This window comes from Chiloscyllium punctatum, chromosome 36, assembly GCF_047496795.1.
Source record: "Chiloscyllium punctatum isolate Juve2018m chromosome 36, sChiPun1.3, whole genome shotgun sequence".
NCBI lineage: Eukaryota > Metazoa > Chordata > Chondrichthyes > Orectolobiformes > Hemiscylliidae > Chiloscyllium > Chiloscyllium punctatum.
Window position 1 is genome coordinate 35,543,693 of NC_092774.1, and position 70,299 is coordinate 35,613,991.

General features: G+C 46.2%; 3 non-coding genes across 3 annotated transcripts; 2 read left to right on the forward strand and 1 right to left on the reverse strand.

The window, feature by feature from the left end:
* Positions 1-27,081: 27,081 nt before the first annotated feature.
* trnae-cuc (transfer RNA glutamic acid (anticodon CUC)) lies at positions 27,082-27,153 on the forward strand. Its single transcript has one exon. It is a non-coding gene; the product is annotated as a tRNA-Glu (tRNA).
* Positions 27,154-46,289: 19,136 nt separating this feature from the next.
* On the forward strand, positions 46,290-46,361 carry trnae-uuc (transfer RNA glutamic acid (anticodon UUC)). Its single transcript has one exon. It is a non-coding gene; the product is annotated as a tRNA-Glu (tRNA).
* A 12,050-nt stretch (positions 46,362-58,411) lies between these two features.
* trnae-uuc (transfer RNA glutamic acid (anticodon UUC)) lies at positions 58,412-58,483 on the reverse strand. Its single transcript has one exon. It is a non-coding gene; the product is annotated as a tRNA-Glu (tRNA).
* Between the last annotated feature and the right edge of the window lie 11,816 nt (positions 58,484-70,299).

Genomic DNA, 70,299 nt, shown 5'->3' on the forward strand with positions numbered 1-70,299 from the left:
TGCAGTGGGAGAGTAGGTGGGCTGTTTTTGTTTTCTGCTGGACTGCAATTGCCTCCCCCACCTCCCACAACCTCAACCCCATGGTAGCTCAGGGTTTGCACTGCTGCCTCGTGGCACCAGGAACCCAAGAATAATTCCACTCTTCAAGGTCTGTGTACACTTTATGGAGGGTAGGAAAATGGATCTGAGTAAGTTACTCTTCGGAAGGTCAGTGCAGATGTGTTGGGCTGAAGGACCTGTTTACACATTGTCGGAGTTCAACCATCATATGAGCTTTGCTTTCAGTGGACACTGCTGATCATTGATCCAGCGACTGCACATTGCCAAATGAAATGATCCAGAGAAACCTAAGACCGCAAGACCATCGGAGCAGAAGTTAGGCCATTCGGCCCGTCGAGTCTACTCTGCCATTCGTTAGTGAGAAAAGTAGCGCAGATGAGATTAGCTTCATTGTGGAAACAGGCCATTCGTCCCAACAAGTCCACACCGACCCTCCGAAGAGTCACCCATCCAGATCCATTTCCCTCTGACTAAAGTACCTAACTCTATAGGCAATTAAGCATCACCAATCCACATGACCTGCACATCTTTGGACTATGGAAGAAAACAGGATCACCCAGAGAAAACCCACGAAGACACTGGGAGAATGTTCAAATTCCTCACAGACAGTCACCCAAGGCTGGAATCAAACCTGGGTCCCTGGCGCTGTGAGGCTGCAGTGGTAACATTGAATAGTTCGATCTTGTTGCGCTCTCCTCCTGAAACGTTTCAAATGAATCCCTCCGAGCGATCCTGTTTAAAAATGCTGAGTTAGACAAAGTATCCCATCAAGTTCAACACAAACCCAGAGTTGAAGAAGTCAGAAGTCAGAACACCAAGGGGACCAAACCTGATCACAATATTCCAGGTTCAGCCTCATCAACGTCCTGTATAACTACAACATAACTAACCAACATCTATACTCAATTCCCGAACTGATGAAGGCCAGTGTGCTGAAACCTTTCTTCACTGCCTTGTGTACCGATGTAATCAGAAATATAGGATCTACTTTAAACTGATCTAGAATCCAGCTTCTGGGAGCACAAAAGCAGATTAGTGCTGTGTGAGGTTGCTGGGCACATAACACAGAGGTCGATGGGTCAAAACCGTGTGATGCAATTGCTCAATGTCTCCGTAAGCTGCTTTTCCTTTGCAAAGGTGCTCTGTTCTGGATCTTGCCTTTGCAGTTACTTCCAAAACCTTCTTCGGTGGAGGAGTGGCAGTGGCAGCTGGAGCCCAGGAGTTTAACAACCCTCCAGAGCTGGAGGAATACCCGAGCTCCAAGAAGCGGGGTGTAAGGCTGGAGACTGGATTTGCTCAAGGCTTGTATCTATTAACTCATTTAAATGGTACCTACTGTATGGGCCTATGGTTTACATTAAAACGGGAGGATCATATCAGAGTGTTTATATTTAGCAGTGCTACCTGGTAAAATACACTCCCTAGAGGAGCATCTTCTATGATGCTGCATTTCTTGCCTTCTGCCCTTCCACCATTTCTTATCTCCCATCTTGATTTTTTTTTGGTCAAATTTAATTTCATATTAATCAGACTTGGTATTCATTGTGTGCTATTAATTTGTTTGTTCGAATATTGTAAGTCAAAATGAATGCTGTAATTTAATTTCTGATGTCAGAGTTTGACTTTGAATGTGCAGGTGTGAATAACAGTAAGTTGTGAAAATAAATCAAGAACTTGTGGTTTTCAACAAAAAGAGCAGTTCACTGATATTCATGGCATCATCTCATTTGGGAGTGATGATTCAAATCTGACCATCAAACCATTTCATGCAGTCACCCAATTTAATTAAAATTTTCTTTACTTTAATTGAAGAACATAACACTGGCAGGCTAAGATTTATGCAATCTATTTATAAGATTATGTCCATTGCTCCCAATATGGTCTCATCCACATTGGGGAAACTGGATGCCAACTAGCGGAATGTTTCAGGGAACAGCTCTGGGACACTGAAACAAAACGACCGACCGCCCTGTGGATGAACACTTTAACTCCCCCACCCATTCCACCAAGGACATTCAAGTCCCGGGCCTCCTCCACTGCCAAACTCTTGCTACCCGACGCTTGTAGGAAAAACACCTCATTTTCTGCCTTGGGACCCTCCTAACACATGGGGTCAATGTAGATTTCATCAGTTTCCTCATTTCCTCTCCCCAACCTTCGGCCAGATCCAACCTTCCAATTCGACACCAACCTCTTGACCTGTCATACCTGTCCACCTTGCTTCTCACCTATTTGCTCCACACTCATCTCTAACCTATCACCATCAATCCCTACCTCTATCTACCAATTGCACTCCCAGCTACCTTCCCTCCAGCCCCACTTCCTTCCTATTTATCTCTCAGCCCCATTGGACCACCCTTTATTCCTGATGAAGAACTTATGCTCTAAACCAAGACTGTGATGAAGCAACATCTTCAACAAATAGGAAATAGCTCCCAAGTCAGATTTCATCCCCTCTTCTGTTTCCCAGTTCTTTCAGAAATAAGAAATGTATTTTTCTTCCACTAGAAAGTGGTCTTCCACGTTCCGCTGTCTGAAGTGTAATGCCACACCATTACTTCTGTCACCTTTTAAGAATCCTTTCACCCTGTTTTTTCTAACAATTGTGGAGGTGACCAAAAGCAAACATTTCACTCCACCTCAATGTCCCATTTCTCTTCCTATGAGCCATTTTGTCATGTTGTCTATGTTACAAGCAGCCGAGTGCACTTGGTTTCTGAATTAAAATTTGGCCATTGAAGTGAGCAGGATTAATATTTATCGATGACTCGCTGTGTTTGCACTAACTTTAATTATCCACCAGTATGATGTCTTTTGTTCCACCAAAACTGGAAACAATGATCTGTGTTTATATTGCAGTCGGATGTAGAAAATCATCTCAGCGATCTTCACGTTCTTATAGTTTACTGAGGCCATAACAGCATTGCACGGCAGTTTGGTGTGACTAAAACTTGGATGGGAAGAATGTAGATTGATGAGAAGTCAAAATGGCAGAGTCTCTGGCCACAATCGATCTGTCTGGATTGATTATATGAGTGGCGGCTCTTCAATAGCAACTTCAACTCCATCACTTCAACCAGCTGGAGGAGATAAGTGTGAACACAACATTCCAACTGTGACATATACGCATTGCTACGATGTTATTGATCAAAATCCTGGAACTCGCCCCGAACCTTTATTATAGACCACATCATATTTGTGAAGCAATTTAAGAGGCAGCTCATCACCACTTTTTCAAGGACAGTTTGGGAAGAGTCAATGATGTGCACATGATATTGGAGACAGTCTAATCGTATGGATAGATGATTGGCTAACCAATGATACAGTCGGGATAAGGGGCATGTTCAGGATCGCAACTTGTAACGAGCAATGTACCACAGGGATCAGTGCTGGGGCCAAACTTATTTACAATATGGATATGAATGACTTGGATAAGTGAAGTGAATGTACTATTGCCAAGACTGCAGTAGAGACAGTTGATTGGAATGCAGGTGATGAGGATGACATGGAGAGGGATATCGACAGGTTAAGGAAATGAGCAAAACCTTGTCCGATGGAATAGAATGTGGGAAAATGAGGTTGTGCACTTTGCCAGGAGGAAAAGTGCTGAATGTTAAATGGAGAAAGCTGCTGAATAGGAGGATTTGCAAGCTCACATCCATGAACACTTCATCCAAGTTCAGTGAGTAATAGGGAAGGCAAATGGGAGGTTGTTTTTTAAATGGAGTATAAAAGTAGGGAGGTTATAGTGAAACTATATCAGACACCAATTAGGCCACAACTGAACACTGAGAAGAGTTTTCGGCCTTTTATCTAAGGAAAGATATACTGGCATTGCAGGCAGTCCAGAGAAGGTTGATCAGGCTGATATCAGGGATAAAAATAATGTCTTATGAGGTTCGGCCTGTGGTTAAAAGAATTTAGAAGATTTCGAGGTAACATTATTGTCACATACAAGATTCTGAGGAGACGTGACAGGCTAGTTGTGGGAAGGTTTCCCCTTGTGGGTGAGTTTTTAACCAGAGGGATCAACCTGCAAATAAGGGATTGCATGTTTAGGACAGCTGTTGAGCCTGGATTGTTAAGTGCATTCAAAACTAAGATATTTCCTTTAAAGTCAAAAAGTGAATTGAGGATTATGGGGAAACAGCGGGAAAGTGAAGTTGATGTTTCCCAGAACAATAGTGGGAGACGAAGTGCGCCATCCCATGAATGAATAAAGGAAAATACTCAGGAGAAAATTGTCATTGAAGGGAAGATTGGGATCTAGTGATAATGGTTGAGCAACCTAGAGATCTAGGTCTTCTGAGAACACAAATACAATTGGTGGAATTTATGTTCAATTAATAAAAAGATCTGGAAGTGAAATCTTTTCTCCGTCCTGGCAACCAGGAAACAGTAATTCACGAAAATAATGATGTTGGAGATGTTGGAGATGAGCAAGAAAAGGCAAAATTGCTGGGGAAACGCAGCAGGTCTGACAGCATCTGTGGAGAGAAACCAGTTAATGTTTTGGATTCAGCAAGTTTTGAAGTACCACTGGACTCAAAGCAGTAACACTGTTGTCTCTTCGTAGATGCTACCAGAACTGTTGTGTTTCTTTTTAAGGCAGGAAATCTACCATTCATGATCCCTGCATGCATGTGCGCTCCAACTCTCTCTCTCCCCCTCTCTCTCTCTCTCCCTCTCTCTCTCTCTCACACACACACACACACACACACACACACACACACACGCACGCACGCACGCACGCACACACACACACACACACACACAGTGTGTCTCCACACTTAGTATAATATGGTTGACTCTCAACTGCCTTTTCGCATGTCGTCACAATTACTCTGTCCAAGGGCCATGAGGGACAATTAGCAAATGTGCTCGCAATCATCACACCCCACAAAATATTTTCTCATAACTGATAAAAAACATAGATTAATGAAGGACAGAGAAAACAAGCTGCTGTGGGAAAGTCATGCCCAACTAACCTGATTTGCTTGCGGTTATATTTTATTGAAATCCTCTTCAGAGAGGACATTGATTACACAACTGTTCGAATACTGCAGGCAATTCTGGGCTCTCTAGTACAGGAAGGAGGTTGTGAAACTTGAAATGGTTAAGAAAACATTTGCAAGGATGCTGCCAGGGTTGGAGGGTTTGAGCTTCAGGAAGACGCTGAATCGACTGGGGTCATTTTCCCGGAAGTTTTGAAGGGTGAGGGGTGACTTGAAAGCTGTTTTAAAATCATGAGGGCATGGATAGGGTAGATGGGAGTGCTGTTTTACCTGGGGAGGGAGAGTCAAGAACTAGATTGCATAAGTTTAAAGTTATTGGCAAATGTAGTTTAATATAGCTAAGTATGAGGTCTTACATTCTGGATCGTCAAACCAAGGTAGGATTTACATGGTGAATGGTTGGACCTTGAGTGTAGTTGAACAGAGGGATTTTGACGTTCAGGTTTTGGCACACTGGACTTCATCAGTGATGGCATTCAGTACAAAATACCAAATTAGAGGGGGGATATGCACCAAATATTAACGTCTACCAACAAATCTGTTTCATATGCAGTATTTTGAACTAAGATATCTAGGGTTGCGGGCTATTAGCTCCGAGAAAATGGAGTCGTTGAGTAGACAGGGTGGTGAAGCAGGCTTTTGGCATGCTTGCTTTCATTTGTCAGAGCATTGAGCACAGGAGTTGGGACGTCTTGTTGCAGCTGTCACACATGCCACACAACAACGATAGGCATAGCCCTGCCCCCCTCTGACTGGCTGTCCCTTTGAATGTCTGGGGGAAGATTATCCAAATAATTTTAAACATTCTAACATTACCTGCATCCACCACTTCCTCTGACAGTTCATTCTGCACACGAACCACCTTCAATGTAAAAAACGTTGCCCCCCCCCCCCCCCCCCCACGTCCTTTTTAAATCTTCTCCCTCTCATCTTAAAAATATACTCCCAAACTTTGAACTCCCCGACCCTTCGGGAAAAGACAAAGGTTATTCCCCTTATCTTTGTCCCTCATGACTTCATAAACCTCCACAGCCTCCACCCTCAGCCTTATACACTCCAGTGAAAAAAGGGTCCCAGCCTATGTCTTCTGTAAATCATTCTGGCAACATTATGGTTAAAATAGTTGAGCTTTAAGAATTGACTGGAAGGGCAGTGAAGATTCAATCAGCTGACAGTGGACCTGAAATCACATGCAGATCAGATCAGGTTTGGACAGCAGGAAACCAGATAAGGTTTTACAACAAACCACAACGGTTTCGTCTTGAGACTCTTAATTCCAGATTTATATTGAATTCAGATTCCACCATCTGCCATGGCAGGTTTTGAACCCAAGTCCCAGAACATTACCTGGGTGAATAGTCTGGTGACAATGAAGTCGGCCATCGCTTCCCCTGAACACCTTGGCTTATTGTGTTTAGAGGTAACAGAGGAGCAGTAGGTTTCAGCAGCTGCTAAGTTGTTGATATTACACAAGGGAACATGAGCACCCTCAGTAATGGCACATACTGAAGCCAGGACCCTGTCTCGGAGGTAAGGGCTCGGAAACCATTAGAAAAAGAACAGGAAAAAGCCATTCAACCCCTTGTGCCTGCTTTTCCATTCAATAGGATTGTGGCTGATCTGACATTCCCCACATGCACCGACCTGCCCTTTCCCTGTAACTTCATCCCCCGACTGATCACGAAACTATCGATCCTAGTTTTAAATGTGACGTGAAGGCTGTCAACAGAGTTACTGGAATGGGGAGCGGGTTGATCTGGTCTAACTTGGGGACGAAAACAATGGCTTCACATTTCACAATATTTAACTAAGGGAATGTTTATAGTTTATAGTTAATAATTCCTGAAGAAGGGCTCATGCCCGAAACGTCGATTCTCCTGCTCCTTGGATGCTGCGTGACCTGCTGCGCTTCCTATTCATATACACATCCAGATGCATTATAAATGCTGTAATTATACAGCTTCCATCACTTACTCCAGCAGCTCATGCCGTACATGCATCACCCTCTGCGTGAAAAGGTTGTCCCTTAAGTCCCTTCTGTATCTTCCCCCTCCCCTCCCTAAAACTATGCCCTCTCGTTCTGGACTCCCCCATCCCAGGGAAAAGAACTTGTCTATTTGCCCTCTCCATATCCCTCATGATTTTGTGATCCTCTATGAGGGCACCCCTTTGCCTCCGACACTCCAGAGAAAACAGTCTATTCAGCCTCGCCCTATAGCTCAACCCTCCAACCCTGGCAACATCCTTGTAAATCTTCTCTGCACCTTTTCTAGTTTCACAACATCTTTCCTATAGGAAGCAGACCAAAATTACATGCAATATTCCAAACGTGCCCCGACGAATGCTCTGTACAGTGGCAAGATGAGCTCCCAACGTCTGTTCTCAATGCTCTGACCAACAAAGGAAAGCATACCAAATGCCTTCTTTACTATCCAATCAACTTGTGTCTCTACTTTTAAGGAACTATCAACCTGAACTCCAAGGTCTATTTGTTCAGCAACTCTTCCAAGGAACTTACCATTAAGTGTAAAAGTCCTGATCTGATTTGTTTTTCCAAAATGCGGCACCTCATACTCATGTACATTAACCTCCATCTGTCACTTCTCAGCCCATTTGCCCGTCTCATCAATGTCCCGTTGTAATCTGAGGTAAACTTCTTTGCTGTCCACTACACCTGCAATTTTGGTGTCGTCGACAAACGTACTAACTATACCTCCTCCGTTTACATACAAATCAGTTACATAAATGACAAAAAGTAGCGGACCCAGCATCGATCCTTGTGATACACCATTGGTCACATGCCTTCAGTCTGAAAAGCAGCCCGTCACCGGCACCCTCTGTCTTCTGCCTTCTAGCCAGTTCTGCATCCAAATGGCTAGTTGTCCCTGCATGCCATGAGATTAAACCTTGCACACCAGTCTCCCATGAGGAAACTTGATGAACGCCTTCCTGAAGTCCATACCATGTCCATCACTCTGCCCTCATCAATCCACTTTGTACTTCTTCAAAAAAACTCAATCATGTTCGTGCGACATGATTTCCCAAGCATAAAGCCATGCTGACTATCCCTAATCAATTCTTGCCTTTCCAAATACATGCAAATCCTATGTCTCAGGATTCTCTCCAAAAACTTGCCCATCACGGATGGCTGCTCTGGCTCACCTGTGTATAGTTCCCTAGCTTTTCCTTACCAACTTTCTTAAATACTGGCACCACGTTTGCCACCCTCTCGCCTTCCGGCACCTCACCTGTGACGATTGATGATGCAAATATCTCCGTGAAAGGCCAAGCAATCACTTCCCCAGTTTTCCACAGAGTTCTAGGGTATTCCTGATAAGGTCCTTGGGATTTATCCACTTTTATGCATTTCAAGATATCCAGCAATTTCTCATCTGTAATATGGGCATTTTTTCAACATGTCACCATCTACTTTCTCACATTCTCTATCGTCCATGCCCTTCTCCACAGTAAAGACTGATGCACAATATCCGTTCAGTATCCACCCCCCACTCCCGCACCCCCCTCCCCGATCTACTGCAGCTCCACACAAAGGCCGCCTTGCTAATCTTTGAGGGGCGCTATTCTCTCCCTTGTTATCCTTTGCTCTTAACATATTTATAAAAACCGTTTAGTTTCACCTTAACTCTATTTGCCCCAAAGGTATCTCATGTCCCCTTTTTGCCCTCATGATTTCCCTCTTAAGTATGCTCGTACTGCCTTTATACTCTAAGGATTCACTCGATCTCTCTGTCGATACCTGACGTATGGATCCTTCTTTATCTTAACCAATATCTCAATTTCTCTGGTCATCCAGCATGCCCTACACCTACCAGCCTTTCCTTTCACCCTAACAGGAATACACTGTGTCTGGATTCTTGTTATCTCATATTTGAAGGCTTTCCATTTTCCAGCAGTCCTTTAACCTGCGAACAACTGCCCCCAATCAGCTTTTGAAAGATCATACCTAATACCGGAGTCTTACTCCAGTTTAGAACTTGAACTTTTAGATCTGATATATTATTTTTAATTACTATTCTAATGTGAATAGAATTATGGTTGCTGGCCCTTAGGTTTTACACCCTCGCCAGTATGTACATCCACATTGTGAATTAGAAAATTTCCTTGTATACACTTAAAAGATTCCTCTATTTGGCGGATAAGTCAATGGGCAGGGGTTATACCTTGGGTCCACTCTTCCTTCATTCCCATCAACCCTAACGCCATTCCCACCCCAATAGTCCAACGGCACTTTCCCCTGCAACTGCCGAATGTGTGACACCAGCCCATTTACCTATTACCTCCTCACTATCCAAGGGCCCAAACTTACCTTCCAGGTGAAGGGGCATTTTACCTGCACTTCCCAAAACCCAGTCTACTGCATTTGCTGCTCACAATGTGGTCTCATCTATAATGGGGAAAAAGAAGCGTAAACTGGGTGACTGCTGCTCAGAACATCGACGTCCTGCCCGCAAAAAAGATCCTGAGCTTCCAGTTGCCTGCCGATTTCTCACCCAACCCTGTTCCCTGGCCAACATCTCTGTCTCAGGTTTGTTGTCGTGTTCCAGCGAAGCTCAGCACCAGCAAAAGGAAGAGCACCGAATATTACACTTGGGGACATTGCATTCCTCCAGTCCCAATAGCGAATTCAATAATTCTAGGGACTGAACTCCATAGTATCCTCGTCCCTGCCACACACGCCAAACCTTGTTAGCACATAGTCTGTCATTCCACACTACTTAGCCACGAACAGTCTCCATTAACAGTTATTCACCCTCCCACGCAGATCGTTATCAACTCCTTTTTCTGGCCAACAGTTCTTCCTTCTCTTTGGGCTCTGTCTTGATCTCCGCCTTCCTCCCACAAAATCTCCTGCATATAAACCGGCATTTTCCCAATCACTATTTGTTCTGTGGAAGGGTCACCGGCCACTCCTGTTTTTTGTTTCTGATATACAGCATCCGCAATTCTTTCAGCTTTTTATAGAGAGAGAGTTGGAAATTGTTTCGAGATACAGAAAGAGAGGGGGGAGAGACAGAACAGAAATGAACTGTTGATCTCCGTTGTTACTCATGAAGTAAAATCATTGCAGTGCGATCACTTCCCTTAAGCATGAATCGAGGCTGCAAGCCATCCGTGAGCTTGTGGCGCAACGGTAGCGCGTCTGACTGCAGATCAGAAGGTTGCGTGTTCAAATCACGTCAGGCTCACTGTCGTCGACTTCTTACATTTCAACTCAAGGAAGGAGCACGTTCGCTCCGGATATCTGTTGAGCCGAGTCTTCTTTCCGGAAAGTTTTGATCACACATGAAGCTTTGCTGTCAGTTTGATTTGTGAACACTGTGTCAGGGAGGTGGTGTGCCCATTGTTTGGGTAAATGCTCAGCTCCCCGAGTTCATCACGGGATTTAAACACAGCCGTCTCCCTCTGGGCAGCCGCTTCGTTCAGTTGGTGACAGCGCGGTGTGATTAACATAGTACCGATACTTTTACAACATAATCCAGAGACTCCCGGCTTTATGTTTCAATCTGTCAGGAGAGTGACAGCGAGTTCAGATAGAAATGTTTCCCACCAACAGCAAATTCTTTCCTCTCACTGGACGCAGCTAAAATTATCTTTATTCAACAGATGGAGCGGAAACTACAGACTGACGCCCCCTCTCCACATTAACGGTGAGCCTGAATTTTATAAACGGTGTCAGTAAAATCCAGTGGCGGACACGGATTTGGTTCAATCGATTTTTTTGCCAAGCGCAATTCACCGAGAGGATGCTGCTGTGTGAAACAGCGTGGGGAATTACTGCAGGGCCTCCTGTGTATGGGACACACCGCAACTGATATGTTTCACCTTCACTAGTTTATTCCTATCTCAGAGAAGAGAGGTTTGATGATTCGGATCATAGCAGCTAGACAGAGAACAGGAGAAGAGCACTCAGACCTTCACAAGCTTGTCACCACAGCTGGGTCATCGTGGCCCGTGTATGAGTTTGGGATAGTAATCTGCATCTACTGACTGGAAGCACAGCAAATTGGAGAGCTGGTGGGACTATCACACAGGAGAAAACGGCTTCGACCTATCAACTGGAGTGGCTCCCAATGCGGTTCATTGCCACCCGAGAGAAGAGGTTTCACACGAGATCAGGACACACCGACAGAGAACAGGACAAGACAACTCAGAGCTCCACAAGGGTGCGAGCACAACTGTGTAAATTTGACTTGTGTATCGGTGTGATATATTGAGCTCAGATACCCGAAGTTTTGGGAAGCAAATGACATGGCAAGCAAAAGAACAGAGCGCCGTTTTACGGGAAAGCTGCTAAACACGACATTAGGTGAATAGGAAAAAATGGTTTCGCTTCTGGGTTATGATCCCAGCATGCACCCGCTGTGCCATTCTCCTGCATTGCACGGTAGCTTTTCCAGAGAATAATTCAGCTTTTCATCTGGCGTGTGACTTGCATGTTCGAGAATGACGTCAAAAGATCTTCACTGCTGTAGTGTCATGTGCTGTTGTGCAGATATATCGTCGATGTGCAAATATAAACTCAGAGAGCAATGTACACTGGAGACTCTGAGCCAGCTGAACTTGCTCAGTGTGAAATTCATTCCACATTGCTGCAAGAATTGCAAGCAGCAAAGAGTTTCCAGAACATCTGCTTGTCATTCTGTCCAAGGGGACTGATGTGTGTCTCATGCCCAGGAACTGGTCTGTCTCCACTGGCGGATAATTAAACCAACTTGTTTCTACTTGTACGCTTTTCTGGAGGGAGGGAAGAGTCCATTCGCTCTTCTGCTCTTTATCTCCCAATACCTTCGGATGAGAGGTATCACTTACACTCATGCGTGGGAAGTGAGTAACTTTGATTGTGTATTTCCTCCAAACGTCTGTTATCGGAGGGATAGAAAGATGCTGTGCTGGCGGGGCAGAGAGAAATGAACACCGAGGACTCTTCCCTCAAGTAAATTCATACGAGCACGTTGTTATGCAGCCCGCTTGGTGTTCAGAATTCGTCTTCACGCAGCAATCTTACGGAAAGTCTCTTGCAAAGTGGGCATCGCTTTCTTTGCTGCGACCGCGCAGCAGTTAACATCTGAGCCCCAAGTGTCCTAGATGAAGAGAATCCGTGTGAAACCTTCACTCACTGAGAGTCATCCCCACGGCCCTGAGCTGAGGGATTGCAGACGGTCCAACAGAGAAGGGACGGTTAAAAATAAACCAATGTTGCTCCCTCAGCCTCTCTGTCCCAGAGACAGGCAGTGGGACGGCATAAACACGTAGCATCATTCTCCCGCCGACAGAGGCGGTCCATCCCATCGTGTCCACGACGACTCTGCCACTTGTCTGTCTCTCAGGTGATTCACAATCAGGGATATCTGGCCGAATACGAAGGGACTGTGTCTGAATGGTGATAAAGTTTCGGACATGCCTATCGTCTTGTCATTCACGTCCGAACGAGCAAGGCGAATTACGGCAGGGAAGGCACGAAACCACAAGGTATGTCGTCAAGATGTTCAATTTTATCAGCTCATTGGCACCTCAGAAAAGTGGGTTTGCGATTCAGTTCAAAGAAAACGGACGAAGAACACTCAGATCCCCAAATGTACGTGACTTGTACGGTGTGAGTTTCGCGACAGCATCAGGATAAGAGGAAGTCGTTTGAAAGGCAAGATGCTGTACAGAGTACCAACACAAAGGCAAGTCGCGAAAGGAGGCACTGAACAATAGCAGAGAATGGCATCGATCCAACGACCTCTGAGTTACGGGCCCAGCACGCTCCCACTGCGCCACTCAGCTCCTACACCCAGCCGGGCTTTCCACAGGTCCTTTCAGCCTTTCGTCTGGCGCGTGGCATGCACGTTCGAGACTGATGTCAAAGATCTTCACTGCTGTCGTCTTATATGCTGTTGCGCAGACGGATGGAGGCTGTGTAAATATAAACTTTTTCTAACTTCCCACATTCTTTTGTGATTTCACTCTAAATAGACGCCATGCGGCCCACCTTCTCTCTGCTGGGTCGACACAGTAAGTAAACGTGGGTCTCTATTCGCATCATTCTCTTGCCTTCTCCATGTAATTCTGCGCATTGCTACTTTAAACATGATCACCGAATTCCCGTTTGTGTCTAATGAATCTGCCTCTTTGTCAGTGTCAGTTAGGGATTTACTGACCCCAACCACTCCCTGTACGAAAGCATTCTTCCTAATGTCACTTTTGGTTCTTTTCCTCATGCCTTTAAAACGTTGCCGATCCTTTCAGGCGTGGGAACATTTTGACGACATTACTTTCTCTGTCTAGACTTCGCATGACTTGAAAAGCTTCAATCGGGCCAGATTTCAAACTTCTGTACTCCGAAGAGATCTGTCCCAAATTTCCAATCGACCCTCATCGCTGACATCCCTCAAACACGGCACCACTCACGTCAACTTTTTCAACGCTGTCTCCAATCATTTCACTTCCCTGCTTTCTGTCCCATTGGTCCTCCAGGGACCCCAACCTCGTTTTACGAAGGTGCTTTTTGAGAAAATTAAACAAGCACTTTCGCGCGAGTCATGGACCTCGGGCTCGTCCGGGTTTTAAACCCGGGATCTCTCGAACGACTGCGTCGACGAAGACCCAAAGTGAGAAACATACCTGAAGACCAACGAGCCACACGGACGGCGCGCCGGCGCCCTTGACCCCGCCCTACCTCTTGAACCAGCTGAGTCTTGCTCAGAGTAAAGTCCAGTTGACATTGAACAGGCTGGGGCATTTTTCTCTGGAACGTCGGAGGTTGGAGGGTGACTTTATGGAGGTTTACAAAATTATGAGGGGCATGGATAGGATAAATAGGCAAAGTCTTTTTCCTGGGGTCGGGGAGTCAAGAACTAGAGGGCTTTAGGGTTTAGGGTGAGAGGGGAAAGATATAAAAGAGACCTAAGGGGCAACTTTTTCACGCAGGGGGTGGTGCGTGTATGGAATGAGCTGCCAGAGAAAGTGGCGGAGATTGGTGCAATTGCAACATTTAAGAGGTGTTTGGATGGATATATGAATAGGAAGGGTTTTCAGGAATATGGGCCGGGTGCTGGCAGCTGGGATTACATTGGGGTGGGATATCTGGTTGGCATGGACGGGTTGGACCGAAGGGTCTGTTTCCATGCTGTACATCTCTATGACTCTATGAACAGCTGCTTCTCATTCTGTCTCTCTGCTGCCGTTTTCCCGTCCCCAGGAATCGGACCCTCTCTACTGCCAGAAGATTCACCCGTTTTCCTTCTCAACTTTTCTCTGACACCGGAGTGACCAGTGACAAGTATTGCCCTCCTCAACATAGGGTACAGAGAACAGGAGAAGAACCCGCAGACCTCCACGAGTGTGTCATCTCAACTCTGCATACTGGGCCTGTGTATCAATGTGAAATATTTACGTCGAAGTTTTTTGGGAAGTAGATGAGAAGGCGAGGTGCACAACAGTGCGCCGTTATACGGGAAAGCTGCTAAACTCGACATTGAGTGAATAGGGAAGATGGTTTCTCTTCTGGGTTATGCTCCCATCGCGCACCGGCAGACATATCGCCGACAAACAAATATTAACTCTGTCTAAATTGCCACATTCTGTTTTTCCGAACCGTGATTTCACTCAGAAGCACAATTTACCTGCTCCCTCCTGAATATCCTTCCAGGCTCGAACATACCTTCCAGGTGAAGCAGCACTTTACCCGCACATTTGCCGCAACCTCGTCTACTGCATTCGCTGCTCACAGTGTCGTTTCCCCAACGGAGCACGAAGTATAAACTGGATGACTGCTTCGCAGAATATCTCGGTTCTGCCCGCAAAAAAAGGCCCTGAGCTTCTGCTTTCCTGCCACTTTAACACGCCACCATGTTCCCTGGCCAACATCTCTGTCTCAGGCTTGCAGCAGTGTTCCAGCAAAGCTCAGCTCCAGACGGAAGAACAATGCCTCATATTCCACTTCAACACCCTACAGCCCTCCGGTCTTCAAGATCGAGTTCCATGACTTTAGGGCCTGAAATCTCCCATGTGCTTGACCCCTACCACACACATACGAGCCATTGTTATCACATTGTCTGCTACGACACACTACTTATTATTAGTCACTCACGGTCTTCATTAACAGTTATTCACCCTCCCACAGGGATCGTTATTCACTCCTTTATCCTTCCTATTGTTCTCTCTCTGAGCTGGCGGGAAAGAGAGCAATGTACACTGGAGACTCTGAGCCAGCTGAAACTTGCTCAGTGTGAAATACATTCCACTTTGCTCCAATAATTGCAAGCAGCAAAGAGTTTCCAGAACAGCTGCTTCTCATTCTGTCTCCCTCCTGCTGTTTGTCCCGTCCCCAGGAACCGGGCTCCCTCCACTGTTTCGAAACTTTTCTCTGACACCCGAGTGGCCAGTGACAAGCATTGCCCTCCTCAACATAGGATACAGAGAACTGGAGACCACTCAGAGGTTGTCACCTCAACTGTACACATTGGGCCAGTATATCATGGTGAAATATTTATGTCGAAGCTTTTTTTGGGAAGCGGATGTGAAGGCAAGGTGCAGAACAGAGCGCCGTTATACGGGAAAGCTGCTAAAGGCGACGTTAAATGAATAGGAGAGAATGGTTTCTCTTTTGGGTTACGGTCCCAACACGCACCCGTTGTGCCATTCTCCTGCATTGCTCGGCAGTTTTTCCAGAGAAGTATTCAGCTTTTCATCTGGCGTGTGGCAGGCACGTTTGAGAATGACGTCAGAAGATCTTCACTGCTGTCGTGTCATATGCTGTTGTGCAGACATATCGTCGATGTGCAAAAATAAACTCTGTCTAAATTCCCACATTCTGTTTTTCGAAATGTGATTTCGCTCAGAATCACTAATTTTCAAAACTCGCAATATTCAAACTTCAACAAAGTGCTCATAGAAATGATTTGTGAACACCTGGAAGAAATTCTTCCAAACTTACCTGGGGAATTTCGCTTTGAGGGGTCTTGAACTTTAAGTGGAAGGAAGGGAAGTTTGTCTCGAGGCTGCTAATGTGGAGATGTGTTCTCCATGTAAACTGGTCGTAGTTGACCATCCCAGTGCTTCCCGATGCACGGCTGCCTGACCCCCAGGGAGGTTTACTCGTAGCAACTGGAGTGAATCCAGAGATGGAGCAGATTCTGCAAAGGTGCTCAAATACTTTCTATCTCTCTTTTAGGTATTTTCCTTGTGTATTCCCTCAGTTTGGCACGTATGCAGTTTGCACCCTGGAAAATGATTGCTTTTTTCCTCATGTTCACAATTAAAAGTGCAGTTTCTCATAGCACTGAGCCGCATTGAAAGGATTGGCATATTGATATATATATGTACACGTATTTAGTTAAAGCTTAGATTAGATTTGAATGACGTTTTCCTCTAAATACACCTAAGCCTATCTGGCTGCATGAGGGATTTCAGGTTTCTATGTGCTGGGTATTATGTGATCAGCAGGCATCTGGCAAACTACAGGAACTGCCATCTCTGTTCTGTTCGTTTAAGTGTACTGCCAATGATCGCTTATTTTGTGATTTTTATTTGCAGGAAGACATGCCGCAAGAAATCTGAAAACAAATGATACATCAACTTCTGACAGAGCCACTTGATTCATTGGGACTTGAATATCAGCAGCCATTCCAATCAAGAAGACATGGTTGCTGTTGTTTGCTTGAGAGATTTTGGACACTGGTGCGGCAGGAAGAATACTGAGACACCAAGTGAGGGAGATTCAGTGCGCTGACTGTGAAAAGTGCTTCACACCATTTACTCAGCTTTGGGGAATCAAAGTCTCATCCCTGACGGTGGGGATAGACTATGTCCCCGTTCTGATTGTAATTTCAAACCCAGACCAACACATGGAAAGCTCCCCCAATGGGGAAACTGTGGAAATATGGGGACTAAGGGAAAGGATTCCCTTCCCCATCCGTGTTGGAAACCCACAGACGTATTCACAGTGGGGAGAGGCGATTCACCTGCTCGGTGCGCAGGAAGGGCTTCAGTCGGATCAGCCATCTGGAGACTCATCAGTGGGTCCACAAGTGAGAGAAGCCATTCACGTGCCCCATGTACGGGAGAGGGTTCACTCAGTCAGCTGCACTGCTGACCCACCAGTGGGTCCACATCGGAGAGAGGCCGTTCACCTGCTGTCTGTGCCGGAAGGGGTTCACTTGCTCCTCCCACCTGCGGAGGCACCAGCGAGTTCACGTGCCATCGCAGGGGGGGGGGTGGAAGGAGCGATGGCCGAGCGCCGCTCACAACCCAGCTCTGGGGAATCCCAGGTTCGAATCCCGTCGCGGCAGATGGCAGAATTGGGATTCGGTCCGTAATCTGGACTTCAGAATCTAAGGATGAAACCATTTTCAGAGGGCAAACGCCCACCTGATTCACTCATGTCCTTTTCAGTGATGGAAATTACCGTTGCCAGAAAGGATTCACTCAGTCGTCCCAGCTGCATGCTTTACCCAGCTGTACAAAGGATCCAGTTACAAAGGGACAACTCAACTGACCAATAATAAAGTAAGTGTGGTGAGAGGAGTGGGGGTGAGTGTGTGCACTTTGAGCTTGAGGTGTTTTTGTTTTGAGAAAAGGTAGTTTTTGTACGCCTTGTGATGTGGAGATCTGAAGCTGCAACAAAGTTGGGTCGCAGTAAAGGTTACCTGAACTTACCGTCAGGCTTAAACTCTCATTGAAAGCTGGGAGATCCAACAGCTTCTCACTTCTTTCAGCCACCAGCACCGAGTTTCCAATGTCGTGTCTCAGAAGGAACAGTGAATGAGTAGCTAGTATTGTTCGAAATTGTAAATTTATTAGAACTGCAGGTTTATTTTTTCATTGGCATTGCAAAGTTTACTGGCAACAGTGGGAGGTGCGTGCTGTATTCACTTGAAACAAAGTTTTAAAATGACAGAAACACCAGGGTATAGTCCAACAGGTTTGTTTGGAAGCACTAGGTTTTGGAGCGCTGTTCCTTCATCAGGTAGCTGTTGAGTGGGATGTTAAGACACAGAATATAAAGCAAAAGATTATAGTGTCCTGCAACAGAAATGATATATTGAGAAACCTGTTAAATCTTTCATCTTTTAAAATGGGTTGCAGATTTCGGTTCATTAATCTGTAAATCCCAGAACTTCTTTTTCGTAACATTCTCTAGATAACTTAATGTTTTATAAAGGGAGGTGACACCTCAGGTCAGACAACGCATGAGAGCTGTGAGGTTAGAGGCGTTCTGTATCCCAGTCTTGAGTCAGACTTTTTCTATTTCCAAACATATAATCCTGCAAATGCAATTCATCCCAAAGACTTCTATGTGTGAGTGCATTCATGAGACAGAGCGTCTATGTGTGTGCGTGTGCATGCTGGGTAAAGTGTGCGTGTGATGGAGTATAATTGTGTGAGAAGGTGTGTGCATGGATGTGAGTGTGAGGGGTGTATCAATGTGTGTCTGACAGAGAGCCTGTCGATCAGAGAGGGTCTGCACGACCGTGTGAGTACGGTGTGTGTGTGTGTGTGTGTGTGTGTGTGTGTGTGTGTGTGTGTGTGTGTGTGTGTGTGTGTGTGAGAGAGAGAGAGAGAGAGAGAGACAGAGAGAGAGATAGGGTTTGTGTGTATTTTGTAGCTGGGTCTCCTGTAGTGAGACATGAATCCAAGGTTTTAGCTGAAGTCATTCTCGTGTGTTCCAAATTTGTTATCAGCCTCTGCTCGGGCACTAGAAATGATTTAGCAGTTAAGCAGTTTCAAAACACACACTGGAGAGGGCAAGGTGAAGGGCTTATGTCTGAAACGTTGATTCTCCTGCTCCTTGGATGCTGCCTGACCTGCTGTGCTTTTTCAACACCACACTCTCGACTCTGATCTCCAGCATCTGCAGTTCTCACTTTCTCCTCATGGGCGAGTGGGATTTGTCTTTTATTCACTCATTCACTCTTACAGCCTGTCCTTGGTTGTGGCCCAACTGTGCATCCTGAAGAAGGGCTTATGCCTGATACGTCGATTCTCCTGTTCCTTGGATGCTTCCTGACCTGCTGCGCTTTTCCAGCAACACATTTTCAGCTCTGATCTCCAGCATCTGCAGTCCTCACTTTCTCCTCAAAGATCAGAAAGGCGGCCTTTGTGTGGAGCCACAGAAAATGGGGGAGATACTAAATGAATATTTTGCATCAGTATTTACTGTGGAAAAGGATATCGAAGATATCGACTGAAGGGAAATAGATGGTGACACCATGCAAAATGTCCAGATAACAGAGGAAGAAGTGCGGGATGTCTTGAAACGGTTAAAGATGGATAAATCCCCAGGACCTGATCAGGTGTAACCAAGAACCCTGTGGGAATCGAGAGAAGTGATTGCTGGGCCTCTTGCCGAGTTATTTGTATCATCGATAGTCACAGGTGAGGTGCCGGAAGACTGGAGGTTGGCAAATGTGGTGCCACTGTTTCTGAAGGTCGGTAAAGACAGTCCAGGGAACTATAGACCGGTGAGCCTGACCACGATGGTGGCCAAGTTGTTGGAGGGAATCCTGAGGGGCAGGATGTACATGTATTTGGAAAGGCAAGGACTGATTCGGGATAGTCAACATGGCTTTGTGCATAGGAATTCATGTCTCAGAAACTTGATTGAGATTTTTGAAGAAGTGACAAAGAAGACTGATGAGGGCAGAGCAGTAGATGTGATCTATATGGACTTCAGTAAGGCGTTCGACAAGGTTCCCCATGGGAGATTGATTAGCAAGGTTAGATCTCAGGGAGAACTAGCCATTTGGATACAGAACTGGCTCAAAGGTAGAAGGCAGAGGGTGGTGGTGGAGGGCTGTTTTCCGGCTGGAGGCCTGTGACCAGTGGAGTGCCACAAGGATCAGTGCTGGGCCCTCTACTTTTTGTCATTTACATAAAAGGTACTGTTAGTAAGTTTTCAGATGACACCAAAATTGGAGGTGTAGTGGACAGCAAAGAGGGTTACCTCAGATTACAACAGGATCTGGACCAGATGGGCCAAGGAGCTGAGAAGTGGCGGATGGAGTTTAATTCAGATAAATGTGAGGTGCTGCATTTTGGGAAAGCAAATCTTAGCAGGACTTATACAATTAATCGTAAGGTACTAGGGAGTGTTGCTGAACAAAGAGACCTTGGAGTGCAGGTTCATAGCTCCTTAAAATTGGAGTGGCAGGTAGATAGGATAGTGAAGAAGGCGTTTGGTATGCTTTCCTTTATTGGTCAGTGTATTGAGTACAGCATTTGGGCGGTCATGGTGCGGCTGTACAGGACATTGGTTAGGCCACTGTTGGAATATTGCGTGCAATTCTGGTCTCCTTCCTATCGGAAAGATGTTGTGAAACTTGAAAGGGTTCAGAAAGATTTACAAGGATGTTGCCAGTGTTGGAGGATCTGAGCGAGATGTAGAGGCTGAACAGGCTGGGTCTGTGTTCCTTGGCGCATCAGAGGCTGAGGGGTGACCTTATAGAGGTTTACAAAATTATGAGGGGCATGGATAGAATAAATAGGCAAAGGTTTTTCTCTGGGATCGGGGAGTCCAGAACTAGAGGGCATAGGTTTAGGGCGAGAGGGGAAAGATAGAAATGAAACCGAAGGAGCAACTGAATCACGCAGATGGTGGTACGTGTATGGAATGAGCTGCCAGAGGAAACGGTGGAGGCTGGTACAATTGCCACATTTAAGAGGTTTTTGGATGGCTATATGAATAGGAAGGGTTTGGAGGTATATGGGCTGGGTGCTGGCAGGTGGGACTAGATTGGGGTGGGATATCTGGTCGGCATGGACGGGTTGGATCGAAGGGTCTGTTTCCATGCTGGACATCTCTGTGACTCTATGATTTTGTCTGGCAGCTCAACGTTTGTCTATCTATTCCCCAGGGTGGAGGAAGTCCCAAACTAGAGGGGTTTAGGCTGAGAGGGAAAAGGGTTAAAAGGGACCGAACGGGGGAACTTTTTCACGCAGAGCGTGGCATGTGTTTGGAATAAGCTGCCAGAGGCAGTGGTCGAGGCTGGTAGAATTACAACATTTAAAAGGCATCTGGATGGAGGTATGAATAGGAAGGGCTGAGAGAGATATGGGCCAAATGCTGGCAAATGGATCACGAGGTTAATTTAGGAAATGTTGTCGGCGTGAACTGAAAGGTTTGTTTCTGTTCTCTGCAACTCTATGACTGTATTTCTACGTATTCTGAACCAATTTCACAAGACTAGGAATAGGCCATTCCAAGTTTGCCGGCTGTCCTCAATTGTGGCCTAACTGCGCAGATTTCAATGCAAGTTTCAGAAAGATGTCTGCAGCTTTTTTTAAACATTTGAATGTGCTTTCAGACATTACTGATGTTTCTGAATACATCATTTTAGCTGTTCTCAATGTTAAAGGTCAGCCATTTCTCACGCTTCCCTTCCACACCCCCACCCCAGGTCGCCATCGCCATCCATTCTCTCTCTATCATTAGAAGAGTTTGATACAGCGATCAAAGAGGGCTCGAGGCACGAGAAAGGACGGGGGGGGGGTACTCAGAGAGACATCTGACCAGGGGCACAGAAACTGGGGGAAGAGAAAAAGAGAAAATGGGTAGGAGAGCAGAGCATCGGGGGTAGAGAATGCATGGGGGTACACAGGGTGGGAGCAGACAGAGAGAATGTGGTGAAGAGGATTGGGGAGGAGAGAGAGAATGCGGAGTTACAAAGTGTGAAGTGAAAGAAATTGGTTGCAGAGTGTGGGGAGAGAGAATGGACGGGGCAGTGGGTGGGGAGAGAAAGGACGGGGGCCTGTGGTGGGGAGAGAATGGACGGGCCAGTGGGTGGGGATAGAATGGCCGGGGGCCTGTGGTGGGGAGAGAATGGGCTTGGCAGTCGGTGGGGAGAGATGGATGGGGTCAATGGGTGGGGAGAGATTGTACGGGGAGCAGTGGGTGGGGAGAGAATGGACGGGGCAAAGGTTGGGGTGAGAATGGACTGGGTAGAGGGTGGAGAAAGAGAGCAATATGAATGGCAGGAGAAGGTGGGGGAGAGAAGGAATGGATGGGGGCAGCGTGTGGGAGGTGAGAGAAAATGAGTGTAAGGGAAGGGACTGGATTGGGGAAGGCAGAGGGTGGAGCGATAAAGGGAATGGATGGGGACAGAGGGTGGATGAGGGACTGGACAGAGGGCAGAGGGTGAAGAGATAGAATGGACGGGGTGGGGAGAGTGGCATGTGTGGGAGAGAGAGAGAAGGGACCGCTAGGTTAGGGTAGAGGGAGAGAATGGACAGGGGATGCTATGGGTGGCGGTGAGGGAATGGACATGGGACGCTATGGGGATGATTGGATGGGGAGGTGAGAATGCACTCCCAGCATCCCCTTCTCTGCACATGTGCAGTGCAGACTTTTCTGAATGACACGAGAGACGAGTCTGGAACACTGTGTGAGTGCAGTCACCCTCACATCCTGGCATCAGCAAACCACTGCTTTTCTGTTTTAAAAACTAAACAAAGATGTGGGCTATATACTAAGGATGGCGAGATGTGGCTGGGAAACTGAACAGAGGGTCAGCATTTTCAGGAGAGGGGAGCTGGGCAAAGGCAGGAGGATGGAAGGATGAATTTGGGTTGGAATACATTGAAAGGTTTAGGAATTGAGAGACAGAGATTTCGGGTAGAAGAATGAGAACGCTGTTCTGTGCAAACCAAAATTCTCTCATCCTATTTTCTGCCCTGCACTGACAGCAGTGATCTGTTTTCTCAAGTTATTAGCAGAGGGGGATTTGCTTTTCAGGCATGGACAAGAAAATTAGTCAGAGCCAGAATATCAGCAGTGTTTGAATCCAGGAGGGGAATTGTTTGTCTGCAGGAAATGATTTCAAATATCAACATGCATTGAGAATCCCCGTGAATACACGCAGCCTGCGTGGGAGTACTCAAGGGTTCGAATTGCGGAGAGAACTTTAATTTTTCAGCGAAATGTGGACCAGTGTTCTCGCTTTAGACGAGCCCTTCATTGGATCGTTGAATCTGCCGAATAACAACGACCCCTGCCCCGTGGAAACTCTGTGGAAGCAAATTGAATTCCTCAAACTGATTGCAGTGTCACCAGGATTGGGGAGAAGCCAATCGATTGCCGAGAGCTGGAGAGGGGATTCCTCGCAGCGCCAGGGACCTGGGTTCAATCCCACCCTCACAGTGACTGTGTGGATTTTGCACTTTCCTACCCTTCCCCCACCCCTTGTCCGCGTCGGTTTCGTCTGGGTGCTCGGGTTTTCTCCCATGTTCCAAAGATGTGCAGCTCGAGTGGATTGGGAGTTCTAAATTCAGGGATTAGCTGTGGGGTTATCGGGTGGGTCGGGGGGTGGAGGTATGTTCTTCGGAGGGTCAGTGTGAACTTGGTGGGCCAAACGGCCTGTTTCCACAGTGAATCCCCCAACGTGTCTGCAGCCTGGCTTCCAGCTCCATCTCTCGGTGCCGAAGGTCCTCCAGTATGTGTATTCCTTCGTTTCCAGCACCCAGAACGTCCCACCTTCTGCAAATCGAAAAACAAGTCCCACCCTGCCCTCTCCAATGTGTGTTGTGTAACTGCTTAATCATTTCTAGTGGCCCAGCAAAGGCTGATAGCCAAGTTCGGAAACCAGGAGGATGGCCTCAATCGCGACCTTGGGTTCATGTCACATGACAGGTATCCCCTCTTCACTGTTACGCTCTCTCTCTCTCACTCTCTCACTCTCACACACACTATTACATACTCACACGCTCGTGCAGAGCCTTTCCGATAGACATGCTCTCTCTCAGACACACACTAATACGCCCCCACTCACACCCGCGCATACATCTTCGCACATGATTACACTCCATCACACACACACTTTACCCAGCCTGCACACGCACATTCACACTCTCTCTCTCATGCATGCACTCACACATTTGGGGTGAATTTGCATTTGCAGGTTTATATATTTGGAAATAGAACCAGTCTGGCTCAAGATTGGGATACAGACAGACTCTCACCTCACAGCTTTCAAGCGTTATTTGATGTGAGGTGTTACCTCCTTTTATAAAACATCAAGTTTCCTGGAGAATGTGACTTAAAAGAAGTTCTGGAATGTACATATTAATGAACCGAAATCTGCAGCCCATTTTAAAAGATGAAAGATTTAACAGCAATCTAGGATTCTTCAATACGTCACTTATGTTGAATGACACTATAATGTTTTTGCGATATATTCTGTGTCTTATGATCCTACTCCACAGCTACCTGAAGAAGGAGCAGCACTTCGAAACCTAGTGCTTTTAAATAAACCTGTTAGAATATACCCTGGTGTTTGTGAGATTTTAAAACTTTGTTTCCAGTGAATACAGCCCACACCTCCCACTGTTGCCAGTAAACTTTGCAAGTCCAATGAAACAATGTACCTGAAGTCCTGAAAAAATATACAATTTGTAACAATATTAGCTACTCATTCACTGGTCCTTCTGAGACATGACATTAGTGCTGGAGGCTGAAAGAAATGAGCAGCTTTAAATCAAAAATCTGTTGGACCTCACAGAGTCTAAGCCGGGCGGTAAGTTCAGGTAACCTTTACTACGACCCTATTTTGTTACAGCTTCAGATTTCCCCAGGAAAAAGGCATACAAAAAGTAGTTTTTAAAGAAAACACCTCCAGCTCAAAATGCACCCACTCCCCCACCCCACTTTCTTTGTTGGTCAGCTGAGTTGTCCGTTTGTAACTGGATCCCTGGTACAGCCGGGTAAAACATGCAGCTGGGATGACTGAGTGAACCCTTTCCCGCAACGGCAGTTTCCTTCACTAAAAAGGACATGAGTGAATCAGATGGTGTTTTTTCCCCCTAAAAGTGGTTTCATCCTGAGATTATGAAGTCCAGATTACTGGCCGAACTCCAACTCTGCATTCTACCGCAGTGGGATTCGAACCTGGGACGCCCCAGTGCTGGGTTAATCGTAACACTTCGCCATCGCTCCTTCAATCCCCTTGCGCTGGCACGTGAACTCGATGGTGCCTCCGCACGTGGGAGGAGCAGGTGAAGCCCTTTTGGAACTTACAGCAGGTGAATGGCCTCCCTCCAGTGTGGACCCACTGGTGGGTCAGCAGTGCAGCTGACTGAGTGAACTCTCCCCTGCACATGGGGCACGTGAATGGCTTCTCTCTGACTGAACCCCTTCCTGCACACTGAGCAGGTGAACGGCCTCACCCCGTTGTGAATGCGTCTGTGGGTTTCCAGCACTGATGGGGAAGGGAATCCGTTCCCACAGTCCCCACATTTCCACGGTTTCCCCATTGGGTGGAGCTTTCCTTGTGTTGCTCTGGGTTTGAAATTACAAACAGACCGGCGACATCGTCTTTCCCACCGGGAGGGGTGTGATTTTAATTCCCCAATCTGAGTAAATGGTTTGAAGCACTTTTCACAGTCAGCGCACTGAATCTCCCTCACTCAGTATCTCAGTATTCTCCCTGCCACACCAGTGTCCAAAGTCTCTCAAGCAGACAAAAGCAAACATTTCTTCAGGACCATGGGGGCAATGGATGACGTATCTGACTCCACCTACTTGTTTCAACTGCAGCTCACAGCTTCTTCACACAACCCAATTAATCTTTTTCATTGTCAAGAAACCGGCGTATGGGTACAATTCCTCATCTGCAGGAGTGAGAATCTTTTCACTGTCTCGCGTCAGTAAATGTCCCTGAGAACATCACAGTCAGGTCACAGCGCTGTCAGAGGAGGGGAAGCTGAAATAGCCCCACACGCTGCTCATGGGCACATTTCACTTTCCCCAACTGACCGCCGCAACCACTGCGGCTCCTGGGAGTGGAAAGGGAACAAACACCAAAACCCAGTCTCAGCTTTGTAAATCTTCAGGATATAAGAAATAAGTTCATCCCTTCGGATCTTCCATCCTGGGCAGACAGCGATGATTTTAAATGGCTGTCCAAACAGTGTCGATTCGTTTTGGCTGAAATTATCTTCCTTATCTCATCCCAGCATTTCTTGCCACAGAGAACTGTGCGGCAGAGTTCATGTATATATTTCCTTGTATGGTATTTGGTAAATTACATTCGTTTTCTGTTTTTTTGTATCGGGTATTTCAGGTTCATTTGCCGCTTTTTAAGTGTGTTGGTAGGTTTGTGGGCTACCATGAAGCTGAGAGGGTTGAGTTGTCTGGACATCATTTCCCAGATGTCTTGAATGTAAAGTAATGTGGCTCGGGTTTCTGCAGACGTTGTGTCTGCTTGTGTCAGTTTGTTGATGTGAAATTGGCACACTGGGCTTATTGGGTCGGAAAAAGTGAGGACTGCAGATGCTGGAAACCAGAGTTTAGATCAGAATGGTGCTGGAAAAGCACGGCAGGTTAGACAGCTTCCGAGGAGCAGGAAAATCGACGTTTCGGGCAAAAGCCCTTCATCAAGAATAGAGGCAGGACCCCTCCAGGGCGGAGCGATAAATTGGGGGTGGGGTGTGCTGGGCCGAAGGTAGCAAAAAGTACAATAGGTGAATGGGGGTGGGGATGGAGGTGACAGATCAGAGAGGAGGGTGGAGCGGATAGGTGGGGAGGGAGATTGGCAGGTAGGCGAGGTCATGAGAACAGCGCTGGGCTGGAAGTTTGGAACTGAGGTAAGGTGGGGGAGGGGAAATGAGGAAACCATTGAAGTCCACATTGATGGCCTGGGGTTGAATTTACCCCAAGCGGAAGATGAGACGTTCATCCTCCAGGCATCGAGTGGGGAGGGAGCGGCGATGGAGGAGGCCCAGGACCTGCATGTCCTCGGCAGGGTGGGAGGGGGCTTGAAATGTTGGGCCATAGGGCGATGGGGTTGATTGGTGCCGGTGTCCTGGAGATGATCCCTCAAGCGCTGTGACTTGACTCTGAGAGGAGTCTCCAGTCTCCCCAATGTAGAGGAGACCGCATCAGGAGCAATGGATATAAGAAATGACATTGTTGGATACACAGGTGAAAGCCTTCGACCGACCACGGCCCGGATTCGATTTCCGGGCAGGGAAGAAATTTTTAGTAGAGCTACCATGCTGTGTTTGCAACTCCCTGGTGGTCTAGTGGTTAGGACTCGGCACTCTCACCGCCGCGGCCCGGGTTCGATTCCCGGTCAAGGAAACCGTTTTCGCGGGTTTATCGGCTACCCAATCATCTTAAATACTCTGTGCAGTTTTTCATTAATCTTCGTAGTTCCTGGGTGCAGCAGTGTGTCGTGGCTCGTTGAAATAGTGTCCTGCTTCAGATTTGTTTGCCTGTGTAGTGGTGATTGCTTCTGTAGTTAAGTTCTTGGTTCGCATGCATTGTTTTCCGGTAGACGCTGTTTTGAATTTACCATTGACTGTTCGCTCTACTGTGACATCTAGAAATGGCACTTTGTTTTTGTTCTCCTCTTTTGTGAATTTTATGCCAGTAAGGAGATTGTTGATAGTGTTGTCGGTTTCTTCGAATTTGGTTCAGTTTTTGATGACAAAAGTGTCATCGCTGTAGCGGACCCAAAGTTTGGTTTGGATCGTTGGAAGGGCTGTTTGTTCGAGTCTCTGCATTAATGCTTTTGCTTGGAATCCTGTTGCTGGTGGTTTCATGGGTATTTCGTTGATTTGTTTTAGGGCTTGTTATTGGATGGTAAGGCTTGTTATGAAAAGGATGGTAAGGCACAGTTCCACGAGCTTGACAATGCTATCTTAGCTGATGAAGTTGATGCTGTTTGGTGTTTGTGTCTTTGGTTCTTCGAGTATTGTCTTCAGTTTTCTTTGGCCACGTTGATGTTAATGGATGTGAATAGGGCTGTTCTGTCAAAGGACAACATTATTACATCCTCTTCTATCTTAGTGTCTTTGCTGTTCAGGAATTCTTGGATGGAGTAATTGGAATGGAGTGAATCTTCGACTAGGTGTTTTAGCCTTCAGTCGAGGCGTTTGACTGGTCTGTATATTGGTGTTCCAAATAGTGAGACTGTGGTCTAAGGGTGGCTCCTGGTTTGAAGGGGAGGAGAACAACAACAGAGTGCCATTCCTTGATGTCACAATAGTGCGAACAGTCAATGGGGAACTTCAAACTGGCATCTACAGAAAAACAACAGGCCCAAACCAAATACTTAACCACAGAAGCAATCATCCCAACACCCACAAACGAAGCTGCCTCAGGACATTATTTCAACGATTCACTACACACTGCAGCACAGAGAAACTACGAAGAGCACAAGAGAAATGCGTATATAGTATATTTAAGGAGAACGGGTCCCCAATAAACCTCCTCCGCCGATTTCTCATTGATACTTTCAAGGTGACTCTCAAAAATTCGATTTGACCCTCCATTCTTTCCTGTTTGTTTTTGTGGGTTTTGAATGCTTTCGCAATCCTCTGACTGAGTATTAGAGTTGGGAGGTTATGTTGTGGCTGTACAAGACATTGGTTAGACCACTTTTGGAATATTGTGTACAATTCTAGTCTCCCTCCTATCAGAAGGATATTGTGAAATTTGAAAGTGTTCTGAAGCACCAATGGGTGCACAGAGATGAAGAGACCCTTCTGCTGCCCTGAGTGTGGAAAGGCCTTCAGTGATTCCCCTGCCCTGCTGACGCACCAGTTGGTCCACACCGGGGAAGGCTGTTCTCCAGCCCCAAGTGCGAGATGGCCTTCAGCAGTTCTTCCCACCTGCTGAGACACCATTGGGTCCATATTGAGGAGAAGCCGTTCTTCTGCCCCGAGTGCAGGAAGGGCTTTGCTCTTTCTTCCGACCTGCTGGCCCATTGGTGGGTTCACATGGGGGAGAGGTCGTTCAGTTGCCTAAGTGCAGGAAGTCCTTCATCAATTCCTCAGCCCTGCGGATGCACCAGTCCGTCCACACCGGGGAGATGCCATTCTCCAGCCCGAGTGTGGGAAGTGCTTTACCCGCTCCTCCACACTGCTGAAGCGCCAGCTGGTCCACAGGGGGGGGATGGGGGGCGGAGGGTGGAGGCCATTCTGCTGCCCTGAATGCGGGAAGTCCTTCAGCAATTCCTCCGCCCTGCTGAAGCACCAGTTTATCCAAACACTGGGGAGAGGCCCTTCAGCTGGCCCGAGTGTGGGAAGAGGTTCATGTTTTCCTGCAACTTGCAGAAGCACCAGCGGGGGCACCAGCGCTCCCAGCAATCAGATCCCACCAGTGACGCTGCCTTTAGTCATCCCCCAGGACTGAACCTTCTGCCAGTTCTGACAGTGGGTGCAGTGGGAGAGTAGGTGGGCTGTTTTTGTTTTCTGCTGGACTGCAATTGCCTCCCCCACCCCCCACAACAACAACCTCATGGTGGCTCACGGTTAGCACTGCTGCCTCATGGCACCAGGAACCCAGGAATACTTCTACACTTGGGGGTCTGGGTGCAATTTATGGAGGGTAGGAAAATGGATCTGAGTAGGTTACCCTTCGGAGAATCAGTGCAGATGTGTTGGGCTGAAGGACCTGTTTCCACTCTGGAGGAGTTCAACCATCATATGAGCTTTGTTTTCATTGGAAGCTGCTGCTCATTGAGCCAGGGACTGCACATTGCCAAATGAAATGATCCAGAGAAACCTAAGACCGCAAGACCATCGGAGCAGAAGTTAGGCCATTCGGCCCATCGAGTCTACTCAGCCATTCGTTAGTGACAAAAGTAGTGCAGATGAGATTAGCTACAGTGTGGAAACAGGCCATTTGTCCCAACAAGTCCACACCGACCCTCCGAAGTGTATCCCATCCAGACCCATTTTCCTCTGACTAATGAACCTAACTCTATGGGCAATTAAGCATGAACAATCCACATGACCTGAACATCTTTGGACTATGGAAGAAAACAGGACCACCCAGTGAAAGCCCACGCAGACACTGGGAGAATATGAAAACTCCTCACAGACAGCCACCCAAGGCTGGAATCAAACCTGGGCCCCTGGCGCTGTGAGGCTGCAGTGGTAAACACTGAGCCACGACATGTTGCAACCCGAAGTAGGCAAGGAGGAGCCTGGGAGAATACAGCAAGCCAGGCAGCACCAGGATGTGGAGTAGTCAGCGTTTTGGGTATTAACCCTTCTTCAGGACTGAAACGATGACTTCTCTGTGAGAAACGATTTACGGGAATGTTGCTGGGGGTTGGAGGGTTTGAGCTACAGGGAGAGGCTGAATAGGCTGGAGCTGTTTTCACTGGACCATCAGAGGCAAAGGAGTGACCTAATAGAGGTTACAAAATCATGAGGGGCATAGACAGGTTAATAGACAAGGTCTTTTCCCTGGGATGGGGGAGTCCAGAACTCGAGGGCATAGGTTTAGGGTGAGAGGCGAAATATATTAAAGGGACAACTTCTTCATGCAGAGGGTGGTACTTATATGAAATGAGCTGCCACAGGATATGGGTCAGGTGTTGTCAAATGGGACTAGATTAGTTTATGATATCAGGTCAGCATGGACAAGTTGGACCAAAGGGTCTGTTTCCATGCTGTATGTGCCTCAGACTACTGGTCCTGATGTAAGTTTCAAATAGAGTCCAAGTAACTTTGAATAGTTCAATCTTGTTGAGCTCACCTCCTGAAAAGTTTCAAATGAATCCCTGTTTAAACATGCTGAGTTGGACAAAGTATCCCATCAAGTTCAACACAAACCCAGAGGTGAAGAAGTCAGAAGTCAGAACACCAAGGGGACCAAAACTGATCACAATATTCCAGGTGCGGCCTCATCAACATCCTGTATAACTACAACATAACTTGCCAACATCTATACTCAATTCCTGAAATGATGAAGGCCAATGTGCTGAAACCTTTCTTCACTGCCTTGTGTACCGATATAATCAGAGATATAGGACCAACTTTAAACTGTTCCACGATCCAGCTGCTAGGAGCAGAGTGACTAATAAGGAAGGCAAAAGGGAGATTGGCCTTTAAATGGAGAATAAAAGTAGGGAGGTTATAGTGGAGGTTTTGATTGAAAGGGCAGTGAAGATTCAACCAGCTGGCAGTGGATCTGAATCACATGTAGATCAGACCAGGTTCGGACAGCAGGAAACCAGATAAGTTTTTACAACAAACCACAACGATTTCATCATTAGACTCTTAATTCCAGATTTATATTGAATTCAGATTCCACCATCTGCCGTGGCAGGTTGTGAATCCAAGTCCCCGGAACATTACCTGGGTGAATAGTCTGGTGACAATAAAGTCGGCCATCACCTCCCCTGAACACATTGGCTTATTGTGTTCAGAGGTAACAGAGGAGCAAGACGTTTCAGCAGCTGCTAAGTTGTTGATATTACACAAGGGAACATCAGCACTCTCAGTAATGGCACACACTGAAGTCAGTGTCCTGTATCAGAGGTAAGGCCTCGGGAACCAGAAGAATTAGGAACAGGAATATGCTGTTCAGCCCCTTGAGCCTGCTTCTCCATTCAGTAGGATTCTGGGTGATCTGGCATTCCCCACGTTCACTTTCCTGCCCTTTTCCTGCAACTGTTCATCCTCCGACTCTTCACGAATCTATCGATCCTCGTTTTAAAGTGACATGAAGGCTGTCAACAGAGTTACTGGGGTGGGGGTGGGGGGTGGAGGGGGGAGGGACGGGGGCTCAGGTCGAACTTGGGGATTAAAACAATGGCTTCACACTTCACAATATTTAACTTAGGGAATGTCTATGGTTATCCAATGCTGGAAATTGGGCAGGCATTCAGATGAAATTATTGGTAAATTATGAATGACAGAGGAGTCTGGAGAGAAGTTGTGTTCAGGCACAGTTGGATATCATTAGTATAGATGTCAAAACCAGCAGCTACGGTTAAACAAATCAGAACGGAAGACGCTAAAAGCAGACCCTCCCAGAGGATAGAGTGATGCTGGAGAGGGTCAGTACTGTCATGAACTCTGATCAAGGCTGTCTGTAGGTCGACGAGGGAATGCTTAGCCCTGTCACCGTTACAAAGGATGTCAAACATGACCTTAATAAGAATTGTTTCAGGGGTCGAAACCAGACTCGAGGGCTTTAAACACAGAACTCTGGCAAAGATGGGAATGGCTAATTCAACAATGATACATCCAAACCAACACTTCCATTGGTGCGATAATAATAGAAGTGTTTTGGTTTTTATTTCGAAGATTTTCAGCAACACTTAGTAAGAAGCAACAAAATTAACACAAGAAATACTGCAATTGTTACAATGTGCCTGCTCCCAATAGGGGGCCATCTGGTGTTCAATTAACTGTCTACAAGGGGCAATATTGGAAAGGAATTACCCAGTTCATAGCTATAAGAGGAGAGACACAGACTGCTTGATACAAACATATAATGGGCGGGAGTAGGCCACTCGGCACTTCGAGCCTGCTGCAACATTCAACAATATCATGGCTGATCTGAATTCAACCTCAACTCTACATTCCAACACATCCCCGACAATCTTTCATCCACTTGGTTATCAAGAACCTGTCTACCGCTGCCTTAAAGATTTTGAATCCACTGCCTTTTTAAGAAGACACATAAGCTCAGAAAGAAAAGAAATCATCCTCATTTTTGTCTTCTACATTTAAAATATGACCCTATAGTTTCAGATATTAAGATCGGGACACAAGCTGCATTCAAATAATACCTGTGGTACAGTTAACTATGTCAAAGTGCTTCACATGAACATAATGAGAATTCCTTTAAAAATCACAAGACCGGAGCACAGATTAAGGCAGGTGACCAAAGAGTTGGTCAAAGGGAGAAGTTTAGGGCAATCTTTTAAACAGGTTCAATTTCCCAAACATCAGAAGACAAAGACGTGAACAACAAACACAAAATAGCAAAGAATGGGAAACAACAGTGTAGTCATAATGTCACAGGATGAGTAATCCAGGGAACATGAGTTCAAATCCCACCACAGCAATAGGTAAGATGTGAATAATTCAAATCATAAATGGGGAACACAAAGTAAGTCTCAGTATGGTATCGATGGCACTGACGTCAATTGTCCTAAAAACCCATGTTCACCAATGTCCTTTCATGGAAACTGCCATCCTTGCATGGTCTGACTTACATGTGACTCCAGACCCACAGCAATGTGGTTGACTCTTAAACTGCCCTCTGAATTGGCACAAGACACTTTGCACTTAGGGAAGGATAACAAAAATCAACCTTGTGAAAGTGTCATAACAGAAATTTCTGGAGAAACTCAGCCAGTCTGGCAACATTGGTGGAGAGAGAGAGAAAGAAACAAAGACAATATCCTGGCTTGAGTCCAGAACAGTTGTGAAGAAGAGTCACAGCACTTGAAATGCTAACTCTGTTTCTCTCTCCACATGTGCTGCCAGTCCTATTGAGTTTCTCCAGCATTTGGCGCATTTTTGTGTTTCAGATCTCCATCATCTGCAGTTCTTCATTACACTGACTTAGGGAAGCTCAAATCCCATAAAAGGGTAGAGCAGAAGGGCTGGAATAACTCAGCAAGTCTGGCACCAGTTATGGAGATAAAAACAGTTCGTACTTCGGGTCATTGAATGATCTTACATCAGGGACAAACTTTTGGGGAAGCTGCAAGAGTAAAAGGTACTGGTGTAACTTCAACATCTGGGAGAACTCTCCCAGCCATGGAAGTCAGGCTGACTCAGCATTCTGGTCCTGCTCATTACCTGTTAAATTCTCCATTTGTTTTTCTACATGGTTGACACATTCCTATATTTTAAAATGAAATTACAAACAGACAAGAATTTTCCATGTAAGTAATCATACATTAGAGGGTTTGGAACGTGAATGTAAACGTTTAAACAGAAAGTATTCATGCATGGGGTGTGGGCATCGCTGGCAATGCCAGCATTTATACCCATCCTTAACCACCCTGTGGTTGGTTGGAAAAGTGCATGAAGGTGTCTGAGATTGTCTTGATCAGTACAGCAATCTCAACGATGGGTGTGCTCAGCTAAAAGTACCCTCCACTCCCACAGCCAAGTCTGTATTCACTTCAATTTTGGATGCCATCTAAACCTCCCAGGACAAGGACAGCATGGGATTACAATCAGAATAAAGCTTCCTCTACTCTTCAATTGCAAGTGAAGCTCCCTCAACACTGTCCCCAACAAACACTGCCAAGACAGAAACAACATTGCGTTAGACACAGAGTAAAACCTCCTCTACACTTCCCCATTCATACAGTCCCAGGAGAAGGACAGCAAAGGGTTAAATAAACAGTAGAGCTTCTTCCATTCTGACTGACACTTAGTCCGTTCTACACCAATCCTCAAGGAAAACTCAGAACTGAGACGATTATCTGGTACTGAATTCACACATCCTAATGGGAATGACAGCAACAGAAAATCATGTCGTGAAACACAGATAAAACACACACAATGTACAACAAAACTAGACTGTTATTGGGATCAAAAACATAGTCCCTGCAATAATCCGAATGTGAGTTGAACAAATTTCACACTTGAACAATATTCTCTGGGAATGCAATGTCCACCTCACTGCTGTCTATTCAGTTCCTCTGCTCTCGTTCAGGGCTGAGTTGCGGCTGACCACATTGTGGCGTGGGGGTCAAGAGGTTGGACAGTTAAGGTCAACTTGGATTGAGGGCATCCTTTGTCATGCCAGTGAGGTGGAGGGTCGCTCATTTACTCAACTTATAATCGGGGACAAGGGGATGTCAGGCTGGGCTTGTATCAGTTTGAGTTTAGAAGAAACAGATGATCCGATGTAGCTGTATAACATCTGGAGAGGACTTAATGTAAATGTAATGTCAACTCAATTCTAGACAGAGACTAGTCTCTCATTTAAGGTAGGCGAGTTTTGTTTTTCTCACAAGTGTTCTCGAGTCTTTGAAATTCACTTCTTTAGAGAGCAGCATGTGGTGGTGGCACGGTGGTGAGCACTGCTGCCTCATGGCATCAGTGACCTGGGTTTGATCCCACCCTCGGGCCGACTGTCTGTGTGGAGTTTGCACATTCTCCCCTTGTGTCTGCGTTCCTATGGTGCTCTGGCCTCCTCCCACGGTCCAAAGGACGTGCAGTTGAGGGTAGATTTACCATGGGAGATGCAGGGTTACAGGGATAGGGTAACGAACTAGGTCTGGGTGGGACGGTCAGTCAATGTTGACTCGATGGGCTGAATGGCCTACTTGCACGCAATTGGCCTATATCAATCAATCGTATGCACTTGCTTTATGGTTACCGACATCAAATTACATTAGTGGTATTGGTTATTTCATCTCTTACGTTATCGTATTCAAACAACAACAGCATCTAGAAACTAGCTCCATTACAATATCCAATATCTGCAGAGTACCTTTTCTTTTTGTCACGAACATTATCTTGAACTCTGACGTGTGACCTCTTCATTGCTGTCAAAGTTCCTTATTCGTCCCAACGTTGTCATGGTTTTACATTGTCGAATGTCTTCCTGCCTTTTGCAGTTAAGACCCTATATTCTGCCCTTGTCAACATTTTCCCTTACAATTCTCTACTAAGGATTTCATGAAATACTTCAGAGTGTGGTGAGACTATGGTACTCACTACCATAGTGTATAGTTGGGGTGGAAGACACTACAACTAAGGGTAAGCAACCCAATACAAATGAATGTCACTGTCACCAGATTCACAATACAGTGAAATTAAAACATGCAATGTCCCTCAATTTCTCAACTGTTCTGAACCAGACTTGATGAAGAACAGATCTTGCACATCAACGTTATAATTTAAACAAAACCAACAATTATAAATATGGCAAATTTTCTTGGGCAAAGTTAAAGAAGATAATCTAATTAATAGCAATTATATAAACCCTTTGATCAAGTTCCCCATCATCTCAGAGACTGAAACTTAAGCGGTAAATTAAGAAAGAATTATTTTTAAACTTACCAATTCAAGCAAACAGTTTCCAACAATGGATTGCCAAGCCTTTGTGCAATCCTTGGAGTATGACTGTTTCACAGACACCTAACTGTAAATCTAATTTAAAAGTCACTGCTGAATGTGAATAGACACCCCAAAATATTCAGCTATTTCTTACACGCTGGGACTCATTCCCAGAAATAGCCAACAATTCTTCAACTGGACAGTAGAATCTAGAGAGAACAGCTCCTGGGCTCAACAAGCAGCAACACCCGATGGAAGCAGTTGCCGGCGGGGCAGGGCGGGGCAAGGGCATAAAACAAAAAAGCTCACTGACTCTCCCACTTCACACACACTGTCAGAATACACAGGGGCTCAGTACTGGGAATGACCCACAGCAGTTTCATCAAGAGAACCACACTTGATGAACAGATCTTGCACACCAGAATTATAATTTAAACAAAAACAGACAATTACGAATACCGCAAATTTACTCGGGCAAACTTAAACAAGATAATCCAGTTAATGGCAATGATTTAATCCCTTTGATCAAGTCCTCCACCATCTCATAGACAGTAACTTAAGGGGTAAATTAAGGGAGAGAATTTTTAAAATTATCAATTCAAGCAAACAGTTTCCAACAATGGATTGCCAAGCCGTTGGGCAATCCTTCGATGATGAGTTGTTCACAGACACATAACCGTAAATTTAATTTCTAAGTCATTGCTGAATGGGAATGGACACCCTGAAGTATTCAGCTATTTCTTACAGACTGGGGCTCGTTCCCAGACAGAGTCAAGAATTATTTAACTGGACAAGAAAAAAACTAAAGAGAACAGCTCCTCGTCTCAACCAGCAGCAGCGCCCGCTGGAAGCAAAGTTGCAAGGGTAGGGGAGCACGACGGCATAAAACAAAAAAATCCGACCGGCTCTCCCATTATAAGCACTGTCAGAATGTGCAGGGGTTCAGTCCTCGCAGTGACCCACAGCAGTTACCCCAGCAGAATCAGATTGTTGGGAGCACTGGTGTGCCCGCTGGGGCTTCTGCAAGGTGCAGAATGATGAGAACCTCCACTTCCACTCGGGGCAGGTGAACGGCCTCTCCCCGGTATGGCCCCACCTGTGCCTCAGCAGGTGGGAGGAATTGCTGAAGGCCTTCCCGCACTCTGGGCAGGGGAAGGGCCTCTCGCCTGTGTGGACCCCCTGGTGCCTCTGCAGTACAGGTCTTCCCGCACTCAGAGCAGGAGGACAGTCTCACCCCGGTGTGACTGCGCCCATGAGTCTCCAGGTCAGATGGGAAATGGAAGCCTTTCCCACAGTCGCCACATTTTCATGGTTTCTCCACGGGACGGGATTCCTTGGGTTTCTCCATGACCGAAGCTTCAGCTGCACACAAACGCGTGTACAGAACCTCCCTGCCGTGAATTCCTCTTCCCAGTCTGTATAACTTTTACTGGCTCCACAATCAGAGTGCTGCAACAGTAGGGTCTCTCTTCCAGTCTCACTGATGCTGAAAACGTACTGAAAGAGGAACCAAAAAGCTTGGTTCCTTCTCACAGAATCATAGTCGAAAATTGTTATCGTCCCGATGGATTCAGTGACTGCCAGACATTGACGTGAAATTGAGGATTGCAAATGTTGGAGAGTCAGAGTCAAAGCACAGCAGATCAGGCAGCAACTGAGGAGCAGCAGATTCAATATTTCAGGCAAAGCTCTTCATCTATTGATATTGAAACGTCCGTCTTCAGATCTTCAAATAATCTGTAAAAAGAGATTACAAAAGTCATTACTGTCAGTCCAGGTTAGAAATTCCAAACAAGCAATTCTACTTTCTGCAGAACATTCTTTTCTTTCCCCACAAAATTGAAAGCACCATCCCAACCCCTCTCACCCCTCTATTCTCACTCCGCTCAAACTAATTTTCCCGACGGTACTGATTCAGGATCTTACTGAGACCGAAAAGTGAAAACATCACGATAGACACCTCTGAATTTTGGATACCTCCACCTGAGAGTTAGTATCTTTCACGACATCGAGGAGTGAGTAAGTCTGATTTTGGGAACCAAACAAAGTGGCAATTCAGGATGAACCTTCAATGCAACCTCTTGAGAAACAACCAGACACGAAATGGTTAACATCTGGGGAGTTGGAAGTGGGGAGATGGAGGAAATGAGATATCGAGGCATTGTCACCGACAACGGACAGAAACTGAACATACAGACATGGCAAACATTACAGGCAAGCCAGAGTCATAGAGTTACACAGCACAGGAACAGGTCCTTCAGTCCAACTCATCCATACCGACCAGATAGCCTAAATTAATCTCGTTTCATTTACCAGCACTTGGCCCATAACCCCCTGAACTCTTCCTATTCATATACTCATCCAGATGCCTTTTAAATGTTATAATTGGACCTACATCCACCACTTCCACCGGCAGATCATTCCTTACACTTGCCTCCCTCACCCCAAGCATATTATCCTCCTGTTCTGGACTTCTCCCATCCCAGGGAAATGACCTTGTCCATTTATCCTATCCATGCCTCTCATGATTCTATAAACGTCTGTAAGATCACCTCTCAGCCTCTGGTATACCGGGGAAAACAGCTGAAGCAATGCGTTTACTTTTAGCTTCACACTCACTGAACTTTACTCCCGTGTAAAACATTGTTTCCCTCCCCCACACTGTCCATGGGAAAAACCATGAGTGCTGAGACTCTGGAGTTGGGGGATTGCCACGTAGAATTCCTGCAATGTGGAAACACGCCATTCAGGCCAACAAGTCCACACCGACCATCCAAAGCGTAACCTATGTGGACACTTTCCCTTATCCCATTCCACTACACTTCCTGCATACTATGGGCCCATTTAGTTTGACCACTTCTCCCGAAACTGCACATCATTAGATTTTGGGAGGAAACCAGAGCACCCGGAGGAAACCCAGCAGACACGGCAGGGAGAATGTGCAAACTCCACACAGACAGTCGCCCCAAGGCTGGAATCGAAAGCGGATCCCTGGCACTGTAAGGCAGCAGTGAGAACCACTGATCCATCGTGCTGCCCATGTGTGTGGAAAGAAGTGGGGGCTGGGAACTTTGTTAATTGTACCGCACAGTGGATTGTTGAGTAAGGTTAAATCTCACGGGATCCAGGGAGAGCTAACCAACTGGGTACAAAATTTAGAAGCGCGTTGTTGGAGATGCTGGAATCCTTCCTGAAAACAACAAATGCTGGAGATCACAGTGGGCCAGACAGCGCTGTGCTACTCTATGCCTGGATAGTGTGGACGTGGAGATGATGTTTCCACGAGGAGAAGGGTTGAGGATGCCAAGTCATTGAGGACATTTAAGACAGAGATAGGTTCTTGATTAGTAAGGGTCAAGGGTTATGAGGAGAGGGCAGCAGAATGGGATAGAGAAACATATCAGCCATGATCGACTGGTGGAGCAGACTCGATGGGCCAAATGGCCTCATCCTGCTCCTTTGTATTATGGTCTTAAAGCTGGGCAGATGATTTAAGGGGTTCTCACAAACTATTTCAGAATCCTGAAGAGGGGTTGTTGGACTCGAAACGTTAACTCTGCTTTCTCTCCACAGATGCTTCCAGTCCTGCTGAGTTTTTCCAGTGTTTTCAGTTTTTGTTTCAGATTTCCAGCATCCGCAGTTCTTTATCTTATTTATCAAATTCATTTCTTGCCCTTCCCAAGTGTGTGGAACTTCATCTCCCTGATCTACAAACTGTTCACTTACCCGAGAAATGACCACTACCTCCTTATCAAAGTAGATCCCTTTGTTGCAAAATGATTGCTCAATTCTGTGACCAAAATTATTGCATTCGTAATTACTTACACCAGGGACTCACAATATCTCAGGCCAGAACACAGCTAGATTGTTTCAGACAGTACATTTATGTGATTTGATACAATTCCCTATTCCCGACTTTACCTGCGTGTTGCAGGGAATGGAGGGTTTGAGTTAAGAAGAAGCTGGGACATTTTTCCAATGGAGCCGAGGAAGTTGACAGTTAACCTTATTGAGATTTTTAAAATCAGAAGGGGTATAGATAAGGTGTCATTCCCAGGAGGCTCAGAATATTTTATTGCTCCAGAAGGTGTAAAAGGGGGTCAAAGCTTCAACAGAAATCGAGCAGAGCTGAGAACAGACAACATTCAACTCTGTGGGATCAGGGAGATCAGAGGACAGAGAAATCAGGACCTGAAATCCGAGCTGACACCAGACTACCATGTTATCAGTGCTTTGATTAGCAGTGCCCACCCTCTACCTTTACTGAGCCTCTCACTCGACTTGAATGCCACGTATCCCCTCTATATTCCGGATCCAATCCTTGTCATTCTGAAGCCATATCTCTGTAAGGAGTCTCAGATCATAATTATTCTCTACAATGTGTGCAGTCAATTAATTCGCTTTTGTTACAATGCAGCACACATTCACATACCGAGCTTTTAGTCTTATTTTTTGTGATGGTTAGAATCCAGGTTTGATCGCTAGTACATTTATTCTCCTTGTCCCTTTCTCTCATTCTCTGGTGTTTGGTTTCCACATCACTACATTGCTCACTGGCCTTGATTTGGATTGGCTGTGCGAATTTGCCCAGTGTCCAGGGATGTGCAGGTTAGGTGGGTTGGCCATGGGAAACGCAGGGTTATCGTTTCAAAGTAATAGAAGGTGTAGGCCATTTGGCCCATCGACCCTGCTCCACCATTCATTAAAATCATCGCGGATCAATCAATCGTCTCAGCTCCTCCTAATTGCATTATCCCAACTTCCCTTAATTCCCTTACCACGCAGAAAACCCATCCAACAGTGTCTTAATGAAGCTGCCTCTACTGCTTCCTTGAGCACAGAATTCCATTAATTGACCATTAACCACAAAGGTCCTGCCTTGAGTTGCCTCATCAAAATGCAACAGCTCATATTTGTCTACATTAAACTCCATCCACTACTCCTTGGCTCATCGGCTCATCTGATCAATTATAATTTATATTAAACTTTCTTTCCTGCCTTATTCCCTAAAAGCTGAAAATCTCCATCCCAAACTCTCGCCCTCCATTCTCACTTTGTTGAATCTAATCACGGATGTCCTCATCCTGAAGGGTTTGGTTCATGCTGATTAACAGGCCCACATTCAAGGGGGATCTAACTGAAACGTACAGAACATTGAACGGCCTGGACAGAGTGGACATTGGGAAGATGTTTTCATTGGGAGGAGAGACTAATACCCATGGGCATAGCCTCAGCATAAAGGGAGAATGGAGATTAGGAGCAATTTCTTTAGCCAGAGAGTGGTGAATCTATGGAATTCATTGTCACAGAAAACTGTGGAGGCCAGGTCACTGAGTATGTTGAACATTGTGATAGAGATGTAAAGCACAGAAACAGACTGTTTGGTCCAACTTGTCCATGCCGACCAACTATCCCAACCCAATCTAGTCCCACCTGACAGCACACGGCCCCATATCCCTCCAAACCATTCCTATTCATACAACTACCCAAATGCATTTTAAATGTTGCAATCGTACTAGCCTTCACCACTTCCTATGGCAGATCATTCAATAAACGTACCATCCTCTGCGTGAAAAAGTTGCCCCTTCGGTCTCTTTTGTACCTTTCCCCTCTAACACGAAACCCATGCCCTCTCGGTCTGGACTCACCCACCCCAGGAAAAGACTTTGTCTATTAATCCTATCCATGCCCCTCCTGATTTTATACATGTACAGTTACAACGTTTAAAAGACATTTGGATAAGTACATGAATACGAAAGTTTCGAAGGTTTATGGGCCAAACACTGGTAGGTGGGCCGAGTTTAGTTTGAGAACATACTCAGCACGGACGAGTTGGATGAAGGGTCTGTTCAGTGCTGTCTGACTCTGTGACTGACCTGTACTGGTCTTAAAACCATTTTCTTACCTCCACCGATAAGCATCCACTTCTTTGTTGTTCAAAACTCAGATGCACTTATCCTTGAGTATGTTCAATGACCCCATTCTGAACTCAATTCCTCTTCGTAATATACCACTTGCCTTGCTCATTGCCTGCTGCATCTGCCCGACAACTGGCATTGACTGGTGTGGAGGGACTCTGAGACCCCTTACTACATCCATACATCATTCCTGATGAAGGGCTTGTGCCCGAAACGTTCCCTGTCCTGCTCCTCAGATGCTGCCTGACCTGTTGTGCTTTAACAGTGCCACATTTTTCGACTTTCACCTCCAGTCCTCACTTTCTCCACATTCCAATATGTCACCATTTCAACAATGCACTGTTTTTTTTTTTAAACAGCAAAGGCTCTAACTTCACATTGCGGCACTGCACTTGCCATGTGTTTGCCAATTGAGACACAGACCTGGACCAACTTCGGGAAGAGGCAAAACACTGAGTTCTGAACAAAAACCGTAGCACACTCAAAACGTCGGCTCTGTTTCCCTTTCCACAGATGCAGCTCGACCCGTTGGCTTTCTGCAGTATTCGCTGTGTTTGTTCGACACAAATGCTGCTTTCCATTAAAGAACTGCAATCCCTGTCCTCTGGTAACTGACCCTAGTCAGTGGCAATAGGTTCTTCTGATCATTAAGGTAAAAACAATGACTGCAGATGCTGAAAACCAAATACTGGATGAGTGGTGCTGGAAGAGCACAGCAGTTCAGGCAGCATCCAACGAGCAGCGAAATCGACGTTTCGGGCAAAAGCCCTTCATCAGGAAGAAAGGCAGTGAGCCTGAAGCATGGAGAGATAAGCTAGAGGAGGGTGGGGGTGGGGAGAGAGTAGCATAGAGTGCAATGGGTGAGTGGGGGAGGAGATGAAGGTGATAGGTCAAGGAGGAGAGGGTGGAGTGGATAGGTGTAAAAGAAGATAGGCAGGTCGGACAAGTCAAGGAGACAGTAACTGAGCTGAAAGTTTGAAACTAGGCAAATGTGGCTGTGGTACCGAGTTTGTTTCACAACATGGTTGAAGAGCTTCAGAGCAGAGGAAATGACCTGGGAGTTGCAGTGGGAGAGGGACTCCCTGAGATTCTTGTCGAGAGAGGAGGAAAACTTCTTCAAGGCAGGCATCCTTGCAAGAGGATTCGCAGTAGGGTTAAAAACAACAAGGTAAAAACAATGACTGCAGCTGCTGAAAACCAAAGACTGGATTAGTGGTGCTGGAAGAGCACAGCAGTTCAGGCAGCATCCAACGAGCAGCGAAAACACCACGTCTTCTCCCAGCATTGACAAAAACCCCTGGAAATCTCCAGTTAACCTTCTTTGCTCCAACGAGAACATTCCCAAACTTGGGAATGTCTCCACAAAATGGAAATTGCTCATCCCTGGACATGATGCATGTGTGACAATGGGGAAGAGGTTTTGGCAAAATATTGTCAGTTAGCAGGTGGAAAAATGTTCAGGAAGTAAAACACAAATCCCAGTCTCCAGCTTTGTGAATCTTTAGAAACTCTTTGGGAAGTGGAATTAGAGGAGAATGAAGAATGAACTGTCCGACTGAGCAGAGACAGTCCAGACACCGTCCCCTTGTTTAAGAGGCTGATTGACTCTGATATTCTCGGGAGATGAACTGACCCGAGACATTGAAAAAATTCTCTGCACATCAGGAATTCAAACCCATTCTCGGCTTGGGGCCAGTGAGAAAATTCGGGAAGAGGCAAAACACTGAAAGGCTCGGAGGGCGATGGCCCCGGTGTAGGAGAGCTCGTTCCTCGTGACATGGATGTGCCTGCAGATGGTGGGATCAGACTGTCCCATGTCTCCATAATGAATGTCCAAGGCTTTATTATGGAAAAGTAAAACTGATAGAAGACAATGGTAATTTTGGGCGGGGCGGGTTGAATTATGAATTGAATAATAGGTTCCTCAAAGACACTTTGGCGGCAGCGTGGGGACCTGTCTCTGTGGCGCAATTGGTCCGCGCGTTTGGCTGTTAACCGAAAGGTTGGTGGTTCGAGACCACCCAGGGACGGAGTGTCTCTTGTTCCCGCTCCTACCGCTTTCTTGGCTCCGGAGATGCACGTTTTTAATGGTTTCAGGAAAATGTTTCCCAAACGGAAATCTTTTCCACTGAGGCAGCACAAAGGGGTTTCTGAAATTATTGAATTTCTAACGTAAAGGACTGCGGATGCTGAGAATCCGAGACAGAAAGAGAAACTGCTGGAAAAACTCAGCAGGTTTGGCTGTACTTGGATGAGGAAAAAAACGAGTTCTGAAATGTTGTCTCTGATTCTCTTTCCACAGATGCTGCCTGACCTGCTGAGTTGCTCCAGCAATTTCTGTTTTTAACTGAACGTCCATTTCATCTTTCGGGATGAAACACCCAGACTCGCCATTTGCAGATATTTAACCCTTTCGAAACCTGTGAAGTGATTGGATTCAAACAAACTCAGCAATGATTTACTCTTTCGCAGCTCCACAGGCAGAGAGACCTGGGAAATGCAGCTGTCAGTGTGGTTCTGTTTTGGTGGGCCGATTGGTGAATGCGATGGACATGAAATCCATTGCGGTTCCCCCACGCAGGTGTGAACCCTGCCGACTACAGTTGAGAAACGACATCAAAAGAAAAGGGAGATTGCTCCACGGTTTTTTTTTAAATGCAATCAGTGGACGGGTTGAAATATTTCAATCACATTGGGACTGGTCGGGAATCTGTAGCCCACTCCCTGTCAGGATGGAACAAGCAGATACCCACAGAGCTGCCATTGAGGCGATGAGCCAAGAGTTTGGAAATGAGACTAGAATAGTGTGGGGCGTGAAGTCCTGATCGATGTTAAGCAGGCACCTGAGGACAAAGGTGTTTCATTTGCCAGTGAAAGATACTGCTTCACAAAGTTGGGACTATGGAAGGGAAGCAGTGACGGTGATTATCTTTGGTTGTTCACTTTGTGAATGAACCCATTGCTGCGCATGTCCGTATTAACGTCAGAACTCTGCAGCATGGTGGCGTTAGATACGCACAGGGCCGGGGCGCAATGGATGATGCATCTGACTCCAGCGACCTGTTTGAAATGCAGCTCAAAGTTTCTTCACACACCCCAATTAATCTTCTCATTGTCCTGAAGCCGGCATACGGTTAGAATTCCCGATCTGCGGGAATGAGAAACCTTTCACTGTCTCGCGTCAGTAAATGTCCCTGAGAACATCAGAGTCAAGTCACAGCGCTGTCAGAGGAGGGGAAGCTGAAATAGCCCCACACGCTGCTCACGGGCACATTTCACTTTCCCCAACTCACCGCCCCAACCACTGCGGCTCTTGGGAGTGGAAAGGGAACAAACACCAAAACCCAGTCTCAGCTTTGTAAGTCTTCAGGAAATAAGAAAACTGTTCATCCCTTCGGGTCTTCCATCCTGGGCAGACAGCGTTGATTTTAAATGGCTGTCCAGTCTGTGCCGATTCGTTTTGGCTGAAAAAAATTTTCCTTATCTCATCCCAGCATTTCTTGCCACAGAGACCTGTGTGGCAGAGTTCATGTATATATTTCCTTGTATGGTATTGTGTAAATAACATTCGTTTGCTGGTTGTTTGTATCGGGTATTTCAGGTTCATTAGCCGCTGTTTAAGTGTGTTGGTAGGTTTGTGGGCGACCATGATGCTGAGAGGGTTGAGTTGTCTGGACATCATTTCCCAGATGTCTTTAATGTAAAGTAATGTGCTAGGGTTTCTGTAGACGTTGTGTCTACTTGTGTCAGTTTGTTGATGTGAAATCGGCACACTGGGTTTATTGGGTAGGCAAAAGTGAGGACTGTAGATGCTGGAAACCAGAGTTTAGATCAGAGTGGTGCTGGAAAAGCACAGCAGGTCAGACAGCTTCCGAGGAGCAGGAAAATTGACGTTTCGGGAAAAAGCCCTTCATCAGGAATAGAGGCAGGACGCTTCCAGGGTGGCGAGATAAATTGGGGGGTGCTGGGCCAAAGGTAGCAAAGAGTACAATAGGTGAATGGGGTTGGGGACGTAGGTGACAGGTCAGAGAGGAGGGTGGAGCGGATAGGTGGGAAGGGAGATTGACAGGTCCTGAGGACAGCGCTCAGCTGGAAGGTTGGAACTCAGGTAAGGTGGGGGGAGGGGAAATGAGGAAACTGGTGCAGTCCACATTGATGTCCTGGGGTTGAATGTATCCGAGGCAGAAGTTGGGGCGTTCTTCCTCCAGGCATCGGGTGGGGAGGGAGGGGCGATGGAGGAGGCCCAGATCCTGCATGTCCCTGGCAGAGTGGGAGGGGAGGTTGAAATGTTGGGCCACAGGGAGATGGGGTTGATTATTGCGGGTGTCCTGGAGATGTTCCCTCAAGCGCTGTGACTTGACTCTGCGAGGAGGCTCCAGTCTCCCCAATGTAGAGGAGACCGCATCGGGAGTAATGGATACAAGAAACAACTTTGGTGGAAGCCTTCGAAATACCGTGACCCGGGTTCGATTTCTGGGCAGGGAAGCAATTTTCAGTCGAGCTGTCAAACTTCGCTGCCGTCTCCCTGGTGGTCTCGTGGTTAGGATTCGGCGCTTTCACCGCTGCGGCCCGGGTTCGATTCCCGGTCAGGGAAGCAATTTGCAGTGTGTTGGTTTGGCTGCCCATTCTCTTTAAATGCGCTGTCGAGTTCCTTATTGGTCTTCGGAGTCACTGGGTACTGCACTGTGTTGTGGTTCGTTGAAATAGTGCCCTCGTTCAGATTTGTTTGTAGGTGTAGGGATGATTACTTCTGTAGCTAAGTACTTGGTTCGTGTGTGTTGCTTTCCTGCAGAGGCTGTTTTGAATTTATCATTGACTGGTCGGTCTACTGTGACATCCAGAAATGGCACTTTGTTGTTGTTCTCCTCTTTTGTGAATTTTATGCCAGGAAGGAGATTGTTGATGGTGTTGTAGGTTTCCTCTAATTTGTTTCATTTTTTGATGACAGAAGTGTTTCATGGGCGTTTCGTTGATTTGTTTGTAGGGCTTGTTACTGAATATGAAGTGGGTGGTAAGGCACAGTTCCACGAGGTTGACAGTGTTATCTTTGCAGGCTGAAGTTGGTTCTGTGTTTTTGTCTTTAGTTCTTCGAGTAGTGTCTTCAGTTTTCTTTGGCGACGTTGATGTTAATGGATGTGAACAGGGCTGTTATGTCAAAGGACAACATTATTCCATCCTCTTCTATCTTCGTGTCTTTGGTGTTTGGGAATTCTTGGATGGAGTAAATGGAGTGGAGTGAATCTTCGACTTGGTGTTTTAGTCCTCAGTGGAGGCCTTTGACTAGTCTGTATATTGGTGTTCCAAGTAGTGAGACGATGGCCTGAGGAGGGCTCCTAGTTTGAAAAAGAGGAGAACAACAATAAACTGCATTCTTAGATGTCACAGTAGAGCGAACAGTCAATGGGGAACTTCAAACTAGCATCTACAGAAAACCAACACTCAAAAACCAAATACTTAACCACAGAAGCAATCATCCCAACACCCACAAACGAAGCTGCATCAGGACATTATTTCAACGAGCCACTGACTAGTCGGTATATTGGTGTACCAAGTGGTGAGACTTTGGGTCTGAGGGGGGCTCCTGGTTTGAATTGGAGGAGAAAATTAACACAGTGCCATTTCTAGATGTCACAGTTGAGCGAACAGTCAATGGGGAACTTCAAACTAGCGTCGACAGAAAAACAACACACACAAATACTTAACCACGGAAGCAATCATCCCAACACCCACAAACGAAGATTCAACAGGACATTATTTCAACGAGCCGCTACACACTGCAGCACAGAGAAATTACGAATTACAAGAGAGAAATACGTATATAATATATTTCAGGAGAACGCGTCCCAAAAAAACCCATTCCGCCGATTTCTCAGTGATGCTTCCAAGCTCACTCTCAAAAATTTGGTTTGTCCCTCCATTCTTTCCTGTTTGTTTTTTGTGGGTTTTGAAAGCGTTCCCAAAGCGTTCTCAATCCTCTGACTGAGTATTGGAGTTGGGAAGGTAAAAACAATGACTGCAGATGCTGGAAACCAGATTCTGGATTAGTGGTGCTGGAAGAGCACAGCAGTTCAGGCAGCATCCAAGTAGCTTCGAAATCGACGTTTCGGGCAAAAGCCCTTCGTCAGGAATAAAGGCAGTGAGCCTGAAGCATGGAGAGATAAGCTTATCTCTCCATGCTTCAGGCTCACTGCCTTTGTTCCTGAGGAAGGACTTTTGACCGAAACGTCGATTTCGAAGCTGCTTGGATGCTGCCTGAATTGGAGTTGCGAAGTTATGTTGTGGCTGTACAGGACATTGGTGAGACCACTTTTAGAATATTGTGTGCAATTCTGGTGTCCCTCCAATCAGAAGGATATTGTGAAATTTGAAAGGGTTCTGAACACCAATGGGTCCACAGAGGGGAAGAGGCCCTTCTGCTGCCCTGAGTGTGGGAAGGCCTTCAGTGATTCCTCTGCCCTGCTGACGGACCAGTTGGTCCACAGCGTGGAAGGCTGTTCTCCGGCCCCAAGTGCGAGATGGCCTTCAGCAGTTCTTCCCACCTGCTGAGACACCAGTGGGTCCACACTGAGAGGCCGTTCTTCTGCCCCAACTGCAGGAGGGGCATTGCTCTTTCCTCTGACGTACTGGCCCATTGGTGTGTCCAAATGGTAGAGAGGTCGTTCAGTTGCCCTATGTGCAGGAAGGCCTTCAGCAATTCCTCGGCCCTGCTGAGGCACCAGTCTATCCACACCGGGGAGAAGCCGTTCTCCTGCCCCGAATGTGGGAAGGTCTTTACCCACTCCTCCACACTGCTGAATCACCAGCTGGACCACACGGGGGTTTGGAGGGGGGGGGGGGGAGAGTGGCGGAGGAGGGGAGGCCATTCTGCTGCCCTAAGTGTGGGAAAGCCTTCAGCAATTCCTCCGCCCTGCTGAAGCACCAGTGTGTCCACCCTGGGGAGAGACCCTTCAGCTGGCCCGAGTGTGGGAAGAGGTTCATGTTTTCCTGCAACTTGCGGAAGTACTAGCGGGGGCAACAGCGCTCCCAGCAATCAGATCCCACCAGTGACGCTGCCTTCGGTCACCCCCCAGGACTGAATCTGCTGCCATTTCTGACAGTGGGTGCAGTGGGAGAGTATGTGAGCTGTTATTGTTTTCTGCTGGAATGCAATTGCCTCCCCTACACCACACAAACCCAACCCCAAGGTAGCTCAGGGTTAGCAATGCTGCCTCATGGCACCAGGAACTCAAGAATAATTCCACCCTTCGGGGTCTGTGTGCAATTTATGGAGGGTTGGAAAATGGATCTGAGTGGGTTAGTTTTCGGAAGATCAGTGCAGATGTGTTCGGCTGAAGGACCTGTTTTTCCACATTGTGGGGGTGCTATGATTCTATGAGCTTTGCCTTCAGTGGACACTGTTGCTCATTGAGCCCGGGACTGCACATTGCCAATGAAATGATCCAGAGAAACCTAAGACCGCAAGACCATCGGAGAAGAAGTTTGGCCTTCTCTGCCATTCGTTAGTAACAAAAGTATTGGATGAGATAAGCTACAGTGTGGAAACAGGCCATTTGTCCCAACAAGTCCACACCGACCCTCCGAAGTGTAACCCATCCAGACCCATTTCCCTCTGACTAATGTACCTAACTCTATGGGCAATTAAGCATGGCCAATCCACAAGACCTGCACATCTTTGGTTTATGGAAGAAAACAGGACCACCCAGAGAAAACCCACGCAGACATTGGGAGAATGTGCACACTCCTCACAGACTGCCACCCAAGGCTGGAATAAAACCTGGGTCCCTGGCACTGTGAGGCTGCAGTGGTAACCACTGAGCCACTACATATTGCAACCCGAGTTTGGCAAGCCGGGGGTTGGGTGAATACAGCAAGCCAGGCAGCACCAGGATGTGGAGTAGTCAGCGTTTTGGGTATTAAACCTTCTTCATTACTGAAAGAGTGACTTATCTATGAGAAAAGATTTACATGAATGTTGCTGGGGGTTGGAGGGTTTGAGCTGCAAGGAGCGGCTGAATAACGTGGGGTTGTTTTCACTGGAGCATCGGAGGCAGAGAAGTGACCTAATAGCGGTTACAAAATCATGAGGGGCATGGACAGGGTAATAGACAAGGTCTTTTCCCTGGGCTGGGGGAGTCCAGAACTAGAGGGCATAGGTTTAGGGTGAGAGGCGAAATATATAAAAAGGGACGACTTCTTCATGCAGAGGGTGGTACTTATATGAAATGAGCTGCCAGAGTATGTGGGTCAGGTGTTGTCAAATGGGAGTAGATTAATTTCGGATATCAGGTCAGCATGGACAAGTTGGACCGAAGGGTCTGTTTCCATGCTGTACGTGTCTCTGACTACTGGTCCTGATGTAAGTTTAAAATAGAGTCCAAGTAACTTTGAATAGTTCAATCTTGTTGAGCTCACCTACTGAAAAGTTTCAGATGAATCCCTCTGAGCGATACTGTTTAAACATGCTGAGTTGGACAAAGTATCCCATCAAGTTCAACACAAACCCAGAGTTGAAGAAGTCAGAAGTCAGAACACCAAGGGGACCAAAACTGATCACAATATTCCAGGTGCATCCTCATCAACGTCCTGTATAACTACAACATAACTTGCCAACATCTATACTCAATTCCCTAACTGATGAAGGCCAGTGTGCTGAAACCTTTCTTCACTACCTTGTGTACCGATGTTGTCAGAGATATAGGACCTACTTTAAACTGATGCAGAATCCAGCTGCTGAGAGCCCAGAAGCAGAGTAGTGCTGCGTGAGTGTGCTGGGCTTTAGATTTGGATACCACCTCCCCACACCTCTAGAGACCTCAGGTCTGTAGCTTGCCTTCTTATCTTTGAGGGTTTTCCACCTGTTTGAAACAGCCTGTCCTGCAATTAACCCCTTTATGCGAAGGCGTTCCTTCTACAGGCAGAATTAATTGTCCTTCTGTCACACAGTTATTAAACACCATTATCTCATCTGTCCAAAGGAACTGCTCATTGTTTTGCCTCCTCCTTCCCAGCGACAGTTAATGTATGTTATTTGTTAACTCCCTTGTAGCAGTTTCTCATTGGCCCTTTCGTTTCTTGGTCCAGAAAGAGTTATTGCTGACTCATGAAGTTTTCAAAGTTGTGAAGTTTACAGGACCACACCATATTCCTCTCTGCCTCCCCCAGGAATAACGATTGCTCCTGAGATACTCACAGTTCCTGACGTTCCTTGATATCCCCAAATACAATCCATACGTCAGGAAATCACTGGTGCTGCCCTGACATAGATAGTCAATGTTTGAACAGAAGATTATGGGGAGAAAATGCAGAAATCCGAAATGCAAAGAGACTTGGGAGTTCAAGTCCAGGATTTTCTCAAAGTAAACTTGCAGGTTGAGTTGCACTTTCCCCTGCAAGTGCCGAATGTGTGACACCAGCTCATTTACCTATTCCCTCCTCGCTATCCAAGGGGCCAAACTTACTTTCCAGGTGAAGTGGCCCTTAACCTGCACTTCCCACAACCCAGTCTACTGCATTTGCTGCTCACAATGTTGCCTCATCTACATTGGGGAAAACGAAGCCTAAACTGGGTGACTGCTGCACAGAACATCTACGTTCTGCCTGCAAAAAAGACCCTGAGCTTCCAGTTGCCTGCCAATTCCACACCCCACCCTGTTCCCTGGCCAACATCTCTGTCTCAGGTTTGCTGTTGTGTTCCAGCGAAGCTCAGCACCAGCAGAACGAAGAGCACCGAATGTTGCACTTGGGGACCACACATCCCTCTGGTCCCAATATCCGATTCAATAATTCTAGGACCTGAACTCCATAGTATCCTCGTCCCTTCCACACAAACCAAGTCTTGTTATCACATAGTCTGTCATTCCACACTACTTCGCCACGAACAGTCTCCATTAACAGTTATTCACCCCCCCCGCCCACTCCACGCAGATCGTTATCAACTCCTTTTTCTGTCCAACAGTTCTTCCCTCGCTTTGGGCTCTGTCCTGATCTCCGCCTTCCTCCCACAATAGCTCCTGCATATAAACCGACATTTTCCCAATCACCATCTGTTCTGTGGAAGGGTCACCGGCAACTCCTGTTTTTTGTTCCTGATATACAGCACCCGCAGTTCTTTCAGATTTTTATTGAGAGAGAATTGGAAATTGTTTCGAGAGACAGAAGGAGAAGGGGGAGAAACAGAACAGACATGAACGTAAAATCATTGTAGTGCGATCACTTCCCTTAAGCATGAATAGAGCACATGGGCCATTTGTGAGCTTGTGGCGCAACGGTACCGCGTCTGACTCCACCTCAGAAGGTTGTGTGTTCAAATCACGTCAGGCTCACTTCAATCAACGTCGAACATTTCCAATGAAGAAAAGAGTACGTTCACTCCGTATATCTGTTGTGTCAAAAGTTGTGGACACTTTCGATCATGCATGAATCTTTGCTGTCAGTTTGATTTGCGAACACTGTGTCAGGGAGGTGGTGTGCCCATTGTTTGGGGAAATGCTGAGCTCCCCGCAATATGACAAGTCGAACACAAACTGTTCATCACGGGATTTCAACACACAGCCGCTTCGTTCAGTTGGTGACCGCGCAGTGTGAATCACATTATACCGATACTTTTACAACAGAATCCAGAGATTTCCATCCAGGTTTTAGTCACATCAAACTGCCACGTAATGATGTTATGGCCTCAGAAAACTATAATAACGTGAAGATCGCTGGGATGATTTTCTACATCGGACTGCAATCGAAACACAGATCATTGTTTCCAGTTTTGGTGGAACAAAAGACATCGTATTGGTGGATAATTACAGTTTGTGCAAACACAGCTAGCCATCGATAAATATTAATCCTGTTCACTTCAATGGCAAAATTTCAATTCAGAAACCAAGTGCACTTGGCTGTTTGTAACAGAGACAACATGACAAAATGGCTCTTAGGAGGAGAAATGGGACATTGAGGAGAAGTGAAATGTTTGCTTTTGGTCACCTCCACAATTGTTAGAAAACCAGGTTGAAAGGATTCTTAAAAGGTGGCTGAAGGAGTGGTGAGGGATAACACATCAGACGGCGCAAAGTGGAGGACCACTTTCTAGTGGAAGAAAAAGACATTCCTTATTTCTGAAAGAACTGGGAAACAGAAGAGGGGATGAAATCTGACTTGGGAGCTATTTCCTATTTGTTGAGGATGTTGCTTCATCACAGTCTTGGTTTAGAGCATAAGCTCTTCATCAGGAATAAAGGGTGGCCCAAGGGGACTGAGAGATAAATGGGAAGGAAGTGGGGCTGGAGGGAAGGCAGCTGGGAGTGCAATAGGTAGATGGAGGTAGGGATTGATGGTGATAGGTCAGAGATGAGGGTGGAGCAAATAGGTGAGAAGCAAGGTGGACAGGTATGACAGGTCAAGAGGTTGGTGTCGAATTGGAAGGTTGGATTTGGGACAAGGTGGGGGAGAGGAAATAAGGAAACTGATGAAATCTGCATTGATACCATGTAGTTGGAGGGTCCTAAAGCAGAAGTGGAGGTGTTTTTCCTACAAGTGTCGGGTCGGAAGAGGTTGGCAGTGGAGGAGGCCCAGGACTTGCATGTCCTTGGTGGAATGGAAGAGGGAGTTAAAGTGGTAAAAACAATGACTGCAGATGCTGAAAACCAAATACTGGAATAGTGGTGCTGGAAGAGCACAGCAGTTCAGACAGCATCCAACGAGCAGCGAAATCGACGTTTCGGGCAAAAGCCCTTCATCAGGAATAAGGCAGTGAGTCTGAAACGTGGAGAGATAAGCAAGAGGAGGGTGGGATAAAGTGTTCAGCCACAGGGCGGTGTGTCGGTTAGAATTAGAGTCCAAGAGTTGTTCCCTGAAATATTCGGTTAGTTGGCATCCAGTTTCCCCAATGTGGTTGAGACCATATTGCGAGCAATGGACATGATCTTATAAATAGATTGCATAAGTCTTAGCCTGCCAGAATTATTTTCTTTTATTAAATTAAAGAAAATTTTTATTCAATTGGATGACTGCATGAAACGGTTTGTTGGTCAGATTTGAATCATCACTCCCAAATGAGACGATGCCATGAATATCAGTGAACTGCTCTTTTTGTTAAAAACCACAAGTTCTTGATTTATTTTCACAACTTACTGGTATTCACACCTGCACATTCAATGTCAAACTCTGACATCAGAAATTAAATTACAGCATTAATTTTGACTTGAAATATTCGAACAAACAAATTAATAGCACACAGTGAATCGCAAGTCTGATTAATCTGAAATTAAATTTGACCAAAAAAATATAAAATCAAGATGGGAGATAAGAAATGGGGGAAGGGCAGAAGGCGAGAAATGCAGCATCATAGAAAGTGCTCCCCCAGAGTGTGCATTTTACCAACTACCACTGCTAAATATAAACACTCTGATATGATCCTTCGGTTTTAATGAACACCATAACCCCATACAGTAGGTACAATTTAAATGAGTTAAAAATACAAGCATTGAGCAAATCCAGCTTCCAGCCTTACCCCCGCCTCCCCACCCCCCCCCCCCCCGCCCCCTCTCGCTCCTTGGAGCTTGGACCTTCCTCCAGCGCCGGGGGGTTGTTGAACTCCTGGGCTCCAGCGGCCACGCCTCCACTGAAGAAGCTTTGGGAAACAGATGCAAAGGCAAGATGCAGAACAGAGAACCTTTGTATATGAAAGCAGCTTACAGAGATATTGAGCAACAGAATCACATGATTTTTACCCATCGTCCTCTGGGTTATCGACCCAGCACACTCACGCAGCACTACTCTACTTCTGTGCTCCCAGCAGCTGGATCGTGGATCAGTTTAAAGTAGGTCCTATATCTCTGATTACATCGGTACGCAAGGCAGTGAAGAAAGGTTTCAGCACACTGGCCTTCATCAGTTAGGGAATTGAGTATAGATGTTGGCAAGTTATGTTGTAGTTATACAGGACGTTGATGAGACTGCACCTGGAATATTGTGATCAGTTTTGGTCCCCTTGGTCTTCTGACTTCTGACTTCTTCAACTCTGGGTTTGTGTTGAACTTGATGGGATACTTTGTCCAACTCAGCATGTTTAAACAGTATCTCTCAGAGGGATTCATCTGAAACTTTTCAGGAGGTGAGCTCAACAAGATTGAACTATTCAAAGTTACTTGGACTCTATTTTAAACTTACATCAGGACCAGTAGTCAGAGACACGTACAGCATGGAAACAGACCCTTCGGTCCAACTTGTCCATGCTGACCTGATATCCTATATTAATCTACTCCCATTTGACAGCACCTGACCCATATACTCTGGCAGCTCATTTCATATATATACCACCCTCTGCATCAAGAAGTTGTCCTTTTAATTTGTTTCGCCTCTTACCCTAAACTTATGCCCTCTAGTTCTGGACTCCCCTACCCAAGGAAAGGACATTGTCTATTACACTGTCAATGCCCCTCATGATTTTATAACCGCTATTAGGTCACTTCTCTGCCTCCGATGCTCCAGTGAAAACAACCCCATGCTATTCAGCCGCTCCCTGCAGCTCAAGCCCTCCAACCCCCAGCAACATTCATGTAAATCTTTTCTCATAGATAAGTCACTCTTTCAGTCATGAAGAAGGGTTTATAACCAAAACGCTGACTACTCCACATCCTGGTGCTGCCTGGCTTGCTGTATTCTCCCAACCCCCGGCTTGCCAACTTCGGGTTGCAATATGTAGTGGCTCAGTGATTACCACTGCAGCCTCACAGTGCTGGGGACCCAGATTTGATTCCAGCCTTGGGTGGCTGTCTGTGAGGAATTTGCACTTTCCCCCAATGTCTGAGTGAGTTTTCTCTTGGTGGTCCTGTTTTCTTCCATAAACCAAAGATGTGCAGGTCATGTGGATGGGCCATGCTTATTTGCCCATAGAGTTAGGTACATTAGTCAGAGGGAAATGTGTCTGGATGGTTTACACTTCGGAGGGTCGATGTGGACTTGTTGGAATGAATGGCCTGTTTCCACACTGTAGCTAATCTCATCCAATACTTTTGTTACTAACGAATGGCAGAGTCGGCCAAACTTCTTCTCCGATGGTCTTGCGGTCTTAGGTTTCTCTGGTTCATTTCATTAGCAATGTGCAGTCCCGGGCTCAATGAGCAACAATGTCCACTGAAGGCAAAGCTCACAGAATCATAGAACCCCCACAATGTGGAAACAGGTCCTTCAGCCGAACACATCTGCACTGATCTTCCGAAAACTAACCCACTCAGATCCATTTTCCTACCCTCCTTAACTTGCACACAGACTCCCAAGGGTGGAATTATTCCTGGGTTCCTGGTGCCATGAGGCAGCAGTGCTAACCCTGAGCCATCATGGAGTTGTGATTGTGGGGTGTCGGGAAGGCAAAGGCAGTCCAGCAGAAGACTAAAACAGCCCACCTACTCTCCCACTGCACCCACTGTCAGAACTGGCAGGAGGTTCAGACCTGGGAGGTGACTGAAGGCATCATCACTGGTAGGATCTGATTGCTGGGAGCGCTGGTGCCCCCGCTGGAGCTTCCGCAAGTTGTAGGAAAACATGAACCTCTTCCCACACTCGGTCCAGCTGGAGGGCATCTCCCAGGTGTGGGCACATTGGTGCTTCAGTAGGGCAAAGGAATTGCTGAAGGCTTTCCCATACTTAGGGCAGCAGAATGGCCTCCCGTCCTCCGCCACTCTCCCCCCCCCACCCCACCCCCAAACCCCCGTGTGGTCCAGCTGGAGATTCAGCAGTGTGGAGGAGCAGGTAAAGACCTTCCCACATTCGGGGCAGGAGAACGGCTTCTCCCCGGTGTGGATAGACTGGTGCCTCAGCAGGGACGAGGAATTGCTGAAGTCCTTCCTGCACATAGGCAACTGAACGACCTCTCTACCATTTGGACACACCAATGGGCCAGTACGTCGGAGGAAAGAGCAATGCCCCTCCTGCAGTTGGGGCAGAAGAACGGCCTCTCAGTGTGGACCCACTGGTGTCTCAACAGGTGGGAATAACTGCTGAAGGCCATCTCGCACTTGGGGCCGGAGAACAGCCTTCCCTGGTGTGGACCAACTGGTGCGTCAGCAGGGCAGAGGAATCACTGAAGGCCTTCCCACACTCAGGGCAGCAGAAGGGCCTCTTCCCCTCTGTGGACCCATTGGTGCTTCAGAACCCTTTCAAATTTCACAATATCCTTCTGATTGGAGGAACACCAGAATTGCACACAATATTCTAAAAGTGGTCTCACCAATGTCCTGTACAGCCACAACATAACTTCCCAACTCCAATTCAGGCAGCATTCAAGCAGCTTCGAAATCGACGTTTCAGGCAAAAGCCCTTCGTCAGGAATAAAGGCAGTGAGCCTGAAGCATGGAGAGATAAGCTTATCTCTCCATGCTTCAGGCTCACTGCCTTTATTCCTGACGAAGGGCTTTTGCCTGAAACGTCGATTTCGAAGCTCCTTGGATGCTGCCTGAACTGCTGTGCTCTTCCAGCACCACTAATCCAGCATCTGGTTTCCAGCATCTGCAGTCATTATTTTTACCTTCCCAACTCCAATACTCAGTCAGAGGATTGGGAACGCTTTCAAAACCCACAAAAAACAAACAGGAAAGAATGGAGGGACAAACCGAATTTTTGAGAGTGAGCTTGGAAGCATCAGTGAGAAATCGGTGGAATGGGTTTATTGCGGACGCGTTCTCCTTAAATACACTATATACGTATTTCTCTTGTGGTCTTCGTAGTTTCTCTGTGCTGCAGTGTGTCGTGGCTCGTTGAAATAATGTCCTGATGCAGCTTCGTTTGTGGATGTTGGGATGATTGCTTCTGTGGTTAAGTATTTGGTTTTTGTGTGTTGTTTTTATGTAGATGCTAGTTTGAAGTTCCCCATTGACTGTTCGCTCTACTGTGACATCTAAGAATGGCAGTTTATTGTTGTTCTCCTCCTTTTCAAACCAGGAGCCCTCCTCAGGCCATAGTCTCACTACTTGGAGCACCAGTATACAGACTAGTCAAAGGCCTCCACTAAGGACTAAAACACCAAGTCGAAGATTCATGCCACTCCATTTACTCCATCTAAGAATTCCTGAACACCAAAGACACGAAGATAGAAGAGGATGGAATAATGTTGTCCTTTGACATAACAGCCCTGTTCACATCCATTAACATCAACGTGGCCAAAGAAAACTGAAGACACTACTCGAAGAACTAAAGACGAAAACACAGAACCAACTTCAGCAGCAAAGATAACACTGTCAACCTCGTGGAAGTGTGCCTTACCACCCACTTCATATTCAGTAACAAGCCCTACAAACAAATCAACGAAACGCCCATGAAACACTTCTGTCATCAAAAAATGAAACAAATTAGAGGAAACCTACAACACCATCAACAATCTCCTTACTGGCATAAAATTCACAAAAGAGGAGAACAACAACAAAGTGCCATTTCTGGATGTCACAGTTGACCGAACAATCAATGATAAATTCAAAACAGCATCTACAGGAAAACAGCGCACGCGAACCAAGTACTTAGCTACAGAAGCAATCAACCCTACACATACAAACAAATCTGAACGAGGGCACTATTTCAACGAAACACGACGCAGTGCAGCACCCAGTAACTACACAGCGCTTTGAAGAAGAATGGAGAGCCCAGCAACACACTGAAAATTGCTTCCCTGACCGGGAATTGAACCCGGGCCGCGGCGGTGAAAGCGCCGAATCCTAACCACTAGACCACCAGGGAGACGTAGGCAAAGTTTGACAGCTCTCCTGAAAATTGCTTCCCTGCCCGGAAGGCGAACCCGGGTCACGAAGTTGGAAGGCTCACACCAATGTCATTTCGTGTATCCATTGCTCCCGATGCGGTCTCTTCTACATTGGGGAGACTGGAGCCCCGCCGCAGAGTCAAGTCACAGCGTTTGAGGGAACATCTCCAGGACATCCGCAACAATCAACCCCAGCGCCCTGTGGCCCAACATTTCAACCTCCCCTTCCCACTCTGCCAGGGACATGCATGTCCTGGGCCTCCTCCATCGCCGCTCCCTCCCCACCCGATGCCTTGAGGAAGAACGTCCCAACTTCTGCCTCGGATACATTCATCCCCAGAGCATCAATGTGGTCTGCACCAGTTTCCTCATTTCCCCTCCCCCCACCTTACCTCAGTTCCAACCTTCCAGCTCAGCGCTGTTCTCATGACCTGTCCTCCCTGCCAATCTCCCTCCCCAGCTATCCGCTCCACCCTCCTCTCTGATCTGTCACCTCCAACCCCACCCCCATTCACCTATTGTACTTTTTGCTACCTTCGGCCCAGCACACCCCACCCCCAATTTATCTCTCCACCCTGGAGGTGTCCTGCCTCTATTGCTGATGAAGGGCTTTTGCCCGAAACATCGACTTTCCTGCTCCTCGGAAGCTGTCTGACCTGCTGTGCTTTTCCAGCACCACTCTGATCTAAACTCTGGTTTCCAGCATCTGCAGTCCTCACTTTTGCCTACCCAATAAACCCAGTGTGCCGATTTCACATCAACAAACTGACACAAGCAGACACAACGTCTGCAGAAACCCTAGCCACATTACTTTACATTAAAGACATCTGGGAAATGATGTCCAGACAACTCAACCCTCTCAGCATCATGGTAGCCCACAAACCGCCCAACACACTTAAACAGCCTCTAATGAACCTGAAATACCCGATACAAACAAGCAGCAAACGAATGTTATTTACAAAATACCATACAAGGAAATATATACATGAACTCTGCCGCACAGTTCTCTGTAGCAAGAAATGCTATGATGAGAAAAGGAAGATTTTTTTTAGCCAAAACGAATCGGCACTGACTGGACAGCCATTTAAAATCAACGCTGTCAGCCCAGGATGGAAGACCCGAAGGGATGTACAGTTTTCTTATTTCCTGAAGATTTATAAAGCTGAGACTGGGTTTTGGAGTTTGTTCCCTTTCCACTCCCAAGAGCCGCAGTGTTGGGGCGGTGTGTTGGGGAAAGTCAAATGTGCCCATGAGCAGCGTGTGGGACTTTTTCAGCTTCCCCTCCTCTGACAGCGCGGTGACTTGACTCTGATGTTCTCAGGGACACTTACTGACGCGACACAGTGAAAAGAGTCTCATTCCCGCAGATCAGGAATTCAAACCGTATGCCAGCTTCAGGACAATGAGAAAGATTAATTGGGGTGTGTGAAGAAGCTGCGAGCTGCATTTCAAACAGGTAGGTGGAGTCAGATGCGTCATCCATTGCGCCCCCGGCACTGTGCGGACCTGACGCCGCCATGCTGCAGAGTTCTGACGTTAACACGGACATGCGCAGCAATGGGAACATTCACAAGAGGAACAGCCAAAGATAATCACCGTCACTGCTTCCCTTCCATAATCCCAACTTTGTGAAGCAATATCTTTCACTGGCAAATAAAACACCTTTGTCCTCAGGTGCCTGCTTAACTTCGATTACGACTTCACGCCCCTCACTGTTCGATCTCATTTCCAAACTCTTGGCTCATCGCCTCAATAGCAGCTCTGTGGGTCTCTGCTTGTTCCACCCTGACAGGCAGTGGGCTACAGATTCCCGAGCAGTCCCAGTGTAACTGAAATACTTCAACCCCTCCAATGATTTGCATCTTTAAAAAAACCGTGGAGCAATCTCCCTTTCTTTTTGACGTCGTTTCTCAACTGTAGTCGGCAGGGTTCACACTTGCGTGGGGAAACCGCAATGGATTTCATGTCCATCGCATTCACCACTCGGCCCACCAATACAGAACCACACTGACAGCTTCATTTCCCAGGACTCTCTGCCTGTGGAGCTGAGAAAAAGTGAATCCTTGCAGAGTTTGTTTGAATTCAATCACTTCTCAGGTTTCGAAAGTGTTAAATATCTGCAAATGGCGAGTCTGCGTGTTTCATCCCGGTAGATGAAATGGACGTTCAGTTAAAAACAAAAACAGAAATTGCAGGTCAGGCAGCATCTGTGGAAAGAGAATCAGAGACAACATTTCAGAACTCGTTTTTTTCCTCATCCAGGTCCAGCCAAACCTGCTGAGTTTCTCCAGCAGTTTCGCTTTCTGTCTCGGATTCTCAGCATCCGCAGTCATTTATGTTAGAAATTCAATCAATTCAGAAACCCCTTTGTGCTGCCTCAGTGGAATAGATTTCCGTTTGGGAAACATTTTCCTGACACCATTAAAAACGTGCACTTTCGCAGGCAAGAAAGCAGTAGGAGCGAGAACAAGGAACACGCCCTCCCTGGGTGATTTCGAACCACCAACCTTTCGGTTAACAGCCGAACGCGCTGACCAATTGCGCCACAGAGACAGGGACAAGAGCTATTTGCACAGTGTCTTTGAGGAACCTACTAATCAATTCATAATTCAACCCGCCCCGCCCAAAATTACCATTGTCGTCTATCAGTTTTACTTTCCATAATAAAGCCTTGGACATTCATTCTGGAGACATGGGGACAGCCTGATCCCACCATCTGCAGGTACATCCATGTCACGAGGAACGAGCTCTCCACCACCGCGGCCATCGCCCTCCGAGCCTTTCAGTGTTTTGCCTCTTCCTGAATTTTCTCATTGGCGCCGAGCCGAGAAGGGGTTTGAATTCCTGATGTGCAGAGAATTCTTTCAATGTCTCGGGTCAGTTTAGGTCCCGAGAATATCAGAGTCAATCAGCCTCTTAAACAAGGGGATGGTGTGTGGACTGTCTCCGCTCAGTCCGTCAGTTCATCCTTCATTCTCCTCTAATTCCACTTCCCAAAGAGTTTCGAAAGATTCACAAAGCTAGAGACTGCGATTTCTGTTTTACTTCCTGAACATTTTTCCACCTGCTAACTGACGATATTTTGACAAAACCTCTTCCCCATTGTAACACATGCATCATGTCCAGGGATGAGCAATTTCCAATCCCAAGTTTGGGAATGTTCTCTTTGGAGCAAAGAAGGTGAACTGGAGATTTCCAGGGGCTGTTGGCAATGATGGGAGAAGACGTGGTGTGAATGGGCAGGTTAATGATCAGAAGAACCCATTGCCACTGACTAGGGTCAGTTACCAGAGGACAGGGATTGAAGTTCTTTAATGGAAAGCAGCATTTGTGTCGAACAAACACAGCGAATATTGCAGAAAGCCAACGGGTCGAGCAGCATCCGTGGAAAGGGAAACAGAGCTGACGTTTTGAGTGTGCAACGGTTTTTGTTCAGAACTCAGTCTTTTGCCTCTTCCCGAAGTTGGTCCAGGTCTGTGTCTCAATTGGCAAACACATGGCAAGTGCAGTTCCGCAATGTGAAGTTATAGCCTTTGCTGTTTAAAAAAAAAGCAGTGCATTGTTAAAATGATTATATATTCGAATGTGGATAAAGTGAGGACTAGAGGTGAAAGTCGAAAAATGTGGCACTGGAAAAGCACAACAGGTCAGGCAGCATCTGAGGAACAGGACAGGGGACGTTTCGGGCACAAGCCCTTCATCAGGAATGATGTATGGATGTACTAAGGGGTCTCAGAGTCCCTCCACACCAGTCAATGCCAGCTGTCGGGCAGATGCAGCAGGCAATGAGCAAGGCAAGTGGTATATTACGAAGAGGAATTGAGTTCAGAAGTGGGGTCATTGAACATATTCAAGGCTAAGTTCATCTGAGTTTTGAACAACAAAGAAGTGGATGCTTATAGTGGGAGGTAAGAAAATGGTTTTAAGACCAGTACAGATCAGTCACAGAGTCAGACAGTACTGAACAGACCCTTCATCCAACTAGTCCATGCTGAGTATGTTCTCAAACTAAACTCGTCCATCTACCAGTGTTTGGCCCATAACCCTTCCAACCTTTCGTATTCATGTACTTATCCAAATCTCTTTTGAACGTCGTAACTGTACGTGTATAAAATCATGAGGGGCATGGATAGGATTAATAAACAAAGTCGTTTCCTAGGGTGGGGGTGTCCAGAAGGAGAGGGCATGGGTTTCGCGTTAGAAGGGAAAGTTACAAAAGAGATCTAAGGGGCAACTTTTTCACGCAGAGAATGGTACGTTTATTGAATGATCTGCCAGAGGAAGTGTTGAAGGCTAGTACGATTGCAACATTTAAAAGGCATTTGGGTAGGTGTATGAATAGGAAGTGTTTGGAGGGATATGGGGCCTTGTGCTGTCAGGTGGGACTAGATTGGGTTGGGATAGTTGGTCAGCATGGACAAGTTGGACCAAACAGTCTGTTTCTGTGCTGTACATCTCTACCTCAATGTTAAACATACTCAGTGACCTGGCCTCCACAGTTTTCTGTGACAATGAATTCCATAGATTCACCACTCTCTGGCTAAAGAAGTTTCGCCTAATCTCCATTCTCCCTTTATGCTAAGGCTATGCCCAGGGTATTAGTCTCTCCTCCCAATGAAAACATCTTCCAAATGTCCACTCTGTCCAGGCCGTTCAATGTTCTGTACGTTTCAGTTAGATCTCCCTTGAATGTGGGCCTGTTAATCAGCATGAATCAAACACTTCAGGATGAGGACATCCGTGATAAGACTCAACAAAGTGAGAATGGAGGGTGAGAGTGTGGGATGGAGATTTTCAGCTTTTAGGGAATAAGGTAGGAAAGAAAGTTTAATATAAATTATAATTGATCAGATGAGCCAATGGGCCAAGGAGGAGTGGATGGAGTTTAATTTAGACAAATATGAGCTGTTGCATTTTGATGAGGCAACTCAGGGCAGGACCGATGCGGTTAATGGTAAATTAATGGAATTCTGTGCTCAAAGAAGCAGTCGAGGCAGCTTCATTAAGACACTGTTGGATGGGTTTTTTTTGCGTAGTAAGGGAATTAAGGGAAGTTGGGATAATGCAATTAGGAGGAGCTGAAACGATTGATCGATCCGCCATGATTGTAATGAATGGCGGAGCAGGGTCGATGGGCCAAATGGCCTACTCCTTCTATTACTTTGAAACGATCACCCTGCGTTTCCCATGGCTAACCCACCTAACCTGCACATCCCTGGACACTAGGCAATTTAGCATAGCCAATTGAAATCAAGAGCAGTGAGCAATGTAGTGATGTGGAAACCAAACACCAGAGAATGAGAGAAAGGGACAAGGAGAATAAATGCATGAGCAATCAAAACTGGATTCTCACCATCACAAAAAATAAAACTAAAAGCTGCATTGTAAAAAAAGCGAATTAATTGACTGCACACATTGAAGAGAATAATTATGATCTGAGACTCCTTACAGAGATATGGCTTCAGAATGACAAGGATTGGATCCGGAATATAGAGGGGAGATGTGGCATTCAAGTCGAGTGAGAGGCTCAGTAAAGGTAGAGGGTGGGCACTGCTAATCAAAGCACTGATAACATGGTAGTCTGGTGTCAGCTCGGATTTCAGGTCCTGATTTCTCTGTCCTCTGATCTCCCTGTTCCCACAGAGTTAAATGTTGTCTGTTCTCAGCTCTGCTCGATTTCTGTTGAAGCTTTGACCCCCTTTTACACCTTCTGGAGCAACAAAATATTCTGAGCCTCCTGGAAATGACACCTTATCTATACCCCTCCTGATTTTAAAAATCTCGATAAAGTTATCTGTCAACTTGCTCGGCTCTGTTGGAAAAATGTCCCAGCTTCTTCTTAATTCAAACCCTCCATTCCCAGCAACATGCTGGCAAAGTAAGGAATAGGGAATTGCATCAAATCACATAAATGTACTGTCTGAAATAATCTAGCTGTGCTCTGGCCTGAGATATTGAGAGTCCCTGGTGTAAGTAATTACGAATGCAATAATTTTGGTCACAGAATTGAACAATCATTATGCAACAAAGGGGTCTACTTTGATAAGAAGGTAGCGGTCATTTCTAGGGTAAGTGAACAGTTTGCAGATCAGGGAGATGAAGTTCCAGACACTTATGAAGGGCTAGAATTGAATTTGATAAATAAGACAAAGAACTGTGGATGCTGGAAATCTGAAACAAAAACTGAGAACACTGGAAAAACTCAGCAGGACTGGAAGCATCTGTGGAGAGAAAGCAGAGTTAAAATTTCGAGTCCAACAACTCCTCTTCAGGATTCTGAAATAGTTTAAGCCTGACGGTAAGTTCAGGTAACCTTTACTGCGACCCAACTTTGTTACAGCTTCAGATCTCCACATCACAAGGCGTACAAAAAGTAGCTTTTCTTAAAAAAAAAGCACCTCAAGCTCAAAATGCGCACACTCACCCCCCACTCCCCCCACCACACTTTCTTTATTATTGGTTCGTTGAGTTGTCCCTTTGTAACTGTATCCTTCGTACAGCAGGGTAAAGCATGCAGCTGGGACGACTGAGTGAATCCTTTCGCGCAACGGCAGTTTCCATCACTGAAAAGGACATGACTGAATCAGATGGGTTTTTGCCCTCTAAAAACGGTTTCATCCTTAGATTCTGAAGTCCAGATTACTGACCGAATCCCAATTCTGCCATCTGCCGCGACGGGATTCGAACCTGAGAGTCCCCAGAGCTGGGTTGTTAGCAGCGCTCGGCCATCGCTCCTTCCATCCCCCCTGCGATGGCACGTGAACGCGCTGGTGCCTCCGCAGGTGGGAGGAGCAGGTGAAGCCCTTTTGGAACTGACAGCAGGTGAATGGCCTCTCTCCGGTGTGGACCCACTGGTGGGTCAGCAGTGCAGCTGACTGAGTGAACCCCCTTCCGTACATGGGGCACGTGAATGGCTTCACTCACTTGTGGACCCACTCGTGCGTCTCCAGATGGCTGATCCGACTGAAGCCCTTCCTGCACACCGAGCAGGTGAATGGCCTCTCCCCGCTGTGAATACGTCTGTGCGTTTCCCACACGGATGGGGAAGGGAATCCTTTCCCTCAGTCCCCACATTTCCAAAATTTCTCCATTGGGGGAGCTTTCCTTGTGTTGGTCTGGGTTTGAAATTACAATCAGAACGGGGACATAGTCTTTCCCACCGTGAGGGATGAGACTTTGATTCCCCCAAGCTGAGTAAATGGTGTGAAGCACTTTTCACAGCCAACACACTGAATCTCCCTCACTCGGTGTCTCAGTGTTCTTCCTGCCACACCAGTGTCCAAAATCTCTCAAGCAAACAAAAGCAACCATGTCTTCTTGATTGGAATGGTTGCTGATATTCAAGTCCCAATGAATCAAGCGGCTCTGTCAGAACTTGATGTATCATTTGTTTTCAGATTTCTTTCGGCAAGTCTTCCTGGAAAAAAAAATCACAAAATAAGTGATCATTGGCAGTACACTTAAACGAACATAACATAGGTGGCAGTTCCTGTAGTTTGCCAGATGCCTGCAGAACACATAATACCCAGCACACAGAAACCTGATATATATACGTGTACATATATATATCAATATGACAATCCTTTCGATGCGGCTCAGTTCCATGAGAAACTACACTTTTAATTGCGAACATGAGGAAAAAAGCAGTCATTTTCCAGGGTGCAAACTGCATACGTGCCAAACTGAGGGAATACACAAGGAAAATACCTAAAATAGAGGTAGAAAGTATTTGAGCACCATTGCAGAATCTGCTCCTTCTCTGGATTCACTCCAGTTGCTATGAGTAAACCTCCCTGGGGGTCAGGCACATCTTTGGACTGTGGGAGGGAACCGGAGCACCCAGAGGAAATCCACGCAGACACGGGGAGAACGTACAAACTGCACACAGATCGTCGCCCGAGGCGGGAATTGAACCAGGATCTCTGGCGCTGTGAGGCAGCGGTACTAACCACTGTGCCACTGTGCCACCGTGCCGCCCTTATGAGTGATTTGTTACAGATTGAATATTGCCAGTTTTGAAAATTAGTGATTCTGAGCGAAATAATCGTTCGAACAACAGAATGTGGGAATTTAGACAGAGTTTATTTTTGCACATCGACGATATGTCTGCACAACAACAAATGACACGACAGCAATGAAGATCTCCTGAAGTCATTCTCAAACGTGCCTGCCACACGCCAGATGAAAAGGTAAATACTTCTCCGGAAAAACTGGATTCGCGTGAAAGTGCTTGTTTAATTTTCTCAAAAAGCACCTTTGTAAAACGAGGTTGGGCTCCCTGGAGGACCAATGGGACAGAAAGCAGCGAAGTGAAATGATTGGAGATAGCGTTGAATAAGTTGACGTGAGTGGTGCAGTGTTTGAGGGATGTCAGCGATGAGGGTCGATTGGAAATTTGGGACAGCTCTCTTCGGAGTCCGGAAGTTTGAAATCTGGCCCGATTGAAGCTTTTCAAGTCATGCAAAGTCCAGACAGAGAAAGTAATGTAGTCAAAATGTTCCCACGCTTTAAAGGATCGGCACCACCCCCACATGAAAAAGTTGCCCTTAGGTCTCTTTATAAATAGGCAAAGTCTTTTTCCCAGGGGTCGGGGAGTCAAGAACTAGAGGGCTTTATGGTTTAGCGTGAGAAGGGAAAGATATAAAAGATATGCACCGTCAGGGTACAATCGGCTGAACACCCAGATCTCTAACTCCCCCTCGCGAGAACCAAGAATCCTCAGTTCTATTGAGAGGGGGAAATTGGATGTCAGTCATCTCTGTATTAGAGAATGCATCATTTAAAAAAAAACTGAGAAGGGCATTCCTGACAGAAGATTCAACAGAAGGCGGCACAGAATATTCCAACAGACACGTAACCTGGCTGTAATCTGAGAGACTAAATTTCATTTTTTGTTACGAGAGGGAATCATATTTATTGGATCTGCATATCACGAGAGTCTTGTTTTATTCCGGAACAGTCAGTAGTTAGAAGGGAGTAATTCAGTTTTTTAATAGTTTAGTTCATCTGTTCACCGTTACTGTTGGATAAATAAATGGATTTTTGTTGAGTGTTAGGGATTTATTTTTAAACATTAGAGCAGGTTACACCACTTTTCACATTAAATTGACAGATTATAGGGCGATGAGCTTCTCTTTGGGTGTTTCGGTTTGAGATCTCTGGTGGGGTGGGAGTTGGTGTCAGCTTTCCCTTTCTAACAGTATTGACGTGATGTCATGCTGAATGCAGAGGAGTCAATATTAATCCCAGCCTCTTGCTCTGGTTGTGGGTGAATCGCCTTAATTTGGCCACTGACTCAGAAACAACACACAGAACCAACTGCTGAAACAATGATTCACACTTCATTGCACTTAACAACCAAAACTAAAAACCCTCAAGTAAGCAAGTTCAGTCTCACGGCTGCCACCCTCCCCCCACCCGGCTATCACCTGATCGCTGGCAGAATTTCACCGAGTTTCCATCGACAGTGCCCATCTCTGGAAGGGTCAAGGGGTTTGACACAATATTGTTCATCCAAAACTGCTGCTGCATCGTTCTGGAGCGAGAACATAGAACAATACAGCACAGTTCAGACCCTTCAGCCCTCGATGTTGTACCAGCCTTTTATCCAACTTGAAGATGAGACTAGCCTGCACACCCCTCAATTTACTGCCATCCATGTGCTTGTTCAGCAGTTGCTTAAATGTCCTTAAATGTATCTGACTCTCATTCCAACCCTGGAAGTGCATTCCATGCACTCACCATCGGAGTAAAAAACCTACCTCTGACATCTCCCCTAAACCTTCTTCCAATTACCTTAAAATTATGCCCTGTCATTTCTGACCTGGGGAAAAAGTCTCTAGCTATTTGTTCTATCTATGCCTCTCAACATATAGTACACCTCTATAAAGTCACCGCTCATCCTTCTTCGCTCCAATGAGAAAGGCCAACCTAAGACATGCCCTCCATTCCAGGCAGCATCGAGGTAAATCTCCTCTGTACCCTCTCTCAGCTTACACAGCTTCCTGTTGTGGTTCTGTTCGCCGAGCTGGGAATTTGTGTTGCAGACATTTCGTCCCCTGTCTCGGTAACATCCTCTGCTTGGCAGCCTCCTGTGAAGCGCTTCTGTGATGTTTCCTCTGGCATTTTTCCTACACATCTCTCCTAAAATTAGGTGACTAAAAGTGAACACAATATTCCAAGCGTGATCTAACCAATACTCCATACAGCTGCAGCATAACCTTGCATCTCTTAAGCTCAAACTCCCTGCTCATGAAAGCCAATACGCTGTACACCTTCGTAACAACCTTCTCAACCTGGGTGGCAACTTTGAGCGATCTATGGACTTGGACTCCAAGATCCCTCTGTTCCACCACATGGTCAAGAATCCTGCCTTTAACCCCATAGGTTGAACATACAGAGGAGTTTGGTGAAATGAGAATCATTAGATAAATGCTATTGAGCGAACTGATGGTGCTATGGGCTGGCAAATCTCTGGGTATAGGTGGACTTCATCATAGAATTTTAAAAGGTGGCTAATGAGTTCATATTTGCATTAATGTTAATTTTCCAAGATTTATTAGATTCAGGCAAGTTTTCCTCAGACTGGAGAGTAACATATTTAATATTTCTGTTCTCGAAGGGAAAGATGTGGTCCCTTGAGTCTATGGCAATTAAACATTTGTTTTTGAATCAATTAAGGAGATTATAACCACCATGTCAAAAAGCTCGTGGTAATTGAAAAGAATCAGCATGCTAATATGAAAACGAAATGTTGTTTCACCAATTTATTCATACAATTCCAAGAGTGTGGAAAGAGACCATTTGGCCGATCATGTCCTGCACCAACCCTCAAGTGCATCCCACCCAGATCCAGACCGCCACCCTACTCCTGTAACCCTGCATTTAGCATGGCTAACTCACCTAGCTTGGACATCCAAGGACATTACGCAATCCAGCATGGCTAATCCACCCAACCTACACATCTTTGGACTGTGGAGCCCCCAGTGGAAACTCACAAAGACAGACACAGAACATGCAAACTCCAGATCGTCGACTCAAGGCTGAAATCAAGTAGGTGTCTCTGGCCATGAGTGGGAGCCACTGTGCCACCATGCTGTCCGAAAGGAATTATTTGAAAGAGTATGTAAATTGAAGCCTATGGATATACTGAACTTGAATATCCTAAAGCTGTTTGACATGTTTTCACGAAAAGCATATTGCACAGAGGAGCTCATGGTATAAAGTATAGTTATAGAACATCAACTGACTGGCAGAAAACAGAATATGCAAAAATGGTTCTTTTGTCAAATTGGTTGTATATGACAATGTATGGTGGGGTTCCAACAGGCATCTCTGCTGGCTCCTCAACTTTCCAAAATGACTTACAGGAGGGGATCAAAGGTATGTGGTTACATTTGCAGGCAACACAAAGATAGATGGAGATGTACATTGTGGGGATGACATATCAAGGATGCAGATTGTTAGATTGGTTAAATAAATAAGCAAAACTCTTGCAAGTGGTGTACAAAATGGTAAAATGCAATTTGTTACCTACTTGGAGAACAACTGCATAATTCTGAGATGCAGAGGGATCCGTGGGCCTTGCAAATAAGTCATAAGTTAGAATGCAAGCACAGCAAGTGAATAGAAAGGCCAATGACATAAATGTAAGGCGATTATGCCTCAGTTACAGAGAAATGGTGGGACTACATCTTGAACACGGTGCTCAGTTTTGATATCCTTACCTAAGGAAGAATGAAAATGCATTAAAGGCAATTCACAGAAGGTAAACTAGATTGACACCCACAATGAA